We start from the raw sequence: 60,948 nt of genomic DNA, 5'->3' as shown, positions 1-60,948 counted from the left end.
CCAGCCAGCCAGCAAAGCGCAAAGCAAAGCAGACCCTCTCCGTTTGCCACCAGGCCACTGAATGTTCCCTCTTTACTTTTCTAGATCTACCTATGTATATGTATGTATCTATGCAGCCCTGGCGGTCGGGGTGGGGCGGCGCTCGCGCGCGCCAGGTCCAATCTCACGAGAGGCGCGGGGGGGGGGCGAGTTCTCGCGCGACTTGGCTGAGGTGGGCAGCCTCCTCCGCCGCCGCGACAGCCCCCGGGATCCCGATCGCGGACGGAAGCAAGAAGGGAGGAAGAAGGAGGGAGGGTGGGAAGGAAGGGAGGAAGCGCGCACGGCGGGGCGGGGGAGGAGCCGGAGCGCGATGGCTGCCGGGCGAGGTGGCCGCCGGCGGCAGCAGCAGCAGCAGGATCGGCAGCAGCGGGGGAGTCTCCAGAGGCAGGCGGCGGAGGAGGAGCAGCGGCGGCGGCCCCTGAGGCTGAGGCAGGGGCGGCGGGACGAGCAGCAGCTGGAGCGGCGCCGCGGGGAAGGCTGGGCCTGGAGCAGCGGCGGCAGGTGGAGCTGCTGAGGGAGCCCTTCGGAAGCCGCCGGCCACACGCGGGGCAGGCCCGGCTGGGCGCCATGAGCCAAGGCAGCGGAAGCGGAGGCGGCGGCGGCGGCGGCGGGGAACCTGAGGCCAAAGCTCTCCACACCAAGAGGCTCTACCGGTGAGGGAGAAGGGCTGGGAGGATCCCCCCCCCCAAATCCCCGGTTTATCTCCCTCGGAGGCCTCTTCCCCGCTCCCTCCCACTGGGTATATAGATACCTGGTCAAATGTTAATGTCGTATCTATCCAACTATATCTGTGTGTCTACGGAGGTCACGGTGGCGGGCATGGTTCCCCTCCCCCCCAGTCCCCTCATATTTCTAACTCGCCCCACACTCAGTCCCGGGGCGGGAGGGGTTTAGGCGAGGGTGGTGGTGATTTGTCCGGTCTCGGGGCGGGTTACAAGAATTAAAACGCAATACTGGTACCCAAGGTCCTTTCTCTCTCTCTCTCTCTCTCTCTCTCTCTCTCTCTCTCTCTCTCTCTCTCTCTCTCTCACGCCCCCCCCTACACTTTATCCTCTTGTGAGGTTGAAAGGGCGCAACTGAGTGGCCTAAGGTGCCCCCTTTCCCTCCCCTGTTTTATGTTCTCACCGACCCTACGGACACAAGGTGGGTTACAACAATTAACGCCCAATAATGGGGATCTTTCTCACATCCCGCTCTTCATCCTCTAGTCCTCCCCCTTTTGGGTTTCTGAGAGGATAAGGGGGGTGAGGATCAATTCCCCACCTAAGGGCCCAGAGCAGGTTACACCTCTTTAAACCCAAATATCTTTCTCATCCACCCACCCCTTATCTTTTATCTTCCTTTGCATTTTCCTTTGCAACCCTATGAAAGAGCACAATTGGCCAGCCCATTTTGTGTTTTCAATGACCCTGAGAGGGATTGTATAGGTGAGGGGAGCTGTAGAGGCCAAGGTGCCTTCTCACCCCACCTTTAATCCTCTTGTCTTCATCCTCTTTGCCTCTTTTGAATAGGCACCTGGTCAGTTTAATCTTAATGTATATAAGGCAGAATATTGCTATAATATAAGGTTATCAGACATCCCTGTTTCCCAGGGACAGTCCCCGGATTTACAAATCAGTCCCATGACAAAACCCCATCATTCCTACTGAAGTAGAAAAGTCCCCGGATTCATTGAAAAAAATCTGGTAACCTTACTATAATATATCTACTGGAAGTCCGAGAGATGAATGTGCACTGCAGCAGCCCTGAACAGGAGGCTAGGTGAAAGTTGTTGTCATTGTTATGATTCTTATTACTAAACTTATTGTGCACCAGGAGGTCCTGCGGCCGATTACAGCAATTTCAAATTCAGAAATTTAAAATAGTTTAAACTTATTTTGTATAGCTCAAGGTTTTTTCTAACCTCTCACACACCCTTTATTCTATTTATTCCCCATGAGGTCAGAAGAGGACAACTGAGTGGCATAAGGTGCTTCCCCCCCCCACTTCCCAGTTTTTCTTCTCAACAATCCTTAAGTAAGGATGAAAGAGGGTGACTGAATGGTACCGAGGTGGAACAGGGTGACTGAATGACTCAAGGTCCCCTCCCCATCTTCTGAGCAACCCTGTGAGGAAGCTTGAGCTGAAAATGGGCCCAAATCCTTTCATCCCCATCTTATCCTCACTTGTGAAGGGGTATGCTGTGAGAGAGAGGCTGGACCAAGGTCACCCAATGGCAGCAGAGATTTGTACCTGGGTCTCTCCCAGCCACCCATTTCTGCTACGATCCCAAGATAGCTTTCTCTCTTTCTTTCCCTAATGGAGCTTGGCAAGGAGGAAGCTTTCCTTAAATTTGGCAAACTCTTGCAAATTTATGGATCCATTGTTCTTTTTTTTCCTCCACCGGGCGATAGGAGGCATTTGCAATTATTTTATTTCACCTCGCTCTGTTTTTTTAAAGATCCAGTCCTGCCCTTTTTTTTAATCCACCCTGACCCTATCAGCCAGTTTCTTCTTCCATTCTCACTTAAGCAGAGTACGATGGGGCAGGAAACCCAGAGTCAAGGGTGTAAAGAAGTTGACAGTTTCTCCATCTCAACCTTTTTTTCGCAGGGCGGTAAAGGCAGGCACTCTTAAGACACTCTTAAGTGGTTCTCTTCTGTGGCACTTAACAAAGCCCTGTCTGCTGCATCCTCCTATTTCCCTCTATCATAATTTTCAGAACATTATATGGAGGCAGGATACTTCATAGATGGATTATGGCAACTCTCAGTGGCTATTCCCAGGCCACTGCATGCAAGTTGAATGCTGGATGCACTTTGTTGCCCTGTCCCGCTGCTTCATGGCATATCACTTCTGAGTAAATAATTCTGTTCCTTTCTGTCCCCACCTCATCTGCTTTCCCTGTGGCTCCACATTCACCTGTCTCCTTCCTGACATTTTCTTAGACAGCAACCTGGATTTCGACCCTCCAGATGTTGCTGAACTACAACTTCCATCAGCCCTAGGCCAAGGACTGGGAATGCTGAGAGTTTTGAGTTCATCAATGTCTGGAGGGCCAAAGGTTTTCCACATCTGGTTTAAGATAGGGTGGTTAACCCATGAAGCAGATTAGGCTCACCAGTACTCATTTCCCTCCCCATAATAGTGCTGGATTGGGAGGAAATATTTAAAGCTCTTCATACAGCCTAGCATGGTGATGGGGCGATCTGAAGCTCCGTTGCAGTGATGGGATGAAATTAGAGGTTTCAACCTTGTCACCAGGTACTAGGACAAGGATGTGTGTGCTGTGTGCCTGCAGGTGTGAATAGTTTGTGAAAATGTTCATGAGAGTGTGGCACATGACCCTTGGAGGGTAAGCCAGCCTTTTTCAAGGTTAGCTCTCTATGGTTTAGGCATTTCCCTGTCACATAGCTGTCTTTTTGTGGAGGGCAGTGTGGAGTGAAGGAAGAAAACTAATGATGCAAGTGGTTTTTCTAAGGTCACTTGGTGAGCCTTTGGTTGAGTTTGAATCCTTGGCCAAGTACAGCTGAGGCTTGAGATGCAAACAGCTTTCCCTGCCTGCTTCCCTACAGTCAGAATGCTTGTCATTGGCTTGTGTTCATGGAGCATGGTATGCATTGTCATTGTCAATGCATACCATTGCATACCATGCTTCATGAACACAAGCCAATGACAAGCATTTTGTCTATTAAGACTGAGGCATTATACTTGATTTTTGCCAATGAGCAAACCCAGCAGTAGGTATCAAAATGCGTCAGCAAGGTCCAGCGCCAACCTCTTAATACCCCAAAGTGGCACTGCTTTCAGTTATATTGAAAATATCAAGTAGTTGGAAGGTCAGTACTTCTTAACTGTGAAGCCTTTAGGTTTGCTGCCTTAGAGAGTAAAGGGAAAGGGTGTGGTTGAAGCCTGGTGCTGAGCACCAGGTAGCTAATTACTGCCGCAAATAGTCTTCACGTATTCCTTGCAGGTTTCTCCAGCTAACTTTACTGCTTCAAGTTACCCTGCACAAAGTTGTGCTGTATAGTACGTGTTTTGCCTGTGTTTTGTTTCTATTGTGCAGTCCCCAAGCTCAAATTTTCCCTGTGCAGAATCTTGCTTGCAGAATGACCTTCATTTTTTAAGGATGTGTACTGTGTATCTATTAATGTGGACATTTTACCTGCGTCCATGCCCATTTTTGGCCCAGGCTGCACCACCCAGTACTGGCATGTGGCCCCTGGAAGGCTTCTCACCATTACAGCCTTAGAACCACATGGTATTTGGCACCTGTACAAGCTTTTAAATCTTGGAGTGGGACTTTCCTCCCAGAGCAGTGGCAGCAAGTTCAGAACTTGAGGGTAGCAGCTGCTTGGGAGTTGCTGCTTTATGGGAATAGGTTGTGTGTGTAGGCTACCCTTTGCACACACAAACATACCCAGAATGTGTGTGTGTTTATTGCCTGCCCTTCAACCTAAGGTTCCAGGGTGGGTTATAACATTAAAACCCAACAGCTTGCAACTATAAAAATAAAGTTGGTCCTAAGAACATACACATCAAGAGGTTTGCTTCCAATATCTTCATCTGGAAGTATGGAGAGGTAAGCTAACATTCTGTGGGAGCAAAGGAGGGAACAACTAGAGTGTACTCTCTAGTCAGGATTCAGCCACCGGCAGTTGGAGCTATGGACTTCTCCATCAGTGGAGACTAGCCTGTCAAATGTCGCTGTTCTTTCTTCCTAACAGGTATAGACTATTTGAAAGGGTGGCTCTGTTAGATTCTTGTATGAAAACAGTTTGGTTACATCGTGACAGACTTAGGTTATTTATTATGCCACAAGCATTTGTGGACTAGAGCCCCTTGCCAGATACATTTTCAGCTGCTGCTAGTGTGGATTGACAGCTTGGAAGTAGCAAGTGACCTGCTAAATCAGGCCTGACTTCCTCCATGCAGCTGTATTCTGAGGAATGCTTGGAGAAAGGAGCAAGCATCTGAACTGGTTGCGCAGTGCTTAAAACTGGAGGCTTGCCTCTTAGCTTAACTTTGCAGTAAAGGTAAACACAGTGATCCAAGGTAACTAGTCAGGTGCTGTGGCTATTGCACCCCAGAATTTTATCTGCAGATCTTGCACTTTTGCAAGTGCCACATGCTGTTCATTTTGCATTTGTGAGGAGTTGTTCCTTTTGTGTGGCTGCACTGGTGCTCTGGAACTCCCTGCCAATTGACATTAAGCGGGCACCCTCACAATACTATTCTAGGCACCTGTTGAAAATGTTTCTCTTTCAACAAGCTTGTCCAGACATGATTTGGTTACATCTGTTTTTAAACTTGTTTTAGTGTGTTTAAATGTTTTCAGATGCTTTAAAATGTTTTAAATACGCTTTTATTTTATCACAGTACAGTATTATTTTGCCACCAATGTATCTTGATTGGGTGAACAAGCTTTAAGAAACCAAGGAAAGGAGGAAGACCACGGCAATACAGAATTTCCATGCAGCTCTCAAAGCTGTGTCTTCCTTATGTTAATACTTGATGTTCTTTTGTGTCTCTTGTAGAGCTGTGGTAGAAGCCGTGCATAGACTGGATCTCATTCTTGGAAACAAGGCAGCTTATCAAGAAGTTTTTAAACCAGAGAACATCAGCCTAAGAAACAAGTAAGCAAGCAAGCTGAGTCTCTCTCTCTCTTTTTTAAAAAGTTTTGTAGTTCACTTAGGGGCCTGTTCTTGAAGGCACAAGATCTACCCTTGCTGGAACTAAGCAGGTATGGGAGGGATGCTGTGCAGGGACTTGTGCACACTGCCTTCAGTTTCATGCAAGAGACCGGATATAAACAGAATAAAAAAAATACTTGCAGAAGCTTAATATTAATGATATGATATATAAGCCTGCCTTTTATCGGGCCAGTGGATTATTCAATGCAGGATATTGCTTCGTTCTGCAGCAGATTTCAAACTTGTGGTCAGAGCTGTTGCTTTACACATAATGTTGTTTGGGAACACCCTTGCAGAAAATTTACCCCATAATAAAGTTTACCTAGCCTATTCACCTGCACATACCTTTGTTAATTATGTGACATAGCAGTAGTCTGAAAAAAAATGGTGGGGTGTGTATGTACAAGGGGCTTGTGCATTTGGGAGTTCAGCGGAACTTGCACAGAAGAAGCTTCCAAGCAGACTGTGCTCCAGCTCTTCCAGTTTTAAAAAGCTATCTTGCCTGGAGACAGTGACCAGGCAGTCTGGAAGCTAGACTGACTGCCACCTTGTCCTGCTTTTTCCTTGGGTATTTAGTTGCCTCAGCTATGTGGGGTTTTAAATATAAAAAGTAATTTATTGCTTTTTCACTTACAAAAAACATGATTTAAAATAGAATAAACTACAGCAATACTAGTTAGTTTGTCATTTCTCGGGGGAAATGCCATAAGAGAAGCTTAAAGTTGGAACTTAAAACAAGTTTATACTGCATATTAAAGTTTCTAGTCCAGTACGTCTCTCCAGATGTTTCTATGGGTTGGGGAGGTTGTCTCGAATGATTGCCATGTCTCATATGGTATGCCAGGTGTTGTAAAAAGTAAAGGGTTCATCTGGCCTCTGGCTGCCCTGACCTGACATTTTGTGTTAAGTTGTATTTTGTTACCGTAAGTTGTATTGTGCCATTGACCCAGATTGCAGGATGCAGTGGAAGATGGGTGGCTTCAGACTTCACATCTTTTTGTTCTGCTGGGAAGGGATCATAGCTTAAGTGGCTGTTTTAGCTAAGTTGAAGGCTAACCCCCCTCTCTTTTTTGCCCACTCTCCAATTTCCTGTCTTAGGTTACGTGAACTATGTGTGAAGCTGATGTTCTTGCACCCAGTGGATTATGGGAGGAAAGCAGAAGAGCTGCTGTGGAGGAAAGTTTACTATGAAGTCATTCAGCTCATTAAAACAAACAAAAAGGCAAGCTGGCTCTGAACCTTTTAGAAAAAAAGCATTTTAGAATTGAAAATAAAAAATAATAATGTACCCCTGCTTTCCCCAGCCTGGAAGCATAGTGCAGATGTAAACAGTAATAGCAAAGTTCCTACAAGACCTGAAGTGGAGAGAGACTGAAAGTTGCTAATATCAGTATGAAGAAAAATGTTAACACAACTGTATACTGCGTAATATGGCAGGTGGAGCTTGTCCTGTTGTCTTTCTTTGTGTACTGGCCACCAGTCCCATCATAAAAGTTGGTGGGTGTTTTGTTTGCTTTCTGACCACATGATGTTTTGGCATTAATTTCTCAGAAAGTGTTATGTCCCAAATTTCTCTCTTGGTTCTTGCATTTAAACCACTGGTTCTGAAACCTTTTTGCCCCCCCTCTTGATTCCATAAACTCACCCCCAATGCCCCCTATCATATAAAAAGCATTCAGAGTAGCAGTTTGCACAACCCATTCAGGAAGATAATAACACAATAATATTCAAAACCGCAATGATTAAATGCATTCATTCAAAATCCAGTTAAAACTATGTAGCTTAATTAATTCACCAAAATGGATGAACTTCATTCAGTGATACCACTTTTCAAAGACTGATAGTCATTTACACTTCCAGAGCCCCCATGCTGCCCCCTTGCATCTTAGTGCTCCCCCTAGGTAATCCACCCTGGGGGCAGTGTCACCCATTTTGAGAAACACGGATTTGAACCCTTTGCTTCTTTCCAGTTTCTAGCTACCAATATTCCTGCTGCCATTAATAAGTAAACAATTAAATGTTTGTACTCGCCTTCTAAATCCGGCCTGCGGACGGACGGTCCAGGAATCAGCATGTTTTTACATGAGTAGAATGTGTTCTTTTATTTAAAATGCATCTTTGGGTTATTTGTGGGGCATAGGAATTTGTTTATTTATTCATTTTTTCAAAATATAGTCCGGCCCCCTACAAGGTCTGAGGGACAGTGGACCCGCCCCCTGCTGAAAAAGTTTGCTGACCCCTGGAATAGTGCTTAGAAATGGCTACAGTCATGGAAGCCTAATTAAGGAGGCAATGGATGGTGTACTTACATGCAAAACTCCTTTTGTCTGCAGCATGCAGAGGAAGTCTAACTTTTGAGTTGGTGATTGCTCCTTATTATCAGCTGAGGGGAGAGAACAACAGCAGCGACTGCCCCAAATCCCCTTCCGTTGACTTAAGGGCGGGTGCAGCTTTTCACAAGCCCACCATTGGAGAATAGCGGAGTTGTACTCGCTTTCCAAAGTGTAAAAGCCGTAAACTGACTTTTCACCAGCAATGTAGCCTTCAGGCTGGCACAGCTCAGCTGTGGTGGGGAGACGACAAGTAGCAAAATGCCAGTGGCAGCCTACACATTGCAAGTTCTACAGAAGAGGGGTGGCATAGAGTGGCCAGAAAAAAGAAAGAGTTTTCTGCTGAACTTAGCTATGGCTTTGTCTACCTTTTGAGAACAGGGAGGGGGGTGAAGGTGGTGGTGAAGCAACTGGGGATGTGTTCTAACTTTATTTCCCCCTCCCCACCCTACAGCACATTCATAGTCGCAGCACCCTAGAGTGTGCCTACCGGACTCACCTTATTGCTGGCATCGGTTTTTACCAACACCTTCTTCTCTATATCCAGTCTCATTATCAGTTAGAGCTGCAGGGCTGTATTGACTGGACACATGTTACGGATCCTCTGATAGGTCAGTATCCAGATGCTGACATACGTTTTATTTACCATTCATTTATTGCATTTTTACCCCTACCTTTCATCCCAAGGTGACACCTGTGGTTTTTCTCCCATCTCATTGAATACCCACCACAACCCTGTGAGGTGGGTTAGGCCAAGAGGCAGGGACTGGCCTAAGGTCATCTGGTGAGCATCATGGCTTAGTGGGGAATTGAACCCTGGTAATGGAGGCAAATTTAAAAGCCAACGCTATAATTTAAATGGGCATACACTACATCTCGCCAGAGTGGGGGTGGTTGCAACCACCTGAGCCGTATGGCTCCTAGGATGGCCAAGTGTCCTACTTTACCGGGGGGGGGGGCTGCAATCCTCTGTTTGAAGGAGTGTGCAGTCCAATTCCAGTTTGAAAATAAAGAGCTCTGAGAAGAGCAAGTGGGGGTGGTTGTGGGGAACCTTGAAGTACCTCGGCTGCAGTCTGAGCAGGCACACAATCTGTTTGAATGATGGCAATGAGCTTGATGGCCAACTAGGGATTCAAGCCCTGCTCTTCCAGGTCTTAGTCCAGCACTCTAACCACTACTCCACACAGGCTCTCTATTATAAGAGCATTTTATTCAATGCAGTGGTTACTCAAATCATCTGCACTTACACATTTACTTATGTAACGGAAAAGCCCAGTATCTGAGATGTCCCTCCTACTGCAAACTTTGCACAAACCTTACAGAAACTACGAGAGTGCTCAGCTTTTAAGAACGAGGGCGGAGGCTTTGTCCAGTGTCTACCTTTTAGTGTGGCAGGAAGCACCTCTGGAATGGCCTCCACTCTGTAACATACACATGTGTCGTAGTCATAGGAAAGCTGGGGAAGGGGGCAGCCATTGAACTTAGGACCTTCTGCATGCCAAGCATGTGTTCTGCTGATCTTTGCCCCTCCCCATGTCCAAGGTGGTTTGATTATCCTGGCCATCTTGGTATTTCTCAGGAGCACTTAAGATGGTCTTACTTTACTGGGCTGCTGCAGCATTTTAACACACATTTGGGCAAGACAATCGGAATTCAGAAATTTGTACAGTGGTACCTCTGGCTACGAACATGATCCGTTCTGGAGCCCCGTACGCATCCAGAGTAGTACTTACCCTGAAGCGCTGAATCTGTGCATGCTCCCCGCACAATTCGGTGCTTCTGCGCACGCGCATGACTTCATTTGTCGCGTCTGCGCATGCGCGAATCGCCGAACTCGGAAGTAACCCGTTTCATTACTTCCGGGTTCGGCGCGTACGTATCCAGTGTCATACACAACCTGAAGCATATGTAAGTTGAGGTATGTCTGTAGATGATTGGCAGTCAGATGACCGACTCCTTGAAAAAAGGAGTGCATACTGAAAAGTGTCCAGGTACAGATATTTTATTTTAAGGTGTTATCAGTGTTATGGTTAAATCTAGAAATGTGAAAAATATGAGGTAAGGTGTTGTTTTGTGCAGATTTTGTTGTGAGTTTTGCATTTCTAATAGGGCTTACATAATTCACTTCTTTTGATTAAACACATATGGGTCTTATCCATCTGTTAAATAGGGTTTTACAAAATTGCATCTGGGTTGGTTTTTACAACTTTGCTCTTGGTATAATTAATCTTGATTGCATTATAAGCTGCTGAGTTCTCAGTAAATCACATAACATAGAATTTTCCAGATAGTTTGTGAAGGATCTGGTTTTGCAGAGACGTTTTTTTGGGGGGGATGGGGTCTGATAGCCAGATGAGTCCTTTGACCCCTGTGAGATGGCTAGAAACGTCTTTTTTGTTCACTTGGACATGCTCAGTTCTTGACTGGTGGGAGTCCATCACTTCTTTGATGACTGCCTTCCAGAATGATGCACTGAGACTCGTGTCCTTGGCAACCATCGCTGTGAGAATCCCATTAATACTGCTGCAGAACTTAAGCCCTCAGAATGCCTTCTAATCCACATTTAAGATTGCGTAGCTTTTGACACATTAATTGCACTTTGAAATCTTACCTGGGTTGCTATTGTGGTGGGGGCAGAACTAAAATCCATAGTTGTGGGGCTTAATATATGTCCAGAGTATGCGTGGATTGGATGTCATTTTTGTTCCAAACATTTCTTACAGTACTCCAGTACAGAAATTAAGGGAACCTTTTGTATTGCATGTTCTCCAGCCTTTGCCAACCTGTTCTGGTGTGGGCAGACTCTCCACAATCAGCTTAGAGTCCCAGCTGCCTTGTTCTTGAGCCGTGCTCATCCCAGGTTACCATATTCCTTGTGTCTTCCATAGGCTGCAAGAAGCCTGTATCTGCATCGGAGAAGGAGATGGAATGGGCACAGATGGCCTGCCACCGGTGTCTGGTTTACCTGGGGGATTTAGGTGAGTGCTAACAGTGGAGGGATGTACTAGTAGAGATTGGGGTGCTGCTCTGGCCCAGTGAATCCACAGTTTTCTTGCATTTCAAAGGGGAAGTAGACTCCATTCATTACCGACTAGCAAAGCCCTAAATGGCTTCAGACTGTCTCATCAAAAGCCCCTTTAATAATTCCCTATGTGAACTCTGTGTAGATGGCAAGGGTGTGTTAATGATATTCCATGCTTGTTGGGCTTCCTCCTCTTGGGGTTTTTCCTTAACCTGAGCTTAAGACTCTTCCAGGATCTCCCCCCCCCCAAGTTTTGGGGTTTGGGAACTAGGGTTATCCTAGCAGAGTTGGAGGCATTCATGTTGTATTTTTAGATATTGCATTGGACTTTGGTAACCTCACGAGGATTGTGAAAAGTTATTTAAACTTTCCAACTGCCCAGATACAGTATGTAAATTTGTTCCATTTATTGAATAAACTTGCCCGTAAGGCCTCCCAGATGGTTTTGTAGCATTGTCCTGCAATTCTACACCTTTTCTTACTGCAATCCATAAGTCTCTTGTGTGTGCTTCTTCCTCATCAGCTCGGTATCAGAATGAATTAGCAGGTGTGGACACAGAATTGCTGGCCGAGAGATTTTACTATCAAGCCCTTTCTGTTGCACCACAAATTGGTAAGTGTTTAGTCCATGTCTTATGATCCTTCCCCCAGATTTGTCTACCAGGCAATTTTGTCTTCAAGTTACTAGCCCATTGGAATGTTTGCCAGCCTGCTCACAATGAAGATGGTTAGTATTTGTAAACTACTGCCCTGCCTCAGGCTGCTCTTGGCTCTTGTTGGAGGCAATGAAGCAAGGGATTCTCTGACAGATCTAAGCTAAATCAGGCCTGTGATGGTAATCTCCCAAGCTGAAAGCAATGTGGGTGTATCATGTACTTGCACACTGTCCTTCCTGTGTGGTGTCCACTCAGAGAAATCCCCAGTACTCAACAGCTCCAGGACTTTCCCCACATGTTTTGTGAAAGCATCTTGGGCCCACCCTGCCCGTCAACCATGGATGTGGGAGAATGACAGTATCACTATGTGCCTCCATGACTTCTCTCCCTAGATTCAGAGGCCTGTGGTGGAGTTGGCAGTAACCTTTCCCACTGTTGCAGCTATTTTCTCTTTCTTGTAACTCTGGACAGGAAGGCGGTGGAGAACCCCTTGCCTTTGTCTCTCAGCCAGCACAGCAAGGAGTTGCTTAATTGGCAGAGCCAACGCTGCCAGTACATCAGCCAATTTTTATGTATTTAAAAATGTGTCCCTCGCTTTTTGAAGAATGATTTCCACAAAGCAGCTTCCTGTGTCCAATAAAAAACAGTTGCACAGTTCAAACGATGTTCTTGGGTCTGTGGAAGCTCAGCCTGTGTGGATCTGGCCTGTAAAATCTTGATGACAGCTGTAGGACCAGGCTGCACAGATGTTTTGAAAGCTGTTTTGGCTGCTTCCAGGGCTTTAGACACAGCCTGGCCATAAAGGGCAGGGGGCTGAGGGATTCAAGCTCCCACTCCCTGTCCCTTCTGGGTTCCTCTTAAGTTCTGCCTTCCAGCTGCTCAAATGGTGGAAATGACTGGATATGCCTGTCTGGAAGGAGCCCATCTCTGGTCCTTTATGGGCTCTAATGCAATTCCTTCTGCAGTCTCTTACCTCTTGGTTCCTGCAAAGTAAGGAAGAGCAGCCCCTTGTACTTGCAAGAAAGCCATGGCTTGTTTGTATGTATGTATGAAATTTCTGTGCCACTCTTCATCTGAGGATCACAGGGCAGTTTACAATATAAAAACAGAAAATTGCATACCACAGTAGCAAACAAAACAATAATCCCCCCCACGAGTGTATGAGTAGACCCATTGAAATCAGTGGGTTAAGCTGATTGTGCCCTCTGATTTCACTGGGACTGTTCTGAATATGACTTGGTCAGGTACAGCTGCAGATCGTAGGTGGGATTCTAGACTCCAGGGTTTGTTGTTGTTGTTGGGAGATTTGGACAAATACATGTGGAGCTGACTTTCTTCTGCCTTTTTGGGACAGGTATGCCTTTTAACCAGCTGGGGACACTGGCGGGGAGCAACTACTACAACGTGGAAGCCACCTACTGCTACCTGCGCTGGTGAGTGTGCCTCCCAAGGAGAGCGAGTCCACCTGTAGCTGCTTTGGGGCAGAGAGGCCTTTTCACTGTGCAGTGTGTCGCCTGTTGACTTTCTTGCTCTGTGAATAGCTGGAATGTGGTTCCCCTAGCTGCCTAACCTGACTGCCTGGATGCTGGTTGCTCTGTTACAGGCGCACGTGCAGCCTGTGCCCTTGGGCTGTCGGTCCATGAAAAGCAGCTAAAAATAAATAAATTCCAGGAACTAGTGAGCGGGGTGCTGTGTAGCTTGCAAGTCGGTTTTAGGCACCAACTTCCACAGAATTTCTGCTTTCATTGTTTTTAAAATATATTGTAAACTTCAAGTGAGAGATGAGTAAGTCTCCCCAAAGAGGCCTGCCAACTCAGAAGATTCCATCGTTGCTAGTATGTCTAGTGCTGTCACCTCTCCAGATCTAAGTTGGTTCCAATATTGTACAAATGGGGTTCGTTTTTTGTTTTGGAAATGTGCTTGTTGATCGAGTCTTTCTACCCCACAAATGTTGGAGGTTGTAGGCTTGCTCTGAAGCGTAATGTCCCTTCCCTCCTAGACCTTTTAAAAGCAAAATTATAGGAGTTTCTGGTGGCTTTTCCTCTTCCCCTCTCAAGCTGTTTCTTACCACCTTCCTGAAAAGGTGGGAAGACCTCATTCACACTCTGAACCCTGTGGCATGCATAGGAGCGTCAGTGGAGAGGCAAGGCAGTCTATCGTTTATTTATTTATTACATTTATATCCCACATTTCTTTCAATCAGCCCAAGGTGGTGTACATAGTTCTCCTCCCACCCCACCCCCCAATTTATCCTCACAATGCTATGAGGTAGGTTAGGTTGAGAGTGAGTGACTGGTCCGAGGTCACCCAGTGAGCTTCATGGCTGAGTGGGGATTCGAACCCTCGTCTCTCCGGTCCTAGTCTGACACTCTCTAACCACTATATCACACTTGCTCTCTTAATTTGTGCAGTCTGAGAGAGTCCTGTTTCTGACTTTATACAAAGTAAAGTGAATCCCACGCTTTTCTTTCAGAACTCAGTGGAGGAGGGTGACTCTATGCTAGACAGGGTGGGAAAGTTATCCAACTTGATGGGTATGTGGAGCTCTGTGACTTAAAACTCTGCCTCTCACATGTTACATTTTAGCTGCATACCCAAAAGCTGTGTGTGTGAGAGAGGTGTTGGTAATTTTGTCAAATGAACAGGCACATTAATGAGAGAGGATTAGCTAAGGTTTGCTCAGTGGCAAACATGGGGTTCTTGCTCTGGAATAGTGTGAAACAGCCTGCATGCTTGGGGGTGTGGGTGATGCTTGACGAAGTGACTGAAACCAGAAGGGACACTGAATGAGATTACAGGGGAGTGGGTTTATTGTGAAAGGAAGGAGTCTGACCTCACAGGGCTTGCACCTTCTCCCATTTCCGGCACAGCCACAGATAGGAATTTTGAAGCTTCTGTTTTCAATTCAGTGCAGCTAGTCATGTTGCCTGAACTTTGCAAACTATTATCAATTATGGTTTGTTTGAAACAAACCAGCTTCAAACTCTGATTTGTGCCAGCAAGCCATGGTTATGATTAGTCATAGTTTAGGCACCAAATGCAATGCTAAACTGTTTAACTGAAACCAGAAGTGAAAGTTTCTGAACTTCAGCTTTGATGCCAGGAGGAGGGGAATGTCATTCTTAACAAAATATGATATCTGGATGCAGCCAAGGCCTTGCAGAGCTTTGCTCAAAGTCTCACGAGTGTAAAACTAGTTAAGTGAAGCAAGCAAAGAAGTGCAAACGTGCTCTTGATGTCAATAAAATCTACAGGTGGCAAAATTCTGCTCTTTTGACCTTGTCAAGTGTAACCCGCTGCTTGTTTGGGGTTTTTCTGAGAATTTAACGTTTCTGCTTTTGGGGTTTTGTGCCTGTTTAGTATCCAGTCTGAAGTGTCCTTTGAAGGTGCTTATGGGAATCTCAAACGCCTGTACGATAAGGCAGCCAAAATGTATCACCAGCTGAAGAAATGTGAAACCAGGAAACTGTCACCCAGCAAAAAGAGGTAAGGACATAATGTGGTTCAGTCCTGCAGTGAGCAAATCTCAAAATCTGTCCAGTGTTCTGGTAGACATGTCCAGAGGTAGAGTGTTATCCAGCCTCTGTGAACATTACCTAATTCCATAGAGAAGCACCTGTGACTGACCCCAGCGGGATGACGTGCCAATGAGCACATGTACCACACCCCACACACCCCGGAATTTATTGGTTGGCTTGATCGTGATGGTTTCCCAATAGTCATTTGAAGTTAACACCTGCAATTTGAGCCTTAAGGGGGCAGGGAAGGAGGGATGCACCATTTGTGTGGTGCTGCATGTGAGAATTGAAATGCAAGTGGATGAGGCAGCGCAGGCTGTTTGGGTGTGCAAACGTGTGTTGCTGCCCTCTTGTTTACCACAACTGCCTATTTCATGGATGGGGAAAGTGATGCAGAGAGAGAAGTGTCTGGTTCAAGGCCAGCCTGAGCTGAGGTTTATAAGCAACACCTTGGCCGGTCCAAGTCCGGCACTACTAAATTTTAGCGATGGGTTTTCTCAGCATTAAGAATGTGGTAACTGAGGGGTTATGAGAGCTGGAAAACTGTGGCTTTGTGCAGTTGAGGCTTATTCAGCATTAGGACTCTCACTTCTTGTTTGTCCTGACTGCTCTTCCGTTGAGGCTGCAGTGCACTTTGGTGGGTGAAGTCCTTTGCCAAAGCTGCTGCGGTTTGGATTCCCCTCCTTCCTCTTCCAAATTGAAGAATGTGCCTGCCACATACTAATATTGCCTGTGCCTGAAATTTCCTTTGCTTTTGTGGTGCTGGCTGCATAGCTATAGGACTTGCTCAGAGTCTTAAGAAGCATTATATTACAAGGGGTGAAAATGTCTTGGGGGTAGAGCTAGAGCTGTTGGGCGCTAAGACCTTATCTGAAACCACTGACAAAATTTCCTTGACCACCTCCTTGGGATAATTGTGTCCTTCCTCCTCTCTTTCCCTCTTCCAACTCCACCTCCACCCCCGCAGGTGCAAAGACATTAAGAGGCTACTGGTGAGTTTCATGTACTTGCAGAGCCTCCTTCAGCCAAAGAGCAGGTGAGTCTTCTGCGTCTTTATTCTTACTGTGCTGTTTTGTTATCTCCTGGTAGATTATGTAGCTGAAGCAAAGCACTTTTACATTGGGATAATATACTGGTCCAAACAATCTCAAGGGCATTGGAATAACTTCCCATGAGGAGAGGGGAATTCCTTGCTCCAACACTCTTCTGCATTTTTGTCATGGATTGACAGCATTGCCTTTTCACCGGTTGAGAGTCTCACACCCCTAGGGAGGATGCATCACCCTTGGCCCTTGAGAATAGCCATAGCTCAGTGATAGAGCATCTGCTTTGCATGCCAAACGTTCTGGGTTCAATCCCAAGTAGGGTTGGGAAAGGCTTTCTGCCTGAAACCCTGGAGAGCCACTGCCAGTCAGTGTACTGACCTAGATTGACCAGTGATCCAACTTCATATGAGGGAGCTTCTTAAGTTCCTAATTTGTCAGGTGAGTCTAAAGCACCTTGGGGAGAATGTGCCCTCAGATCAAGTATCGGGGTTGCCTGGTTCTTAGTTACCTACTCGTTGGCTCAGCCTCTGCAGATGAGTACTCTAAGATAGCTTGTTAAGGGGGTTGCATAACCACTGTGGTTCCCTAGGGTTTGGAGAGGATTCCAACTGTTTGCTGTGGGACAATCCTCTGTGGCTCATCTCTCCCTGTCACCCACCTCTCAGTTCTGCAGACTCTGAGCTGACGTCTCTCTGCCAGTCGGTACTGGAAGATTTCAACCTCTGCCTCTTCTACTTGCCCTCTTCGCCCAACACGAGCTCTGCCAACGACGACGAAGAGGAGTGCGAGAATGGCTACTCCTTCCTGCCAGATCTCCTCATCTTCCGGATGGTCATTGTCTGTCTGATGAGCGTCCACAGCCTCAAGAGGGCAGGTGAGCAGCATGGCTGTGTGTGGTGTGTCCTCCTCTTGCAGGCTTGGTGTGCAAGTTGTAAGCTGCCCTGTCGGCCTCTCCTTATAATATGATTGGTTGAACTGAGCTAGCATCTCTCAAACTCTTCCTGTTTCCAGAACAGCAGCAAAGATGAGGTGGTTCAGCATCCACTTCATAAAACACAGTCATTGACTCCTGGGCTCAGGTGCTCACAGAGTAAATCTGGGATCGAAGCATTTGCATTTCATTTCACTTTAAATTTGTATTTTCATAGAATCATAGGGTTCATAGACTCAAAGAGTCTGGATATTTAGCATATCATCATTAGCATTTATTAAATTTGTTAGTTGCTTTTTCCCCATAGCAATTTGAAGCAACTTGCAAAAAACCCACATACTTTAAAACTAGGATGGGATAATATCTGAAAACACCCCACTCGCTCTAAAAGGCCATAGATAGTTCAAAGCCAAAGGGCTGGTTAAAAAGGAGTGTTTTTGCCTGGCGACTGAAGCTTATGTAATGATGACACCAAGTGAGCCTTCCCAGGCAGAGCATTTCACAAACAGGGAGCCAACACTGAAAAGGCCTGATCTCACGTTGCCACCCTCTGGACCAGGGGTCCCCAGACTTACCGAGCGGCGGGCCGGTGCCCGCCGCGCCGCCCGCGCGGTGGGCCGGACGGCAGGGGAGTGCGCGCGCAGCGGGCCGGAGGGCGGGGGAGTGCGCGCCCGTGCGCATGCGCACACGCACACGGGCGGAAAAAAAATCGCCGAAAATCGCTTGTGCGCATGCGTATGGGCCTCCCCCGACCCGGAAGTGCACCAGAAATGACCTCTTCCGGGTCGGGAGAGGCCTGTACGCATGCGCACAAAGGATTTTCGGCGATTTTTTGCCGATTTTTTAGATTGTCGCTGCGCCGCGCGCCGTGAGAGCGGGCGGCGGCAGCGGGCGGCGGGGGTCGTCGCGGGCCGGATTGGAAGGCCGATTGGGCCGCATCCGGCCCGGGGGCCGTAGTTTGGGGACCCCTGCTCTGGACCCTCCTGTGGAAGGGGGCACATGATATATGCAAGTGGCTGAATGGAGTTCTTAGTTTTGTTGCAGAAAGGATTTTTAAATCTCTGAAAAACAGTGAGTTGACAAGAATTTTAACTTTGATCGCATAAAGAAGCCCAAAGGCATTTGGGTGCCTGCAGTTGAATAAAGGTAAATGCATAATTATGGAGTTTGCTCCCCCACAGACGTTACAGGCACTGTTTTTCCCATTCAGTTGCCAGCTCCCCTTGACACTGATGCTGCCTCATCTCTCTCCTTACAGGCTCCAAGCAGTATAGTGCAGCCATTGCATTCACACTGGCCCTCTTTTCACACCTCATCAACCACGTCAATATTCGCCTGCAAGCAGAGCTGGAAGAAGGCGAGAATCCAGTTCCAGCCTTCCGGAATGATGGCACAGGTGAGGGCTGCAAGAAGGGTTAAGTTTGCCCATTCTGTTAAGATCCTTGCCTTCCATCTTCCACGCTGCATTTCTCCTCTTGTGACAAGGCAGGCAGTGGTGAAAATAAACTGGTTAACAGTTATTTACTTTTCCTAGGGGATCCTGGGAAACGGAAGTTCTTTGGGGACAGTCTGTAAGAACTTGAAAACAGCCCTGCTGGATCAGACCAAAGGCCTGTCTGGCTCAGCATCTTGTTTACAGAGTGGCCAGCCAAATACCTATAGGAAGCAGGGAAACAGGACCCAACCCCAACAGAAGATAGTAATCAAAGCCAGTCTCCTTCATGAATTTGTTGAAATCCCTTTTAAAGCCATCCAAGTTGGGCGTCATCACTAGATCTTGTGGGAGGGAATACCTTAGTTTAACTTAAGTTCTGTGTGCAGAAGTCCTTCCTTTTGCCTGCCACGAATCTCCCACCATTCAGCTTCACTGAATGAAGATAATAACACAACACTGTGGTACCTTGGTTGTCAAATTTAATCTCTTTCTGGAAGTCTGTTTGACTCCCAGAACCGTTGGAAAACCAAGGCACGGCTTCCAGTTGGCTGCAGGAGCTTCCTGCACTCAATCGGAAGCCGTGTTGGACATTCGGCTTGCGAAAAACATTCTCAAACCAGAGCACTCACTTCCTAGTTTGTGGCGTTCGGGAGCTGATTTGTGTGGGAGCCAATCCGTTGACCAAGGTTGTCAAACTATTTAGTTTAATTAATTCAACAAAATGCGTGAACTTGATCTAGTGCAGGCATCCCCAAACTTCGGCCCTCCAGATGTTTTGGACTACAATTCCCATCTTCCCCGACCACTGGTCCTGTTAGCTAGGGATCATGGGAGTTGTAGGCCAAAACATCTGGAGGGCTGCCTGATCTAGTGAGACCAGCTTCCCAAAAATCTGACACAGTCATTCACACCTCCAGCACCCCCTTCCATCTCTTGCTCCTTAGCCCCCTCCTCCTAGGTAATCCCACCACCCCCAGGGGTGTCAACTTCAGGAACCACTGGTATAAAGTATTTGTGGCAGGTGTTGCAACAAAACAGTAGTCAAGCTGGTTTGCGTATCTTAAGAGTTTCCAAAAATGTGTGTTCGGCTGCTATTTTGCAGAGGATCTGGAGGCCCGGGAATCCTTGAACTCCATTGAGAGAGAAGCCGAAGGGGACCTGGCCAACCACCGACCCAGCGAGGAGCAGCGGAAGAGCGAGAGCAAGAAGGGCAAGAAATACTCACGCCTCTCCTGCCTGCGCCGCCGCCGCCACGTTCAGAAGGTGGACGAGAGCGACCTGAGCGAGGGCTTCGACTCCGACTCCAGCCCAGATTCCACCAAAGGGAGTGACGGCTCAGAGAGCGGCTCGGAGAAGAGTGATGAAGAGGCCGAGGCAGCTTTTGACGTGGAGACCGACTCCGACATGAACAGCCAGGAGTCACGCTCGGACCTGGAAGACATGGAGGACGAGCCAGATGCCGAGGGGGGCAGCCAAGCCAAGGGCATGAAGAACGGCGCCCCAGAGGCTTTGGACTCTGCAGAAGGGGATGTTGGCAGGCTGGTGGACTTGAAAAGCCCTGGCATTGCCAAGACTGAGCCCCTGCTGGAGCCTCCTGTGGCCAACGGGCCAGGCTTGCTGGGCGCCAGCGATGCCAGTATAGCCAGCAACCTCCAGGCCATGTCCACGCAGCTCTTCCAGACCAAGCGCTGCTTCCGACTGGCCCCCACTTTCAGCAACGTCCTCCTCAAACCAAACTGTGAGCAGCCTGCCCCAAAAGAGGCGACAGACAGCAAGCCATGTGTCAATGGGGACGTGGAGAAGTCCAAAATGACTGAGCAAGGTGAGAGAGAGAGAAAGAGAGAGAGAGATGCACGCTAGATTGGAAAGGAGATCCCTTTCATGAATGGAGAAAAGGGTGTGTGAGCAGAAGTGGGGCGGAAAGACCTTGGGATTTTGTGGAGGGTGATTTGTGGGCGAGATGTGGCTGACACAGATCCCAGTTGCCAACCCAGAGGTGTAAGTGGGGAAGGGGGCAAGATGAGAACTCCTTTGATATCCTTAGCCATGCGCCCCCAAAACATTGCTGTCTTAAAGTGGGGTGACAAACCTGTCTTCTAACCTTTGACATTGTGTCCCCATCTGCACTATACATTCAAAGCAGCAGCATATCACAGTCGTGGATTATTCCTCCTAAGAATCCCCAGAAGTGTAATGTTTTAAGGATGCTAAGAGTTAATTGGAGGTCCCTTTTCCTCCTCACAGAGCTGCAATTCCCAGAGTTCCCTGGGGAAAAGGATTGATTGTTAAACTGCTCTGGGACTTGTAACTTTGTGAAGGGAATAGGGGTCTCCTAACAACTCTTAGCACCTTTAACAAACCTCCTTTCCCAAGATTCTTTGTGGGAAGCCATGACTCTTAAGTGGTATGGTGCTGCTTTAAATTTATACTGCAGATGGGGGCAGGGTGCATATGTGTGTGAGTATGTGTGTGCATATGTGTGTGTGTGTGTGTGTGTGAGAGAGAGAGAGAGAGAGAGAGAGAGAGAGAGAGAGAGAGGTCGGGGGATACACAAGCATGCATGCAATTTGATCATTCGCACAGTCTCCTTAAAAGGGGCATATTTTCATGTGCGACTTTACAGGCCCGTGAGAATTACTGAAGCCATCCTGAAAGTGCAGGCAAAAGCAGGTCAAAAATACTTGAAGCTTAGGCAACCTTTAAGTAAGCCGGTTCAGTAAGGCTGCACCTGCAAAGTTGATTCATCTAACCATTTTAAGCACAAGGCTGTGTTTGCTGCTAAGGAAACTGCAAACGTAAAAGGTTTTAACTGAAAGAACTGATAGTTTGCGTGTGGAAGTCCCAATTAGACAATCTGAAGGCCCCTTGGTTCATTCTGTGTTCCAAACCAATGAGGACTCTTATATGGCTTCTGATCATTTCTATATAGTAATACTAAATGGTAAGTTGTGGGGTGGTGTATGTTGCACAAGGAATAATTGGGAATCTATAGCAGTCACTGAACAATCATTGGGAAGACGCTGGTAGATGTTAAATATGAGTGTGGGGTGCTCAATATTTCTGTGGGGTTTTGCTGATTGGAAAGAGGTGCTTCCCGTGTGTCTTAAAATTAATAATAAAAGTGCAGCTTTATAATGGTGTGATTTGGAAACATCTTCCTCCCTCACCAGCTAAGGAAACAGCAGTACTGTTTGGCTCAGTACTGGCTTCCTTGGATTGACTTTTGCCTGACTCTTGGAGAGCTATTGCCAGTCCAGGAGTAGCCTGCCTGGTGCCCTCTGGAGTCTGCAGAGACAAAGCCTTGTAGAACAAAGTAGTCTTCCCGGCACATTTAAAGTCAGCGGGCATCAGCTTGGCTGCTATGAGAACAGGATGCTGGATTTGATAGGCCATTGGCCTGATCTGGCAGGCTCTTCTTCCATAGAAAATGTGGCACCGCTGAAAATGCCTTGTCCCCACACCAATCTGATCCAAGAGCAGACTACTCTGAAGGAGAAGTTTTCTACTCTCCCTTTTCTTTTGGGCCCTCGGAAGCAAAGCAACTTTTGAGAAGCGTGGCAGAAAGGAAGTTGAGGCAGGTGGTGTACTAAATTGTGTACTAAATCTCCTCCTCCACCATCCCTACTCGTAGGGAGTGATTTTCTTTTCTGTGAAGGTGCCAGCTACTGCTTTTCATCACCTCTGGAGGGGAATTGCATTTTCCAGTCTGCAGTCCTTGTTTAATTATCTAAGTTCCTTGTTTTTAATTTTAACAATCTGTTTGTCTTGTCCAAGACGATGTTTCTGAGTCGGAAGAGAGCGTCTCTAGCAGTAAATCCTGCAGGAACGAGCGTTCTCTCCAGGAGAAGCTGGAGATCATCACCAACGAGGGGTTGCTGCCGACTGTCAAAGTATTTCTAGACTGGCTGAGAACCAACACTGATCTCATCATCATGTGTGCACAGGTAGGGAAGGGTAATGGGGGAGAATCCCACTCACATGACTTCTTAAGCTTACCCTCTGGGCTGGTGAATGAGCCTCTATCTTGTTCACTCAACCATTGCAGTTTCCAGTCTGTATAAAGCAGTTTGCCACTAACTGCTAAAAGTAGAAGTAACTGATAAAAGCAGTGGGTCCCAAAGTGGGTGGTACCAGCCCTGGTGGGGCGGTGGTATTACCGGGGTGTGTGTGTATGTGCGCGCATGCACAGGCACGCTAAGAGGCAAGGGGGCGCTGGAGGTGTAAATGACCTACAGTTCTGATATTTATCAGATAAATCGGAGGAAAAAGGATGGGATTTCAAGTAGTCCTCAAACTAATGTGAGGGTGACAGACCCATGCCTTCAAATACACACTTCATGTAACCCTTGTGATTTAAAGTAGCAAGGGAAGCTGTGAACCCTTCCCTCCCAGGTAATTTTCTCCCAGCTGAGCTCTATTCCACCATCAAAGCCAAGCTGGGGAAGAAAGGGACTGTGGGTGGGTGGGGGAGGTTGAGTGTTTCAGTGCCCTATTCTTGCCCCACTGCTACCTTAAATCTACACACACACACACACACACACACACACACACACACAGACACCCTCTTGCACTTTATTTCGAGGGCAGACCTTCATGGGCCCCCTGCTCTCAGCTGTAGTAAAATGGGCATCCCATTTTATCCTTGCGCTGACTTTGTGTGGTAGGTTAGGCTGGGAGGTGGTAGCAGCTGGCCAGTCTGAGCAAGGGCTTGAACCTGGATCTCTGGCCCAAGTCCTAATATTCACCACATGCTCTGCTTGCATTTGTTTGTGGTGCTTTCCCCCTCCTCCAGAGTTCTCAGAGTTTATGGAACAGACTTTCTGTCCTTCTGAACCTGCTTCCTTCAGCTGGAGACCTTCAGGACTCAGGTAACTTTCAGAAGAAATTTCCTTTTCTTATGTCCCCCCACCCCCAACACTCGAACTTCAACTTCATGTGCAGTTCAGGCACTCTTGCTAGTTTCCTGGGTCTTTTTCCTGCTTGACACCTAGTTTTCCTGCTGTTTTTAAATGGGGAGAGATGGTGGGAAGTCTAGTCACACAGAGCGACTTCTTTGAACCTGGAACCTTCAGTTTGCAGTCTCCACCATCTCTTGGTGAGCCATGGAATGTCGCTTGTTGGAAACCCTTGGAGGCCTACTGTCCCAATCTGCATAGACAATACCTGAGCTTGGTAGACTTCTTACGTTCTTCTGGAATTCCATTGCTTAGTTCCAGAAGAAAATGAGAAGTCTACCAAGCTCGTATGCTATGCAATGGAGTAAACACAAAGCCTCTTTCTGTGGGAGCAGCTTCCCCCAGTTCCATCTTCAAGGCCACACTTGCTTACCTGATGGTGGCTTGTCTGGATTCAGAGAGGGAAGCTTCTGCTGAGGTCTTCTGTATGCCTCATGAAAAGAATGAGAATCGTAGAATCGTAGAGTTGGAAGGGATCTCAAGGGGTATCTAACTCAGCGTCCTTCAATGCACAAATAACAGGTGCAGAGTCCCTGGCAGATGCCCCCACCCCCAACCTCTGTTCAAAAACCTTCAATGATGGAGAGTCCACCAGCTCCCAAGGCTGTCCGTTCCACCATTGAATAGCACTTACTGTCAGAGCTGGTCATGATATGGAAATGTAACGAGCCACTTTACACAGAGTCAAGTTACTCATCTAGCCCAGGGGTCCCCAAACTACGGCCCCCGGGCCGGATGCGGCCCAATCGGCCTTCCAATCCGGCCCGCGACGACTCCCGCCGCCCGCTGCCGCCGCCCGCTCTCACGGCGCGCGGCGCAGCGACGATCTAAAAAATCGGCAAAAAATCGCCGAAAATCCTTTGTGCGCATGCGTATGGGCCTCTCCCGACCCGGAAGAGGTCATTTCTGGTGCACTTCCGGGTCGGGGGAGGCCCATACGCATGCGCACAAGCGATTTTTGGCGATTTTTTTCCCGCCCGTGTGCGTGTGCGCATGCGCACGGGCGCGCACTCCCCCGCCCTCCGGCCCGCTGCGCGCGCACTCCCCTGCCCTCCGGCCCACCGCGCGGTCGGCGCGGCGGGCACCGGCCCGCCGCGCAGAAAGTCTGGGGACCCCTGATCTAGCCTAATGCTGTCTACCTTGACTGGCAACAGCCTCTGCATGTGTGTTTGTTTCCCATCACTACCTGGAGGAGATTCTGGGGGTCGAGCTGGGAAACCTCCTACATGCAGAACATTTGGTCTTCCACTGAGCTGCAGCCCGATTCTGCCAAGGAGACACAAGCATCCCAGGCCGGGAGCATCTTCCCCCTTTGGGCTTCCTGCCGACTCCCGTATGTGGCAGAGTCGGAGCTGGCACCACGGGGAGTTGTGGAAGTCCCAGTTTTAGACTAGACGTGCCCTTGAGGACTAGTGTTTTGTGTGGCTTTCTAGTTGGTCCTTCTGCCCCTGTGACCCAGAAATATCAAGCCGCCGTTCTGTCCCCTCCCCTCCCCACTGCTGATGCGCAGGGCTGTTCCTCTGCAACGAGGTGAAGAGCATGCTGCCTGGGTGTGAGCTGCCAGACTTGCCTGCCTGCCTGCTGCTCCCAGAGGACATGGCCCTCCGCAACCTTCCCCCGCTGAAGAACGCACACAAGAGGTTCAACTTCGAGCAAGACAGGCCTCTCCTTGCAGAAGTGGAGGAGGTAAGAGGCTGGCTTTGGTGCTGGTTTTCAGAAGTCATGGGAGGCTTCTGGACTGGGGGGAAGCAAGGAGCGTGAGGGCAAGTAGAACCTTTGCTCCACTACTTCAGGGGTGGGGAACCTCTAGCTCGCAGGCTAGTCCTGTCCCACCAAAGGGGCCCAGTTTGGTGTGCGAGGCTATTTTCCAAAACCACACCCACCTGTCAATCAGCAGGTGTCGCTGGGTGGGGTTTGATCCTTCTGGCCTAGGAGCCCTTTGCAGGGAACAGGGCTGAACGTTCCCTTTGATCCTTTGCAGCGAGAGGTCAGCCAGCTTGGCCCATCCTTTGCCCTCCCAAGTCCCAGCTGTTCCTGTAGGCTTGCAGGTGTTCAGGAGGGGAGCTTTTGCTTTGCTTTAGTGTCAGCCTCAAGTGGATGCGCTCCCTGCCCTTCCCACCCACCGGGTCCTCCTCTTTCTTCATTACAGTCCGTGGTTCGCATCTGTTGCATCCGGAGTTTTGGACACTTCATCACCCACCTGCAAGGCAGCATCCTGCAGTTCAACCCGGAGGTTGGGATCTTCATCAGCATCGCTCAGTCGGAGCAGGACGGCTTGCTCCAGCAGGCCCAGGCCCAGTTCCGCATGGTGAGCTTTTCCAGGGTGGGCTGGGGGGAATCGTGGGTCAGAACAAACATGCTCCAGTGAAGAGCAAGGCTTGATGGTCATACAGGGACCCCGGTCTCTTGCATTCCCTGCCTTGTCACATGCCTGTGCATTGCACAACTTCCCATTTTGAGACTCTTCTCTTCCATATGTGAGTTTCTGCCACCAGTGAAGCCTGAGAAAATATCAGAAAATGCATGGGAAGCATCTGATGAAAGTTTCAGGGGCGATGTGGAAGTGAGTGGCTGAGAAAAAGACTTGTACTAGCCAAGTTTCTAGTCCTCCGCTTAGCACTTTCTTTGCCCATAAAAACAAATGTCTAGGGAAAGTGTGAAAATACTTGACAGTGTTATTTCTGTGGCTATCAGCAAAAAAGAGGAGTCCTTTAGACTCTTTGCAGTCTAAATTTCAACTAGGGAGGGATATCTAGGGAGAGAATTCAGAGTGTGCAATTTTATACTGTTTATATTGTATTGCATATTTAGGCTTTTGTGACCTTACAATATATTTATTTCTTATATTTATATGCCACCACCTCCAAGGAGCTCAAGGGGCTGTACGGGGTTCTCCCCCTGCTCCCTATTTTATCCTCAAAACAATCCCTGTGAGGTAGGTTAGGCTGGGAGGCAGTGACTGGCCCAAGATCCACTCAGTGAGCACCATGGCCGAGTGGGAATTTGAACCCAGGTCATCATCCCAACACCCCCTAACCATCTCACCACCCTGGTTTTAGGCTGCCATGGATAGTGAAATGAAGTGGAGGAACCATTCCAGAGTTCTGGAATGGAACCATAGGTGCAAAGGCAGTTTGACGTGCATCGTTCCCTTTGCTCTCCCCCCTAGGCTGCTGAGGAAGCTCGCCGGAACAGGCTCATGAGAGACATGGCTCAGCTTCGGCTGCAGGTACGATGATGGACAGTGCATGGACCATGGAGGGAGAGGAAGGGCCAGAGCATATGCTTTATACACATCGTTCAGTCCCTGATTTATCCTGTTAAAAGATGATCTTGAGCAGTTTGTGTTGAGAAATATTTCCTGCCTGAGACTCTGGATTCTTGCTGGAGCCAGTTCTGTGAAATCTTGCCACAAACTGAGTCAAACCATACAAATCCCGGTACAGTCATGTCCTTTTCAGAGTCTCTAGCAGAGAAGAGTCTTTTTCCCAGCTTCGCTATCTGGAGTTGTGTAGGGTTGAACCTGCACCCTGCTACATAAAACCTTTTGTACTCTGCTGGACGGACTGGTCATCTGACAACACAGGGTGGGCCACTGAGAACACTCCTTAACGGATTTGGTGTTTTTGCTCAGAGCTTCTTCCCTAAAGGCTCCTGCTTCCTTCTCTCTTTCCCCAGCTGGAGGTGTCGCAGCTGGAAGGGAGCCTCCAGCAGCCCAAAGCACAGTGTGTGATGTCCCCCTACCTGGTCCCCGACACCCAGGCTCTCTGCCAGCACCTCTGCACCATCAGGCAGCTGGCTGCCAGTGGAAGGTTTATTGTGATCATCCCACGGACAGGTAAGTGGCCCCTCCCGCCACAGGGCTGGTATCCTGAGCAGGACAACTGCTGTTGCCAGGTAGTGAAAGGGTTGATTGCCCGGGGGGGGGGGTGAGTGAGTGAGCAGTGGGATTACCGGGGTGTGTGCTAAGAGGCAGGTGGGCAGCTGTATCACCAGTGCAGGTTCATCTACTTGACTTAATTAAACTAACCAGTTTTAATTGGAGCTTTAATAAGGTTGCGGTTGTTACCTATTTACTGTGTGTTTCTTAGCGGGTTGTGCAAACTGCTGTTCTGAACAATGCTTTTTATAGGGTAGTGGGCACTGGGGGTGAACTTGTGGAACCAAGGGGGCAGTGACCAGAAAAAGTTGGGAACCACTGCCTTAAGGGAAGCAGAAGATGTAACCACCTTGTTTTTCTTCGATCCTTAGTCATTGATGGCTTAGACTTCCTGAAGAAAGAGAATGCGGGAGCTCGTGACAGCATCCGCTATTTAGAGGCAGAATTTAAAAAGGGAAACAGGTAAGTTGAGCCCCCTGGTCAACAGTATTCCTTTTCATTGTACATTGGAACAGGTAATGAAGAACATTGTTTAAGAAGCAGCCTCTATTGGGATGTCTCGTTAGCTTGTATTTTACACATACACCCTGATCAGGCTGCAGTTCTCATACGTAAAACAGCTGTTTGGGTCCTGCCCCCGAATGTGAATTGCATTTCCATCCCTTTCCCAGTTTAGGTGTGCAGGCATTTGAACTTTGTTTTTAATAATAATAAATATTTATTTTGTTTCTTTTGATTTCTGCTCCACCCTTTAGGTCAAGTCTTTGTAAGTCAGCTTACCATAAAACTTAAATGCAGTACAACAGTGGAATAAACACCATACAGTAAAAAAAACAGCTTCTGATAAAATAGCAGTAGAGGGACCTGCAGGAGAACCAGTACAAGATATTGTAGGGTCTCAAGCAAGGGGTTCAAGCAGAGTTCTCCAAGGACGGATCCCACAACTGTGGGGCCACCACTGCCAGTGGGAGCCTTTTAACTTTGATGAAGCTTTTGGGGGAGCTGGGTTCAAGTTCTCTCTCAGCTTGTTCTTGGTCATTGAGCAAATCACCTGGCTTCTCTCACCTGCAAAACACAGACACTGCTTAGCAGGGTTATTGGGATAAATATGCATAAATGTGCTGCAAATTACTTTGGCAGTTTCAGCTGTGCTGCAGAAGTAGCCTGATCAGCATTGCACTCATGCGCACATCCACCCAATGTGTGATCTTCTGTCTCCCAGGTACATCCGCTGCCAGAAAGAAGTTGGGAAAAGCTTTGAGAGGCATAAACTGAAGAGGCAAGATCTAGATGCTTGGTAAGGATTTGCTTCAACCTGCATCAATTTTTAAGCAAAGCTGCATTCACAAGCAGAGAGCTGTTTTTACTAAGCCAAATGGTGACACTGTTTTCTCTCTTTTGCCTCAATACTAATATAACAGGAACCTCTATAAGATACTGGATAGTTGCAAACAACTGACAACCTCTCAAGGGGGCAGTGAAGATGACTCCAGTGGGATGGTGACCATCCTCACAGGCTTCCAGCTGGATGACCCAAGCAAGCTTTCTGCGCCCATGAAGGTGAGTGCGGTCTGAAACCAAACTTTTCCAGCTTTGTGATGATATTTTGACGGGGTATGGAATACTTTTTTAAAAAGCAGTGTTGTCTATTGAGAGAGAGAGAGAGAGAGAGAGAGAGAGAGAGAGAGAGAGAGAGTGTACCACTCACAAAAACAAAATGTATACCTGCAGAACTCATTGCCACATGATGAGCGCAAAGTACTGGTTGAAAGTAACTGGGGACATGGTGGGATAGGCTTGCAGTTGGTTAATCTGCCAGGAGGCAAGGTTCCATTTTTGCTATTTAATTGTTGCTGGCAGCAAGTGAGCAATTTCACCATCATGCTCTGCCTGTGATTTTCCCAGGATTCAGCTGCCCAGATACTATTGGAAGACAGAATTTGGGGCTAGAAAGGCCTAAGATTCAGGGTGGGGAGGATGGTTACATCCATGGGTAGCTAAGAGTTTACTGGGAAGGATACAAAGAGCAGTACCTCCCCTCCAGGGCCTTATTGCATTTGGATCCCAACTTCCTTGTTCTTTCCCCAGTCTGCGATCCAGGCGGCAGCCAACGCCAGTGTCGAGATAAAGAACGTTCTGGAATTCTACAAGCAGTGGAAGGAAATGGGCTGAGGGGAGAGAAGCCGCTGGGTTGGTTGAAGCTCTGTCTCCCCGTCTTTGGACGCACAGCGTTGGAACGAAAGAAGTCAAAACCACAGGCGATATTTGGACATGAAGCAGCTGCCGCCGTGGCAATCCATGAAAAACAAGCAGCTGGGCGTGTGCACGAAACACCACCCCACATCCACAACCCCGCCATCCCCTCCCTCCCCATCTCACCAAACAGGCGGAGTCTGTGGCAGACCACGCAGCCGCTTGGGGAAGAGAGACGGATCTCGGCCGGATGGAGGAGAGGTGGTCTCCTTTTCTCCCAGCTGATGGGGGCGGGTGTGAGCGGTGGGTGGGAGGGGCTCCATTCATCTCCAAAAAGCTTGCTTGGTTTCTCGTCTCTAGGATCCTTCAGGCAGCTTGTCGCCTACGCTTGAAACAAAAAACACAACATTTGTGACTTTTTGCCACCGGATCCACACTGCGAAAGAGCCGGTGATCCTGAGAGAGGGGATCAGGATTTGCAGGAAGCTCTTTCAGAATCTGGTGATGGGGAGGAGGACATTTTGCTCCCTTCCCCCCCCCCATTTCCGCCCACCCCATTGTGTTTTTCTTTTTTTATGCTTAGTGAACACCCCTCTTTGGTTTTTTCCTCCCCCCCTTGTCACTCTCCCCATTCCCCCCAAAACCGGGAGGGTTCTTCACCCTTGAGTGTTTGAAAGATGTCAAGGTAGCAGGGGAACAGTGATCCTGTCTCAGCAAAGCAAAACAGCTCTCTATAAGAAGCTTCCGAATGAAAACATTATTTATTTCCTTGTGGGTGGGGGTGGGAAGAGTTAGCTGTGAAAAGGAAACAGTGGGCCTCATCCCCCTCCCTTCCTGCACCGTCTACTCTGCCTGTCCAAAAACCGCACCATCTTCCCACGCCTTGCTTTTCTTGCATTTTGTGAGTGGTGTCATAGACCATCTTGCGCTGCTTGAGCCAGGGAGGAAGCAAACCCCACATTACAGCTCTCCTCTTTCATTCCCTGGGGTTAAACGACTGCATGGGTGCTGTTCCACCTTCCTCCCCTTTCTATCCCCCTGTTCACCAGACAACAGGTAACTAGAAAATGGTGGCCCTTCTACTGGAGTTGCTTTCGGCTTCTTGGTTTGCCCTGAAAAACAAACAGACCCTATTTTCTGTGGCTCCTTGTTGCTTTTGTAGGAGGGATGAAGGCCTAGCTCTTGTGCAGAGTTTTTGGAGAGGAGTGAAGGGGGGCTTTGCAGGAGAAGCAGGAAACATGACAGTATCCCTTTGCCACAGAGGGCCATGGGGCCTTCCTTCCCCCAATATTCTCTGCCTCCTCTGAAATACCATAAACCAGGAAGGGTTAATTAAGGTCTGACTGTTGAGGTTCCGGAATGGGTTCTCTACACCTGACTCCCTTCCGCATTTGCCAGTGTTTTATGTTGAGCCTGCCAAAGGGGCACTGTTGGAAAGATGCAGGTAGTGGCAAACCATTTATTCTTGAAGCTAGCTTTTTCTTAAGGGGGCTGGGGGAAGCCACCTCAGGGCCTAATAAGCTTTTGCCCTATACACCTCTCAAGTCTTCCCTCCCCCCCAGGCCTGGTTTTGACACCCTCTGGGAAGGGAAGATACTGGAAGGGCTTGGAAGCAGTTTCCTGTGAGGGCTTCCTTCTACATTCCACTTCCCTTCCAATAGGAAATAGGTGAGTTGCCAGCCAGGCCTCCCCCACCAACCTTTCCTCACTCTTGTTTTCTCTGAAAGGGAGAGCCAGGTGTGGTTTCCTCCTAGGCAGCGATGCCTCTGGTGGCTTGGTGGGCCATCCAGTGCCGCCATCTTGGATGGTTTTCTGCGGGTTCTGTATTTGGCCCTCGCCTCCTGCTTCTCTCGATCTCTTCTTAATCACGTTGTGTTTCTTAAGCTTTTGAGTTTTCCATTAAGGTTGGGGTTTGGCCCCCAAACATTCGAACATTTTATGCTGTTCCCAGGCGTCCTTCTCCCCACCCCTAACAAGGCATCCAGGATTAAATTCTTCGCTGCTTCCATTACGCTCCTACCTTTGGCAGGAAGGCGACAGCACAGCCGCCACCCTTTGGAAACCATAGATTAGATTTCTCTGGCTTGGCACGTGCTTTGTAATTTTTAAGCCATCCTAGCACTCTCAAAATAGCAACCAAACACGAGTCCAATCATCTGCTTCCAAGAGGATACACTGAAAACAAAGGTTTTTGTTTTGCTCACTTGATCCTTCTTGATTTTGCTTTGGGTTTTGTTTTTTAAGGGATTCTGGGCTGTTCTGCTCGAAATGGCGAAGCAGACGGCAGGGGGAGAGAGAGAAAAGCCACTTCATTTTCTGTTTGAGCTTCCATGATACAAACTGGGCCGAGGAGAGGAGAGGAAGGTACACAAGAGCATGTGCAGACTTCAGAAATACCAGCAAACTAGACCACTTTGTAGTTGTGAGGGGCGAGTTTTAGCCTTGGTGGAGGAGGCAGTGGAATCAAGAAATGGAGTTGTTACCTGAGTGATATGACTCGACATAAAATGGGGATTTTTAAAAGGAAGAGTGTGTGCAGTTCTGCAAGCTGAGTGCAGCCCCCCAGCAGTGTAAGGTACTTTTTGCAGCACTGAAGTCCTCTTTGTACCTTGAGAAACAAGTAAATAAGGATTCTCTGAGGGTTTGGCTGTGGGAAGAATCCTGCCCTTCTGAAGTTCAGGCAGTTGAATGCTCCTCTCCCGCAGGGCATAGTTTGGCAGAGCCTCTCTTTGCCCCTTGCTCCTCCTGCAGCTGGGGAAGGTGCAGGTGGACCTTTTGTGAATTGAGCAGGGATTTTACAGAAATGGTGAGCTGGACTGTCAGAGCAAATAGGTATTGGAGGATTTGAAGGAGTATCGGACGAGGTCTAAATGGCCCACCAAAACTCTTGAAAGAGCTTCCAAAAAAAGTACTTCTGTACATTTTCTGCAGTGTGTGTGTGTGTGTGTGTGTGTGTGTGTGTGTGTGTGTGTGTGTATGTGTATGCTGTTTGTTGGGCCACTGTTTTGGAGAAGTTAAAAATTAGATTACAAATTATAAATGAACCCCCCAAAAAGCACTTTTTTTGGGGGGGATTAATAGTTAACTCTTGCCAAGGATGTCCAGGCTGATCTAAAGAAAATGAAAAGGTGGGGATTTCAAGCCTGGAGCCTTGTTTCTTTTGGAAGCAGGGTTTGGTGTGGAAATTTATCATCATTATTATATTACTATTGCTGTTGAGGAAACATATCCTGCCAAATTTGCAACCACCTCTGTCGGCACCCTACCTGGCTTCCAACAGCAGCCCCCGTGGCCTTCAGCTTTGAAATCCAACCTGTTTACCCATCAAACATTCAGCAGCAGATGCTGATTTTTTTTTGGGGGGGGGAGGCCTTTGTTTTCCTCGTGGATGGAGGAGTAAAGGGATTTTGAAACAGCTTGTTTGGGCTACACTGTCAGTATCGCACCCACCTTTAGACCATCTCTGCAGTGTAGCCTAACTCCTAGTAAGCAGTAAAGCATTCTGGTTGGATTTTCTCTCTTTTTAAAAAAGTTCCCTCTTTCCGTCCTCACTTGTTGGGAGTCTGTGACTGGCTTGTCGGAAGGAAGAAGGGATGGTAAATGTGTAAGGTCTCATTTGTACTCGCAAGGCCCAACAACTCTGGCTAAGCAGGAAGAGAGAAACCATGTGGGAAATCCATCTTAACATTTTATGGGTTCCCAGAAATTGGGGTTTATGCTGCTCATCCACCCAAGTAAACCTGATCTTTTGGGCTGTCATCAGAAGCCTCTGTGTGTGTGTGTGTGTGTGTGTGTGTGTGTGTGTGTGTGTGTGTGTGTGTTTCACGTGGGACATTAGCCATGGGTGGAAACATGGGTTTGAATTCTGTAGATGCCCTTGTAGGCTGTGCCAAATAGCCCTCCAGTTCTTTTCTTCCTGCTTCCATCGCTTAACTCTGTTCCTTAAATGTTGTGTGTGTGTGTGTGTGTTCTCTGCATCTAGAAAGGGAGAAAAAAATTCAGCCGAGATTCTCTGGCTGGGAAAACTGGTGGCAGGAGAGAAATTGGGGGGGGGGAGCTGCCGCTGATGCCAGTTTGCGCACCAGAGCTGGCTGCTTCCAAAGACTTGGACTACAGCAGAAACGGTGTGGGGTGTGGCCCAAACTGCAGCTTCTCTGAAAAGCGTGGGGAGTTCAAAAGTCGGTGGGAGGGAGAGGCGTGTTACGAGATCTGCAGTCCTAAAGGTGGCCAGGAGCCATATCTGAGCATCCATCTAAAGCTCTTCTCAGTATGAGTTGGGCAGGAGGAGGAAGAGATGTGAACTTACTGGCCCCTGACTTACTGGTATGCGGCCCTCCACTATGTAAGATTGGAACACATCGACTGGCTTAATAAAAATGCAAGATGTTTGTAAATCTTCATCCATGGTCACTTGTGTTTATTGGGGAGGAGGGATTGGTCTACACTTCTTTTCCTGCCGTGCTGTGTTCCATTGAGGTGGGGGAGGCCACCAGCGGTCCACACAACCCACGCCCTAACTTGGGTCAACTGAGCAAAGATGCCAAGCCAGGGGCCTTGGATGTTGAACTATGGAACTCCCTCCCACAGGAGGCAGAGATGGCCACCAACTTGCATGACTTTAAAAGAGGATTGTACTACAGTACTTCATGGAGGAGAGGGCTATCGATAGCCGTAATGGTTATGCTGTGCCTCCACAGATAGAGGCAGCAGTGCTTCTGAATGCCAGTTGCTAGAAGCCTGAGGAGGGGCGGTGGCTCTTGTGCTTGGGTCCTCCTTGCAGGTTTCCCTTTGGGGTATCTGCTCGGCCACTTGAGAGAAGGATGCTAGACTAGGTGGGACATTGGCTTGACCCAGCAGGTTCTTATGTTCTTATGGCTTCCAACTCTTCCCTGTATTCTGGTTTGCTGGCGTCTCTTTTGAGCCTTCATGTGGTCTGAGTTATAGGGGATGTGATTGGGGCAAAGGTGGGCGGGGGGAACCCCTTGATTTCCTCCGACCTCTCCCACCTCTCTACAAAGAGAGTTCTTTCTCCAGTTGAGCAATTATTCTGAAACGAGCAGGGCGTACCCAAGAGAGTTTGCCCACGCCCAGCTTTTTTTAAAAAAGAAGCTCTCATGAGTTCAAATTGCCCATCCATAGGAAGGCTGCTTGTGGCATCTGCGCAATTCACTGATCTTGACTCCTGCCCCAACCCTATAGTAGGGGTGGATAGGACTTTAAAATCCCTGAAAATGTAGATGTGCAACATAATTAGGTTTCCACCAAAGTGGAACTCCCATGGGGCTTAAAAACAAACCACTGCTCTAAGGCATGCTGTGTCCCTGTGCAAGATGCAACTTCCTCTTTAAGGCACGGGGGTGTGCCAAGTTTCTGTGGCGTCCAGATAGCCTTCTGCACTTGCGCATGTGCAGCCTGTGTTGCTTTTGAGGGGCAGATCATCCTTACTCGAAACATGTTTGCGTGTAACTGAAATGGACCTGCAACTTTAATTTGGGAAGTTTTAGCAGAAACAGCTCTAGCACTTAGGCTTGCTGAGCTCAACCAAGACCAGGTCTGGAGCCCGGTGGCGCTTCCAAGTTAGGCATGACTTGAACACTATTTCAGTGGGACTTGGCCCTAGCTAACGCCTGCTAGATCATAGGGTTTTTTTGTGCCATTATGCTAATCCTTGCTGTGTCGGTTACTCTGGCTTTGCGACCTCTTCATCTGGCCCAACCTTGGCCAGCTTAATTCTCTCCAGATGTTTTGGGCTACAACTCACATCAGTCTCAGCCAGCACTATGCCTGTCACTTGGAAAAAGGGGGATGTGTCGGGTAGCTTCTCTCCCATAAGCTCTGCTGGTTGCACTTCAAGAGCATAGGAGGAGCCTGGCTGCTGGGTCAACCCAATGGGAGCTCATCTAGTCCAGCATCCTGTTCTCACAGTGGCCAATCAGGGGCCCCTTCTGGGAACCCCACAAGCAGGACCTGAGCCCCAGAACCCTCCCTCCCTCATGTTTTCAGAAGCATTTCCTGCCTTCAGCTGTGGAGGCAGAACAGAGTCGCCGCTAGTAGCCATCCTTCGCCTTCTCCCTGAACTTGCCAGATCCTCTTTTAAAGTCATCTAGGTTGCTGGCCATTACTGTGTCCTGTGGCAGAGAGGTCTATAGGTTATGTGCTGTGTGAAGAATTCCTTTTATCCATCCTGAACTTTCCAACATTCTGCTTCATTGGATGTCCACGAGCTGTGTTCATAGCAAAAAAAAAACAAAAAACCTCTATCCACCTTCTCCTTGACATCCATTATTTTATAAACATCTAACATGTTGCCTCTTCCTTGCCGTTTCTCTAAATTTAAAAATCCCAACGCTTGGGTCACTTTTCCTCTTGCAAGATTTTGCTCCGAAGCCTGCCTTTTTACAATGAGCTCTCTCAGCGCTGAGCTCCACATCTTGCTGCGATGCCCTTAAATCACTTACTTAGCCTCTGTGCCCACTGCAGAATGCCACAGCCGTCTCCCCAGTCAACTGACCCAGATCACACAACAATAGCAGAAAGAGGCTTTTGTGTTACATCTTCCAGCCTCCTTCGAAGGGAGCTGGTTGTGAATTCTGGGTCAGGGCTACGTTCCACAGACATTTTGTTCAGTGCGCAATTTTTTTTAAAAAAGGGATTTCTTCTCCCACCCCTTTAAAAATCCTTAATTGCCCCTACAGCAGAAATGTGAAGCCGGTCTCACCCTCTTGAGTCCCCGAGATGAGTTGCAATATTAGAACACACATTAAAAACAGTGCAAAGCAACTTGTTGGCATCCATGTGCCTCGACAGACAGTGGAGTGCACCTCCAGGGGGGAAGTCAAACCGCTCCATTAGCAGCACCAAAATGAGGGTGCAAGCCTGGGCAGTGTGCAGGGTGGTCCTGGACTGCCCAGACGACAAGGACACCCACCCCCCGTGCCTTGCTTATGTGGTCCAAAGGAAAGAGCAGTACTCCCAGGGACCCCCACTGCACTGGCTAGGAGTAATAATAATAACAATTTTTAATTACAATTTCAATTACATAATATGGGACATTTTGGATTGGAGAGTTCCAGTCCCCAGTTACGCCTGCCTTATTTCACTGGGAATTGTCTCTCAAAATTCAAAAATTTGGAAGCAGAAATTTTGGGTGCAAAAGGCTCTCAGCTTGACACCTGGCTTTGTAACTCTGGGACCTCCCGAAATGCTCTCTCTAACCCCCCTCCCCAAAACCTAACCCTGAAAACGAATGTCCTCAAGGAACCTGCTGTGGCTTGCATCTCTGCCCCCCCCCTCCAGCTGCAGATCCCCTGTTTAGAAAGACACGTTCGGTTTCTGCCTTGAAGGAGAGAGGAATAATGAGAGCTCTTTTGTTGCATTTCTGGCTCCTGATGGTGGTGGCTTCTGCGAAGAGAGAGAGAGAGGCCCATTTCTTCCCCTTCCGCCCATAAACTCCAGCCAACGGGGAGGGCGGCCTGGCACTCCGCCACCAGAACTGGCAAGGAATGTAGCTTAGGAAAGAAGACTGCGGGGGGAGTAAAAACTAAGGGGGGAAAACAGGAACACACTGAGCTCGCTTGGAGCCCAGGCTGCAGGCCCCGCAACTCGGACAAGATGGAGTGCTGGTAGCGGTTCATTGGGGGGGTCTGCCCCGCAGGGTCCGTCCTCTCTGGAGCAGGTAACTGACAGCCTCCTCGGCCTTCTTGCCTGCCTTTCATTCTTCTCGCCTGGGCGGTGGTTTCCTTCCTCTCCTTCCTGCTGTGCCAGCTGTCGAGTTACTTTTTTAAAATAAAAAAAACTAACTTTTGAGCTTTGCCTTGGTCAAAAGTTTTTCAGGATGCAGCTGAAAATCTTTCCGGGCGCATCGATGTGCCTGGTCGTCACAGCCTTGGCTCTCTGGACCCAGTGGATCTCGGCCTGAGGTTGGATGGCTGTCTATCAGGAATTCATTAGCTGTGATTGCAGGGGGTTGGACTAGATGACCCCTGGGATCCCTTACTTCTCTACAATTCTATGATTCTGGCCTTAGGCTCCTGGCGTAGCCAGCCGTTATCTCAGGAAGCGGGACTTTAGTAGGCAGAGTTGAGAAAAAGGAGGAGGAGATCAAGCCACCTGCTCTCTACTAGCCTGGTCCTGCGTCCATTCCTTAGCCTCAGTTTACCCAGCTCTAAATGGGCTTAAATTTGAAGATAGTGCGACTTTTTGGGAGGAGAGGGAGTTTGGGATTTTTTCTATACAGATCAGTGCAGCTGTGCCCAGCTCAGGAGAGAGGGAACCTCCATTCCCATAATGTCTTGGCCACAGCTGCTAAGTTTTGAATATCATTTTTAGGTGGACCAATGGAATTAGAAATAGGACTTAACTTTTGGCTGCTCGTACCGAATTTGGATTTCTCCGAGCTTTTTTTGTGCTTCAGCTGTGCGTCCCTGGTGTGATTCCTCTAGCATTAAAATTTCAAAGCTAGTGTTTGCTGTTCTGCTCATCATCCCATTAGAAAAGGGCTATTTTAGAACCACAAAAGGGTCAGAAAGGAGTAACCAAAATTATCAGGGAAGGTTGAGTGGGTGAGGGTTTGGAGCAGTTCCCCTGTGTGGAGAGTCTAAGGCTTATTGGGGTTTTTTTAGATTGGGGGGGAGATAACAGGGGTGGAGGAGTGGATGGCACGACGGAAATTTATAAATCAACGGTGTGATTGATCTATAATTTCAGACAACTGCATAGTTAAATGTGACATTAGCCTTGGGGTTTTTAAAAGTGGGGGGGATGGACAACTCATGGGGGAGCAGATAACTGTTCATAGTTATCACCCACAAGAGCCAGGGGTGGGGAAGTGACTAGGACCTGGGGGACCAGGGTTCAAATCCCCACTCAGCCATGAAGTTCAATGGGCAACCATGGGACCAGCCACTATTCCTCTCAGCCTCACCTCGCAGGGTTGTTGTGGGGATTAAACTGAGAAGGGGGAGGAAAAAAAATGAATGATAGGGAAATGGAACCTCCATGTTCAGAGGCAACGCAGCCCTGAAGGCCAGATGCTGAGGACAACTGATAAGGGGTGGTACGAACGTCATCCCCATGCCCTGCTTGGGAACTGCCAGAATCAGCCTTCACTCCTTATCTCACACAGAAGAAGAAAGTGAGGGTTAGAGTCTAAAATCAGATTTTTCTAGGCATGAGAAACCGGTGTGTATGGATAACGCCAGTGCCATCACTCAGGAGGGACTTGGCGTCAACTCAAGGTAAGCACCTGAGGGAAATATCCACGTTGGATGTTTGTGGGTGAAAATCTGCGCAGCCATTAGGCTTCCTTCGTCTTTCCTTAACATGGACTAGAAACTTGGGGGGACAGGCAGACTTGCTTCCAGCTCAGCATGGCAGGAATGAAAAGCACTGCGGTAAGCAAAACTGTTGCCTTTACCGTTGAAAAAGAGGTCCTTGTGTCTCCCACCCAAATGCCAGCTAGCAGCGTCGGCGATCCCCAGGAGAAGCTGGGAGACTTGGGGCTGCAGACCAGCTGTTGAGGACCACCGGGTATTTCATATACCCATGTGTGTTTGTATGACATGTATGACATGAGAACATGGAATTGGTGACAGCTATAAAAGCAGATTTGCGCAGGGGGTTGGAGTTAGATGACCTTTGGGGAGTCCCTCCCAGCTCTACAATTCTATGATTGAAAAACCTAGGAGTGGGGGGTCCTAGGTGGCTTTAGGAGAGAATTACAGTACTGTAGACACATTTGTGGAGGAGAGGACCAGTGCTTTTATTCTGGGGTTATGCAAGGGTATGCATACCCCTAAACGTTTTGTGAATCTTTGTACTTTTGTCCATTTACTGTACAGTGGTACCTCGAGTTACAAGCACTTCAGGTTACAGACTCCGCTAACCTGGAAGTAGTACCTCAGGTTAAGAACTTTACCTCAGGATGAGAACAGAAATCGCGCGGCGGTCACAGGAGGCCCCATTAGCTAAAGTGGTAACTCAGGTTAAGAACTTTTTCAGGTTAAGAACGGAGCTCCGGAACGAATTAAGTTTGTATCCGGAGGTACCACTGTATTTATTTTCCCCAATTTGAACTATAAAATGGCGATTTTCTTGAGTCAAAATGAGAGTACCCCTAAACGGTGGCGGTGCTCTGCTCCCACAGTTTGAGGCAGAAATGCTTCTTGAAGCCTGGAAGCTGCAGGAGGCGAGAGGACTCTTGCCATGCCTGGGTCCTGCTTGCAAGTTTTCTACAAGTGTCTTGTGAGAAAAGGATGCTGGATTAGATGGGCCATTGGCCTGATCCAGCGGGCTCTTTATGAATGCAGAATCTGGAGCCCACAGCATCATTTGCAGTGATTATCTTGGAGGAAGGGGATTTGTTTTGTTCTTCAAAGGAAGGCGGGTGGCTTCAATTAGCTAATGTCTGCTAAGTGCTTTTGAATATGGAAAATCTCTTAAGCACTAAAAAAGCTTTTGCTGCCTGAGAAAGCCGGCTTTATTATATTTTTCAAGGGTTTGGTTTTTTTTAATTGCCAAATACCTCCTTAAAACCTCGCCTGTGCCAGATGCGTGTGTTGGGTAAATCCAAAAGAGATACGAAGCTCATTGTTGGGTTTCAAAGCAACTATTGTTTTCCACAGGGGTGTTAGGACTTGGGGATAATTTTATTGGGGTTCTTTAAGTGCATGGCTCCATTGGATGCGATGTGTGGGGAGGGGGGTCTCAGGCCTTGAGCACTACTGGTGGGAATTATTTATTTAACAAAATTTATATACTTCTGGTTTGTCAAGCGGGGGGAATCAACAGTAGGTAAACAGAAATAAAGCACATGCCACTTCTACGTTTCTGGGTGGGCTTTCCCTAAACCAGTGTTTCCCAAACTTGGGCCTGCAGCTGCTTTGGGGCTATTTAGTAAATTTAAATGCTTTACTTACAAACTCCAAAGGTCACATTCATAAGCTATTCCATGCAGCAGCAATAAGAACACAGGTAGAAAATTACTGGGTTGTGAAATACCAATAAATACTTCTGAGCATGCAGTCTGGGCTTGAAGTAGTCAAGCTCATACGTGTTGCCTGGTGAGCTTCACATAGTACAAGAGAGTAAACAAAGGAGGCTTCACTTCCTTCTTCAATGGAGGTGAAGCGGTATGACCTGAGTCTAGGAATACGGTTCCATGGTTTTAACCCATTCATGCGTTAACTACCCCTAAGCTTTCTAGTTATATTTGACTGCAATATCCCACAGCAAAGAGCTCCAAAAGGACCTCCCCAAAGTGGGTGAGTGGTAAATGATGTTCACTGTAAAGTGATGCATGTTGTGGCAAAAAAATAAATAAATCTTAATTTCACATATGCATCCATGGGGTCTGAACTGGTGGGGACTGGCCAGGAACGAGACCTTGAGGTCATAGTGGACAGCTCAGTAAAGATGTTGACCCAGTGTGCCGTGGCTGTAGAAAAGGCAGATTCCATGCTACGGATCATTAGAAAAGGAATTGAAAGCAAAACTTGCCAGTATCATAATGCCGTTATAGAAATCTATGGTATGACCGCATTTGGAATATTGTGTGCAGTTCTGGCCTCCTCACCTCAAAAAGGATATTGTAGAGTTGGAAAAAGGTTCAGAAATGGCCAAGCAAAATGATTGAGGGGATGAAGCGACTCCCCTGTGAGGAATGGTTGCAGCCGTTGGGATTTTGTAGTATAGAGAAAAGGCAAGCAGGAGGTGACATGGTAGAAGTTTATATAATTATGCTTGGCATGGCAGGCAGAAAGAGGATAGAAAAAAAAGGTTTTATCCCTCTCTTTATAGAATGTGTGGAAATCCAATGAACTGGAACGTTGGAAGATTCAGGACAGAAAAAAGACGCACATAGTTAAACTATGGAACTCCCTGCCACAGGAGGCAGCAATGGCTACCAGCTTGGATGGCTTTAAGAGAGTACTGGACAAATTCATGGCTGTCAATGTCTGATGGCCACAATGGCTCTGCCCTTCCTCCACAGTCAGAGGCAGTAGTGTTTCTGAATCCCAGTTGCTGGAAACCACAGGAAAGGAGAGGGCTCTTGTGCCCGAATCCTGCTAGACAGGCACCTAGTTGGCTACTGTGAGAACTGGATGCTGGACTAGGTGAGCCACTGGGCTGATCCAGGAGGGATCTCCTGATGTTCATTTTCCTTGCTGCTCCCAGCTCCCAAACCCATCACGCCTTTGAGACCACGCTTCAAAAAAAATATTGCTCTAACGATGGAAAGGGTGATTTTATCTCCCAAGAATTCAACCTTGGCTTGGGTCTTTCTCAGCAAGAAGGGAGCCCAGTGGTGGCTGGCACACACTGGACAGAAAGCAGGAAGGGAGAGAGGCAGGGCAAGGGTGGAAGAAGAGGAGGAGTGTTTGGGATGGTGGGGTGACGGGGGGAAGCACAACCGGTGATTTTTATTGGATGCAACATTTTGCCAAACTGGAAAAATGGATAATGAGATGGTGGGGGAGGGAACCCCTTCTGACCTTGGCGCTTTGGGTGCCCTCCCATCTTCCCGGCGGGTTTTTCCTCGGAATCTGTTTGTCTGGGTTGGTTACAAAGAAGTAATTAATCTTTTATTTCCATCCCCGCCGAAAGCCTTCATCGTTTTGCCTTGACTCCTCTCTGTGGTCAACCATGTGACTCCGAGGGCCTTCAGCTGTCAATGGTGGCCTTGTGCGAAGGAACAAAAGAGAACTTGATTTCTAGTTTGTGGAAAAACGGGGCGGGGGGGGGGAGAGATTTCTTTCCCCACCCCTGTGAATGAAAGGTCTCCTTGGTTGAAAGGGAAAAGATTCTGGAGGGGGAACTGGGGGACAACTCCGTGTCCCATTCCACCACCCCCATTGTCAAAATAGAGATGGTCAGCGCTTTATATGGACCAGAACTGTGGAACTCCTTGCCCCATGAGGTTGGTTACGTCCTTCTCTTGCTGTTCTTTGCTGGCTCAAGCTTTTTTTTTTTAAATCCAGCAGGCCTTTGTTTTAGCAGATGCCTTTTGTTTTTCTGTCTGATTATTCTGTTTTATCCCTGGGTCCAATTTTTGAGGGAGGCCGGGAAGGGGATGGCAAGGGAGAGGGCCTTTTCAGGGGCCACTCCCCATCTGTAGAATGCTCTCCCATAACCCTCCAACATTTCTCCGATGAAAATTGGGACGTCCCATTCCATAATGATAATTTTACTATTTATACCCCACACATCTTATTGGGTTGCCCCAGCAATCTGGGCAGCTTCCAAAATATATAAAAACACAATAGAACATTAAACCTTTAAAAAACAAAACCCTTCCCTATACAGAATTGCCTTCAGACGGCTCGGGGATTGGATAACTCCATACCCTCCAACATTTCTCCGATGAAAATAGGGACGTCCTAAGGAAAAGCGGGGCATTCTGGGATCCAGTCAGAAACTGGGACGGCTTCTCTAAATCAGGGACATCCCTGGAAAACAAGGACACTTGGAGGGTCTGCTCTTCGCCAGTAAGGTAAGCCTTGGGCATTCACTGGCATTTTTTCAGAGCCTTAAAAAAACTTTACCCCCCCCCCGCCCCACCAGATTTTTCATAGACTCCAGTGATGATACTTTAAGGCAGAGCCACACATTGAAAGTGCATGATTTCCCCCAGAGAATCCTGGGAACTGTAGTTCCCCTCACAGACCTACAATTCATAGTACCTTCAACAAACTTCAGTTCCCATAATTATTTGGGATTTAAATGTACGCTGTGACTCTATGTCCTATGCTGCTTGTGTGTGGCCAAAACTGCCTGCTGCTATTATGACAGATGAAAAGAGTGATGTTTCGTATATATTTTTCTGGACTGCATGTGTGAATGTGTCAGCATTATAATGCATTTGTGTTCATGTTTTTAAACAGACTGTAAGTGACTAGGAGTCCTTTGTGCAACAACTCAAGTACTATAACTAAATAACCATCTGATGACCCTATCTCTGTTTTATTACATCTTGTGGTTTTGTGCTGTGTTCTTGCACAATGCATCTGGCTTCAATTATTTATTTCCCATATTTCTCCGCCTCCCCATAACTCTGATCTTCTCCAGGGGGGCACACACACGACAGAGTTTAAAACACAACATGGTATAAATGCATTTCCTGTCTAAATTGCGCCTCAGCAGAGATAAAAGCAGTAAAACCGACCAATTCCATGCTGTTAGGGTGTCAAAGGTTGAAGCTCACACACAGAATTGGGCCTGGAAATGGTCCAGAAGCTGTTTTGTATCTGGTGGCATCCTGGTGTGACCGGACCAGGACATCCTGCCCTCATTAACAACCCTGCTTTGGATGCTACCCCCTTCTGTACCCAATAGATCACTGCAGTCTGCCAGAGAGTCTCCTTTGCAAGTTCCAAACTTCTAGGGTGTCCTGTGGAACAGCACCCCACATTTTCAGGAAACAGTCGAAGATATTTCTGTTCTGACAGGTTTTTCCCAGCTGGATAAATGGATCTTTACCAGAAGTGTCCACTTCTTAGAGTTTTAGGCTTGCTATTGTTATCCGTTGGGGTGGGGAGGTAGGCTGTACGCTGAGACCCTTCTAACCTCTGGATTCAGCAAGAGTCAAAATTTAAGCCAGGGTAGCTCCTGGGTGAGGCAATCGCCTGGATGATGGGTCATCAAAGGAAAGAGTTTCTGTGTGAGTTGGCAAATCCCTCAACTCACAGGTAGTTAGAAAGGCATACATAGTGAGAGTTGAGAGTGATGTGTGCTAGAGGGAAAGCAGCAAGCTGGGAGAAGGCAGAGAGGCAGAGCAATGTTTGGTTTTTGTTTGAATCCAAGGCTGTAGCTATGGGAGAAACAAGACCCTTTTTGGGGTATTAATGCTATGAACCCAACCACCGTAGACTCAGGTTGCATGTATGTGTAAATAAACTATATAGCACTAGCTGTACCCGGCCATGCATTGCTGTGGCTCAGTGGTTCCTGAGGTGGGAGTTATGTGCGGGGTTTAATGGGGCAAGTCGCCATGGTGTAAAGTTATGGAGCCGGGGTCCGACATGTCGCGTCTTACCTGGACACTCCTCCGTGGGATGGAAGCGGCGTGGGGGTCCGAGCCAGGCTGGGGTCTCCCGGGTGGCCTGGTTCTCGTGGCATCGTTTCCATCAGTTGTAGGGTCTCCCGGGTTGGCCTGGTTCTCGGGGCATCGCCTCCGTCGGTGGTGGGGCCTGCATGGCCTGGCCTGGCTCTCGGCAATATGCGGTTCTGGAGAGGCCTCGATGGGGAGGTAGGAGGAGGAGGGGCGGGATTAAGGGGCTATTGGTACACAAAAGGATATGGCGTCTGTTCCTTTGATGTCCACTGGAGGGCGCTATTTTTTGACAAAATCACGTTTTTACCTGTGACAGGTGTGAGATCTGTACAATCTAAGGTTATGCAAACACTCGCGTATTAGAATTGACCGTTGTGTCCAAATTTCAATAGAATCGGTCAAGCGGTTTCAGAGAAAAGTGGAGACCCACAAACATGCACATTTTACATTTATATATATATATATATAGATAAAGACACCACAGTCTCTGCTGTGCCTCATTGCCAAAAGGAAACAACACAAAGCTGCCTTGAACCCCTGGAATCTCACCCTGCTTAGAGATTGGGGTGGGGTGCAACACTGCAAATTGCTGGGTTTTGTGTGTGTGTGTGTGTGTGTGTGTGTGCATTAATTGTTTTAATTATTCTGTGTGTAAATCGTCTTGGGACAGTGGTTTAGAGAGTGTGCTGTAGTGATGAGAAATCTCCCACCCTGCCAAGCATCCCTTTCTTTGGATGGACAGAAAAATAGACGAGGGCTTTTCAGAGTGTGACTTTGGAGACCAGAGTTCGAATCCTTCCTCAACCACTGGGTGACCTTGGGCTGTGACCTCTGTTTCTGCCTATGTGTGATCTGCAGCGGTTGCACAATAAAGGAGAAACAGATCCAATGTGACTTGAAAAGTTTTATGAAGCTTAGAAAATGATGAGTTAAGGACTCTGTTGTGGAGCATTGTGACACATGAACACACACTTCAGAAGCTTCTGGCCATTGCACTGAATGGGGGACAAAGACTGACACACTCAGTAGCAAACCCTCACCAAAATATCTCTAAACTGGACAAATTGTTTGCAAGGGAGAGACATACGAGCTGTTCGGCAGTGGAATTTGCTACCAAGGAGTGTGGTGGAGTCTCCTTCTTTGGAAGTCTTTAAGCAGAGGCTTGACAGGCATATGTCAAGAATGCTTTGATGGTGTTTCCTGCTCGGCAGGGGGTTGGACTGGATGGCCCTTGTGGTCTCTTCCAACTCTATGATTCTATGATTCTATGATATATCAGTGTTCCTGTTCTGTAAATCAGGAAACCCTCAGAGAACCCTTGGTCTCTGCCGTGACCTCATAAACAACTATTCCCCTGGGCTTGGCTTTTTGGCATTTGCTGGCTGGGGGTCATGTTGCTGGCCTGCCTTAGTGGGCTGTTTTAGGGCTTGCAGCAAGATGATGCCTAAGAAGTGCTTTTGAAGCTCTCCCAGGTGCTGAATTGCCAGAAAACAGGAACAGCTGGAAGGCCTCTAGGTGGTCCCCTGGCAGAGTGAGTTTGGCAGTCGCTGGAGCTGGAAGGGAAGGGGGTCCCACAGCCTTTTGGAATCACTCCCCCCCAAAGTGCATCTGGCAGCTGCCGTTTTTGCATTCATGTCTGGACACAATTCTCTGCCCAATTCTCTGTGGCGGCACTTTATACAAGCTGTTCACCAGTGAAAGTGACTCCTTCGGAAGGTGGTGAACTCTGCTTCATTGGAGGCTTTTAAACAGAGGGTGGGTGGCCACCTGTCAGGGATCCTTTAGCTGTGCATTGCATGGGGTTGGACTGGATGACCCTTGGGGGGCCCTTCCAACCCTACGATTCTAATGATTCTATTTCTGCTTCTGCTCCCTGTTTTATTTGTGACTGTTTATTAATTTTATGATGTTGGTTTATTTTGTTTTATTTATCGATTTATCGACAACTTCTTAATATACTTAAAAGACCACTGTAGACAGTTAAAATTATTGGCCGGGATACACTGACACTTGTAATGTGAAATGAATTTTGGTAACTATGATTATATAATAGATGGATAATGGCAAAAGATGCAGGAAAAAAAGATTTTTTTTATTTTGGGGGGGGAAATGGAACTCATGGAGGGAGGGGAGGAGGTCCGAAGGTTTGAAAGAACCTTTTTTATTTTTATGTTGGGGAAAGGTTAAAGTTATTGTGTATAAATTTATGTAAAACCAATTGTGTGTGTGTGTTATTTATTTATTGTTGAAGTTGATTGCGAGGTTATTGTTTGCCGCCCTAAGGCTAGGAGGACCTCAATCGTACAAACTCTCTAGCTCCATGTTTGGTGACAGAATCTCCTGGGTTCTGAACACTTTTGTTTCGCCCCTTGGGTGAATTTTCACACCTCTCTCTCCCTCTCTCCCCCTCTCCCTCTCTCCCCCCCCCAGTACCTGGATATATATGTATATCCCCTGGACCCATCCTCCTTTTTCCTTTGTCATTTTAGGAGACAAATGTTGACCCCCATCCCCGTCTCCAGAGCTACCTGGAGGAAGGGGGTTGTGGACTACAGCTGCCCAGGACCACTTAGCAAAATCTCCACCCACAAGCAGAGTTGCCTTTAAAAACACATCTCCAAGAGAATCCCGTGCACTGTGACTGGAAATGCTTACAATAAAGCTGCCTCAGATCTTCAGGGTCCACCAAGTACCTCGTGTGAGTAAATTACCCTTCCAGTGTTTATGATGTAGGGGCTATCTCCCCCCAACCCAGTCCCCACTAGATTCTCTCCAGGAGGGTCTCTTAAAATCAACACACCTTGGCCGGTTCAATTTCCGCCACAGGGTGGTCCTCTGTTTGAAGGCTGCCTGTTCCAAGTCGTGCTTAAAAGAGTGTGAACTCTCTAAGCCAGGCACCCCCAAACTTCGGCCCTCCAGATGTTTTGGACTACAATTCCCATCATCCCTGACCACTGGTCCTGTTAGCTAGGGATCATGGGAGTTGTAGGCCAAAACATCTGGAGGGCCGCAATCTAAGCATTTTCACGTTACATGCGAATGCAGCCTAACAAATCGAAAGCCTCCTGTTTGGATCGTTTCCCAGCTCATAGACTCCGGGAATGGGATGGAAGGTAGTTATTGGCCCGGGGGGTGTTTTGTTAAAATGTGAAATAGGGAAGATGTAAAATGAGAGTCTTTGGGGCCAGTGGGGCCCATTTGGAATTTGGAGAGTGTGCCGTGGCCGCCAGCCACAAAATGGCTGCTCTGCGGGAGTGGCATAACACAAAATGGCTGCCGTGGGGCCGCTACATCTGAATGGGCAGAAAGAGAGGCAGGACCACAACATGGTGTCGCTGTGCCCTCCTGTCAGCAGGGTGAAAGATTGCTACAGCAGTCATTGCCACCCTCACTCTTAGAGAGAAGCTCTTTGCCCCTCTCCTGTTCAGAGCAGAAGGGAGGGAGGGCATCCATTCTTGGCGCCCAAGGAAATGTGGGCATGTATAAGGGGACATGTTCAATGCAGGGGAAGCTGAGCAAACAGAAGCAGTTGTGGATTTTTGAGGGGATATCTACTGAAACCTTTTTGGGTGCCGAAGGGGGTTCTGGTGGTCACACTGGTGCCTGGGGGTGCTGCATTGGTGACCCTTGATGAATTAACACATGACCCTTTGACCTTCCAAATGCTGCTGAACTACAACTCCCATCACCCCTCCACATTGACCATGCTTGCTAGGGCTGATGGGAGTTGTAGTTCAGCAACATCTGGAGGGCCAAAGGTTCCCTACCTCTGAACTAACAGAACTGAAGTTAAGGAGAGCCTGTTGCCGCAGGTAGAGTTGTGGTGATGGGACACTTAAATAAAGCTTTTGATGCAGGCCTCACTTCTGCTAAATTTCTGCCTTGGCAACTCAAAACTGACTCATTGGGCAAATCCTATCCTGTAGATCTTCTGGGAAGATGGGATCATCTCTGGCTACCGTCACCCCAAAAGCTCTGCCTTGGATTGCGTCCTCAGCACTTTTCAGCTGAACAACGAAACCCTCAACATTTGGACACATTTTCTGCCAACATGGTAAGTCTGCAGCGTCTTTCAGCCACGTTCTGTGTAGAATTACTTATCTCCTTGGCTTGGGGGTGTGTGTGTGTCACATAACTCCATACCTTCCAACATTTCTCTGATGAAAATAAGGACTTCCTAAAAAAAGCAGGACATCCTGGGATTAAAATCAGAAACCAGGATGGCTTTTGTAAATCCAGGACTGTCCCTGGAAAACAGGGATGCTTGGAGGGTCTGTAAATGACTTTCGGACTTTGAAAAGCTGGTACAGTACCACAGGATCAACTTCATCAATTTTGTTGAACTGATTAAATAGTTTCACTTGGATTTTGAATCAAGCCTGCAATTTAATTGTTCCTGTTTCGGATTTCGGATTTCCTCACTGGGTTGTGCAAAGTGCTATTCTGAATATTGCTTTTTTGATAAGGTGACTGGGGATGTGTTTATGGAACCAAGGGGACAGTGGGCTGAAAAAGTTTGGGAACCGCTGGGCCGTTGTCCTTCTCCTGGATGCCCTTTGCCCCTTGCAGGTATTTTCTGTGGCGCTTCCTGATGCTCTCCTACTGCCTGGACTTCTGGCATGACACCTACAACTGGCCCTTCCTGGCCTACATGGTTCTGGTCTGCCTCTACCCCTTCACCTCCAGCTGTGCCCACACATTCAGCACCATGTCCACCCATGCCAGGCACATCTGCTACTTCTTGGACTACGGAGCGCTCAGCCTCTACAGTTTGGGTGAGGCAGCCTTCAAGTCACTGGTGGGAGGGAGTTCCGTGGGCTAACTGTGTGTGCTGCATGTTAGAAGGACTCCCTTTAATCTGTCTTGAATTTTCCAACAGAGGTTGCGCAAGTTTCTTCTCTGTTTATTATAGGCTGCGCTATCACATACGGAGCCTACGCAATGCCTGATGTCTGGGTGGACGGCCCTTTGCACCACTGCTTTGTCCCCCTGGCGGCCCTGAATTCCTTTATCTGCACCAGCCTGTCTTGTTACTCCCGGTAAGTAAGGCCAGTGCTTTTATTTTTTTATTTTTTTTGAGGGGGGGGGAAGGAGCCGCTCCTCACTATGAAGTTTGTACCGTAAGTGCCACACTTTAAACATTTTTCAGGGTGGAGGTGGGGGGGGGAAGGTGCCGTTATTGCATAGCCTTGGGTGCCCCCTGAAGAAAAAAAGCACACTGGGTAAGGCTTTTGTGCCATGCCGAGGTCAGAGCTGAAATGAAAACAGTGTATCTTGCACAGATGTGAAGTTGTGGCATTTTAGATTTCAAAAAAAAAAGGCTGCATTTTGGAACTCAGTTTATTTTAAAGATCTTATTGCCAGCCAGGCAACCATGGGCCAACTATGGCTTCAGATCCAGCGCTTTCTATAATTGGGAACCTTGTCAAAAAACCAAGCAGGGAGTGAGACTATGCAGTTGATGTTTGCTAGCAAATATGAGTTTAAAAAGCGGCACTCTTTCCCCAAAACCACTTCAGCTCAAACCAAGAACACTGTTAAATCATCCTCTCAGGATATCTGTAATATTCACCTGCCACCAGATCATTAAGTAACCTTCAACTGCAAATAGTTTTGTATGTAGATTTAAAAACACAGAAGTTACCAGTTATAGGACAGGAGGGATTTGTGGCAGGTGGGTGGTGGGTGGGAAGAGAACAAGGGAAAATGGAGATGCCCTGCCCTATCACCAACCATATACCTGGGATGGGGGGGGTCCCTTTGCTGTTAAGAAAGCAAAATAAACAATAAATCACCAGGCGAAAGAAGCCTGGGACAAGGGTCCTGAATGATCCCTCTTCATTCAGGTGGACATTACAAGTCCCTGGCCCATAGCTGCCAAGTTTTCCCTTTTCTCGCGAGGAAGCCTATTCAGCATAAGGGAAAATCCCTGTAAAAAAGGGATAACTTGGCAGCTATGCCCTGGCCTCATATCTGAGCTGCAGAAGTGCAACCCACCCACCCTGATTTCAGGTGAGGGTGGAGTTCTGGGACTGAAAGTGTGGGGGTTGGGATTCCTCCAGCAAGTCTGTGGCTGAGAGGGCCTTTTGGCTCACACAATTGCAGGGGGTTGGACTAGATGACCGTTGGGTTTCTTCCAAATCTACAATTCAGTGGCTCCGTGACCGCAGAAGTCCCGGTGCATTCTGCAGGGCTTGCTCCTGTGCAAGCGCACTGAGGTTTATAGAAGAATCCTACTCACGTCTGCTCAGAAGTAAGCCCCATTAACTTCAATGGGGTTTACTTCTAGGTTATGTGGCAGCCTAAGTCGTCCTGGCCCTGAGTTTGCTGCGTGGCTGCAGGCCTCCATTTTCTTAATCAATGCCTGTCTTCAGAATGTCGATTTAAAACAACAACAAAACAACAACAACAACAACAAATTACACCTCTCAAGGAGCCCCAGGCAGCAGATACAGAATTAAAAAAACAAAGCCAAAGCTTTCTAAAACAGATCAAGATGTTCTTAAAGCAATTACAATATGAAACCATTACAAGCAATTACATTTGAAAACATCCTTCTGCCGCTGATCTTGAGGTTGCTAGGAACAGTATCTTTCAGCCACCAAGTGCCAAGGCAAACAGGAATGTTTTCAAATTCCTCCTGCAAGTTAATATTTATTCATTCATTGTTTCTGAAGGCAGCCCTGTTCTGAGAAGCTTTCAATGTTGTTGTTGTTGTTGTTTATTTCCCACTGTTTCCCCCCCCTCGATGTGGCTTTCATGGTTCTCCCTCTCGTTTAATCTCCACAACAACTACCCTGTGAGGTAGGCTAGGCTGAGAGTGAGTGACTGTCCCAACACCACTCCATGAACTTCATGGGGCGGAGTGGGGGATTCGAACCCTGGTTTCCCAGGTCTTGGTCCAACACTCCAACCACTACACCACACGGAGTGATGGAGACAGACACATTGTGCTGGGGAGGGCATTCCGCAGCTGGGGAACTCAGAGGCGTGGCTAGGGGAATTGGCAGCGTGGGGCTTGTGTCCACCGGCAGCAGACTCCATGGAGGCTCCGTGCAGCACACTCTGCCTTGGCTAGCCCCACCCCATGGGCAGCTTGCTCCGCCCCCCGTGGGATGCTTGTCCCACCCCCGGGTCAGGGTGCATGCGCCACCCCGGCACCCAAACGGCTAGTTACGCCGCTGGGGGAACAACCACTGAAAAGTCCCCCATCATGAGGTCAGTGCCAACTGGGCAGCCGCCCTCTTACAAGGTTGTTGTAGATCAGGGGTGGCCACTTCCCAAGAGACTCTGATCTACTCGCAGAGTTAAAAACTGGGAGTGATCTACCCCCTTTTGGGGGGTCCAGGTCAAAACTGTTGGTTTTTTAAGGAAGGGAAGCCCTGTTTTGGGGGGTTTAGGTCAAACTTGTTGAGCTTCTTTTAGAAGGGAGGGAGTCCCATTTTTGTTTAGGGCTTCAGGTCATTGTTCAGCTTTTTTTAGGGAGCAGGAAAATTTGGGGTGAGCTTTTTTTAGGGGTGCCAGTGATCTAGCAGTGATCTACCACAGACATCCAGTGATCTACTGGTAGATCACAATCTACCTGTTGGACGTGTAGATGAAGCGCCAGGGGGCTGTTTAAAAGCCTAATGTAGATGCTCTGTTTCAAGCCAGAGATTCAAAACTGCTACTCCACCCTACCCTGACTATTTTTTCTTCATAGGCTGTTTTCACCACTTTTTAATTAGAACTTTTCCCTCCCCCTCCCATTGGTCTCCCGGTCTAGATTCCTGGAACTGGAGTGTCCTTCTTTGTGCAAGATCTTGAGGACTACAGCCTTTGCTTACCCTTTCGTCTTCGACAACATTCCGTTGTTCTACAGGGTAGGCTGACGGTGGGGGCAGTGTAGCCACGGGGTGGGGTGGGGTGGGGGGCTCTGCTGGGAGTGGGTTGTCAATGGCTGCTAACCACAAGGGCTAGGCTCTGCCCTCCCAGTCAGAGGCAATAATGCATCTGAACAGCAGGTGTTGGGAACTGCAGGAGGGGAGAGTGTGGCTCTTATGCTCAGCTGCTGTTTGCTGGGTTCCCCGGTTGGCCACTGTGAGAACAGGATGCTGGACTAGATGGGCCATTGGCCTGATCCTGCAGGGCTGTTCTTACGTTCATATATTCTTTTACTTTGGCCTCTAAGGACTGAATGTGCAGTTTCCTCTACCTTCGCATACCAATAATCCAGATTAGTCCCAATAGTTTTTGGGGTGAGCCTCCCCACACCCAAGTCTTGCTGTGCCATGCAGTTGCAAATTCTTGCCTTCATTTCTTTCCTTTGCTCATGGTGTCACAGGAAGCAGGTGGCTTTGTCCTTTGGCATGGTGTCGCTGTTCCTTCCTTCCAGAGCCACCCTTCCTGGCAGACTCATGCCACTTCCTTGCCTTTCAGCTCTTGTTCTGCTTTGGTGAAGACTGTGCCTGGAATGACTCCGTCCCTGGTTACTTCTACCACCTTCTTTTCGCAGCCCTCACTGGCTTCCTCTTCGCTTCCCACCTGCCGGAGCGCCTGGCCCCTGGGCGCTTTGATTACATTGGTAAGAGAGGGGTGGGCCGGGGTGGAGACAATTGAATCCCTGCGACAGGGTTGCTCTGTCCCATCTCTTGCCAACCTAGCAGTTCGAAAGCACACCAGTGCAAGTAGATAAATAGGTACCGCTGTGGCGGGAATGATGTTTCCATGCGCTCTGGTTTCTGTCACGGTGTCCCGTTGTTCCAGAAGCGGTTTAGTCTTGTTAGCCACATGACCCAGAAAGCTGTCTGCGGACAAACACCGTCTCCCACGGCCAGAAGCGAGATGAGCGCTGCAACCCCATAGTCACCTTTGACTGGACTTAACCGTCCAGGGGTCCTTTACCTTTACCTTAATCAAGTCCAAAGTCAGAAGCAGGAAATGCTTCTGAATACCACTTGCCGGAAACCGCAGGAGGAAAGAGTGCTCTTGGGCTTGACCAATAGAGGCATCTGGTTGGCCACTGTGAGAACAAAATGTATGGGCCATTGGCTTTATCCAGCCCCAGCTCTTCTTCTGTTACAACCATTTTCTTTCTCTTGATCTTCTCTTATCTCCTCCCTCCCCATCTCTTCTCTCTCCCACCTCCCTTCCCCCCCCCACTACAGGACACAGCCACCAGCTCTTCCACATCTGTGCTGTCGTGGGCACCCATTTCCAACTGGAATCTGTTTTATGGGACTTGCATTCGCGCCGGGCCTGGCTGAGCGCTCATGCCCCAGCGGCCACCTTCACCCAAACTTTTGCCATCCTTGGAGCTGCCCTGCTGGGCAACCTCGCACTAGTGGCTGCCTTCACTATGGCCCTCCTCCGATCCTCCGGCACTACCCTGATTCTGCAGAGCAACATCCCCGAGGTGGAGCGGCCCAAGGAGCAATGATGGAGCCCTCTCTGGCGGCGCTCTGTGGCTTCGGTTTCTCTGAGAGACCTTCGTTCCACCTCCCTCGGGCGGCGACTCCTTTGAGAGCCCCTGGGTGAGAATTTTATCCGCTGTCGCACTTTATACCTCAGTGTTCCGTGTCCAGAGTAACGTGGGGGAGGGACCCTTTTGAATGTTCCTCGTAAGTTTGAGCACTTTAAACATTTGTTTGGGATTCAACTGTTCGTGGGTGTGCAGCGCGGAGACCCACAACTGAATGCCTCCCCACACAATATGTCAGAGAAGTAGACTTGGGTTCCTGCCTGGGACAACCATTGCTGGCTCTCTCTCTCCTACTACACAGAGCCAGATTTTCACTTTCCAGTCAGCTCTGCTTCCAGGGGTGCTAAATTCTAAATATCTGGGCACCATGTCCTTTCTCTTCAGATGTTCTCCTAATGAGAGTTGCTGTTGCACTGAGAGTCCTGCTCATGGGCTTCCTGTTGTGGGTATCTGGTTGGCCATTTTGAGGACAGGATGCTGGGCTAGAATGGGCCTTCAGCCTGATCCCAGCTCCAGGCCTCCTCTGATGTTCTTACATAACTCTTGTCTCCAGCTATGGCAAGCAGATACTTCCAGGGAGAGTGTGAAGGTATTCTGTGGGAGGCTTTCTCTGAACATGGAGCCTAGACCTACTCTGCATCCAATACTCTCACCCCCTTTTAAACCGCCCACACTATCACCACACCTTAGGGCAATAAATTCCATCAATTCATCTTGCATCATACAAAGAAGGCCCTCCTTTCTATTCGTCTACCACCAACCCATTTTTCTTGAGCAACTTCCCTCGCCCCTCTTGCATTCTGTCTCAGATTCTCCAGCTGTGATTCCTGCGTTGCAGGGACGACCTAGATGAGAAGATGCCTTCCAATTCTACGATCCTGTGATTCTCATGTGACACAAGGGGGTGGAGGCATCCTCTGTGGGCCAAAAACCCCAGAAAGAGAGGACTCTCTCCACACTTGGCGCAAGAGAATAGCACCGCCCACTGGCCCACAAGATAACTTTTCGATTGCACAGCTTATTGTTGCATGAAAACCCAAATGGCATCTCTCCCCACCCCAAGTTGCACTCATTATTTGTTAACCAATTATTGGGAAGTCCCCCTGGGAAAGCCCTGTCCAGAGAGGAGATGCTGAGTGAGTGCAACAACCGTAGTTGAGGACCATTGTGAGTTGTTGTTGTTGTTTACACAAGAAGCCCCCAGTCTAAATCAGTTTGCTGTAAGAGAGGAGAGCAACAGCAGGATGAGAATTCTCTGTGCCTCCTGTAAGCAAGATTAGACAAAGAACGGGCACAGATTGCAACAGACGGTTGGATGCTGGGATGATCCATAAAGGTGCACAACTGTGATGGATTAAGCCGGCTGTTTCCAAACATTTTTGGTCCATGGCCCCTTGGTTCCATAAACTCATACCCAGCACACAACCCCCCCATCCTCTTAAAAACATCCTTCAGAATAGCAGTTTGCACAGCCCACAAAGGAAGATAATAACACAGTAAAAAAATCAAAGCAGCAGCTATTCATTGTATATTTATTCAAAATCCAGTTGAACCTATTTGGTTCAATTAATTCAACAACAACATAATCGTAATCATAATTTAATTTATGTCCCGCCCAGCTACCCTGGGTGGCTTACAGCATATATAATCAAACATTAAAAACAGAATATCCTATAAAGGCAACAAACAAACCAATAAATCAATAGAAACCAATAATAACAATAACAACAATAATAGACAGTTTACAGTTACTGTATAACCAAATTAAAATAACTGCCAGCCCCAACTAAACATTTCCAGTGAGACCAGCTTTTCAAAGTCTGATAGTCATTTACACCTCCAGCACCCTCTGTTTCTTAGCTCCCCATGTAATCCCCCACCCCACCCCCCACAAAGGGGGCGCTACCATCCACTTTGGGAACCATTGGATTAAGCTGTCTAAAGCACCTGTTTTGCAACTAGTGGGTTGGGATGACCTACAGACCTAGCTGGGTTGCACTAGCAGCACAATCGCGATAACCAGTGGCTGGCAGGGGCTTATTGGAGTTGTAGTCCAAAACCGCCAGCAGGCAGAAGATTGAGGGGAAAGCTGCAATATACAAATATTTTTTTAAATACTAATAATTAAGAAGTGGGGTCTCCCAGTGTGTGTCTGGGCTAAAGATGGGTTCTGGGTCTGAGAAGGTTGGAGACTGCTGAACTCAAAATATTGTGGACTCTCCATCGCTAGAGATCTTCAAGCGCAAGTGAAGGAAATATTTGGCTGAGTGGCGTTGACGTGGATCTGATTCACAAGGCAAGATGGGTAGCTGGATGAGGCCAAGAGCCCCTTCGTTCCTTTCTTTCCAGGCTGCCCATCAATAGGGATGAACGATGGAGGTGTTGCCAAGACCAGCAGAATCTGAAGGCCAGAATGCTTAGCTTGTGGCTGGTCTAGGATCGGGACTAGAGAAAAGTAGCCTCTGCAGACTCATTCCTTTCACTACAGAAACCCTAAGATGTCCCATATTTTGTACGAGGAATGAGATCCAAACCAAGGAAACCCCAGACTTGCAGATCTGAGGATGTAGAATTGCAGATCCTTAGCTGTTCCTAGCAAGCTTATGAGGAACGCAACCCTGGTGGGACATTGTGTCTGGACATTCCCAAACCTGATAGGAAATTCTGTCCAGATGTTCCCAGAAAAATGAAAGTCCAAAGGATGTAGTGGGCGATATGCTTTTGAGCGTTTGAGGCTGTTTTTAGTGTGTTCTTGAAGAGGGTGGAGCCTGGATAAGGCCGGTGGCTCATTAGCTGATGGTGCTAATTGTTCGACTGTTAATTCTCAGAGCCGGGTTGGCTGAGCGGTATGAGGGTCCTGATGAGAAGATGGTGTTTTAATATGGTTTCCTGGAAGTGTTTTTACGAAGGGTCTAGCATTGGAGCAAATAGTTGTGGTATCCAATATGAAAAGTGGGGCCCTGTCTTCACTTAGCTTGTTCCTTAAATTACACCCAGTTCAACCAACCTGGGCGATGTACATTTGCAGGCTGAACTTGAGTGAATGTGAACTGGATTTTCTAGATTGATCAGAATGAGCATTTGTAGCTTTGGGCTAGTAGTGGTAGAAATTGTCCAAAACCTTCCATTACCCACTTTGCTGCTAACTAACAATTAAGTAGCAAGCGAACTTAACAACAAGCACAGTTTTTGTGGATCGCAGCAGGCAGGGGTAGAGGCCAGAGGAAGGGAGGGTTGCTTTTGTGTTCAGGTCCTGCTTGCCAGTTCCCCCACAAGCATCTGGTTGGCCACTGTGAGAACAGGATGCTGCATTGAAGGAGCTTCTTGGACTAGACGACCCTTGGGGTCCCTTCTGACTCTACAATTCTATGATTCTATGGCTAGATGGGCCACTGGCCTGATCCAGCAAGCTCTTGTTATGCTCTTATGTTGCCTTAAAAGTGATGCCACCACTAATGGTGTGGAGCAGTTCTGTGGTTGGGAGAGAAGCAAGGCAGAGGAAGAGATCTCTTTCTAGAACACTCTGTGCCTCCTTGAGTGATAAGCAGAAAGCAACTCCTTAATTGTGATAAGTGAAACAAAATAATAAAGAAAATTCCTTCCAGTAGCACCTTAGAGACCAACTGAGTTTGTCATTGGTATGAGCTTTCGTGTGCATGCACACTTCTTCAGATGCATGCACAAGAAAGCTCATACCAATGACAAACTTAGTTGGTCTCTAAGGTGCTACTGGAAGGAATTTTTTTTAATTTTTATTTTACTACGGCAGACCAACACGGCTACCTACCTGTAACTGTGATAAGTGAGACCTTCTCTTCTATTCTGTAAAACAAGCTACCCAAATCAGACGGAGATAAGAGTACAACTCCACTCCTCTGGGTTTTAGGACCTCGGAAAGAAGGTCCGTTGACCCCTTGTAAGTTCAATGGCAAACGAAGAAGGCCAGCAACAGATTACTCTTGTCCACCTCTTTTTTCCCAGCAGCGACGGAGCCAGCCGATCGGGCACCTGGGGTGGCGTAAGTGCCTTGCGCCCAGGGGCAGGGCAAGATGCTCTGTGGAGCTTCCGGAGTCTGCCTGCCTCCTCCCACTCAGCCACCCTACAGCTGGGGGGGGGGGAGGCAGCGGGCAGACCGTTTGGGGCAGCGCAGAGCCTGCGGGCATCCAAGCCACCGTGTCACTCCCAGGAGAGACGCATGGCTCGGGTGCGTTGCAGGCACCGCGGTGAGTGCCGCCCAGCATTTTGTCACCCCCCCTGAGGGGTGACACCCGGGACAGGCTGCCCCCACCCCACCCCTTCCTCCGCCCCTGCTTCCCAGACTACTTGCTTGAATTGCAAGCTGAAGCCCTGCATTAAGGAATGATCAAAACAGACAGGCTCCAGCCCTTACGAGCAGCACCAGAGGCCCTGAACACTGAAAATATGCTGTCACTACATAATCCAAAATAAAAATGGCACGGGGGAGGACTAGATAACTCTTGGGGTCCCTTCCAACTCTACAACAATTCTTCTGGTTGTTATTGTGTGTGTGTGCTTTGCTGGTGCCTGATTCTGCCTATTGTGTAATCCCGCACCACTTACTAGGGAGCTGAGGTCAGTGGGCCTTACTTCTGAGTAAGCATGCGGAGCTTTGCGCTGTTAATGCCTCAGTAGGAACAACTGAACTAAAAGGGCTCTACTTTGTGACAGTCACACTCACCCTTTAAAAAACAACGACACAGTTCTGTTTATGTTTACATTAGTCATTGTTTTTGCCTCCTGTTTTTCACAAAGCTTTTCATAGTAAAAGACCTTGCTGCTTTTGTGGGTTAACGTTTAAATGTCTCCCATCTTCCTTTCGTATTAACATTACAAACACATATACGTTTGCTTGGAGGGGGGGGTCTGTTGTACTGGGCAGAGTGCAAGTAGGGAGGAAAAGCTTAATTGTTATTATTTGTTCTTGAAAAGGCTTCAGATTGCTCTTCTGAATGTCCTTGTCTGCTCCTAGACTGTGCCTGAGGGCTGCCATTCCTGTGCCTTAAGATGCATGCAATGGACAGAAATTCACCAGGTGTATCACCTGTTGGATTTCAGCCTGCTGTGCAAGGGGAAAGTGCCTGAGGGTTGCCGCCCTTATTCCTGGGAAAGTTCCTGTGCCTTAGAGTTAGATGCATGCAGCAGACAGAAATTCTACCAGTCATGAAAGAAGAGAGGTGGGGAGAAATAGCAATTTTTTTAAAAAATGTTTCCTTCGAGGATAGGGTATGTCCCGAAACCTTAGACAGTCTTTGCTGACATGTGCCTTTTACTGTGTTTTGAATGTGTTTATTGACCTCTCCTTGTTCACGTAACCTTAACAAATCTGTGCTTGCTGCTAGGAAAATCCTGAATTCCGCAGAAACGAGAGATGCCAAAATTCCATATTTATTCCCTGTCCGAGAGAAACCACTTTTTATGGAAAAGCTGTATAAAAATGTTTTGCTACCTTAACTGAATGATGCTATGTCTCTTGGTTTTCTGTTTTGTTTTTTAATAATAATAATAACAATACCTGTCTTTGAAATAAAACAGCTTTAATTCGAAACTGGAACGACAGAACGATAAACTCTGAAACCAACGATGCCCTGCTTGTCTGCTGTTCTGTTCTGTGATTAATAGATTTAGGTGCTTCCAAGGCGGAGCTTAATACTACAAGAAAATGAATCAGATATTACAAACAGATGACAACTGGTTTGGAGTTTTTTTAACAGACTGTCTTTCCCCTAGAAAGAGTAAATACAAATTAAAATGGGGGGGGGGGTGTCAGCTAGCATTTTGATGCCAATAATGCAGATCCCACTTCTGACACCAGTGCTGCATGCACCTCAATCTCCAAGCGGTGACCTGGGTGTGGAGCAAAAAAAGAGAAAGGATTGGGGGGGGAAGAGGCTTTAACAGTGTCCCTGAAAATCTGTCTGAATCAATCTAGTTCTCGGAAAACCAAGGAGGTTTTTTCAAATACAACTATACCATGTATTCTCAGACACAGAGCTCTTGGTCTGCTTTTAACACCATGTTTGAAAAACTGAGATGTTGAGGGGCACCAAGAGGTCAGAGAAGTCACAGGTGACGACTATTTACCAGTGTTCGAAACTCCCATTGTACTAGGCGCATTTTGCGTTAGGGAATTTCATTGGAGCGAGCAGTTTCTGAGCTCTGGGTGCAGTACTGAGCCTAAGATTTCAGATTAAAGCTGCAGAATGGAAGGAAAGGAGGACCTTTGTCTGCCTCCCCTCTTCCAGCTACTTTCTGAAGACTGGAGAAGAGACCCTCTTAAGAATACTAGGGGTGGGGGGTGGGCAGGGGAAGGACTAGACGACGTGAAAAATGAACATAAGATTTTAGCTGCAGTTCATTCATTTTCATCTTTGTATTGTTATAAAAAAGTGCACCTAGACATTTTGTGGTTGTGCCCATAACCTACGCCTAAGGTGCCATTTAGCTCCTAGCTTTCATATCTCAGTTTCTGACACTGAACCCTTCCATGTATTATCTATTATCCATGAACACTCAAACATAAAAGGGGTTCTGTCTAGCTCTGGAGCTTGTTGGTTCCAAAGTTTTGAATGCTATTGGGCTTGACATGGGGCTGGCTAACCACCCCATTCAGGGGCCTGATCTGCCCACCAAAGAGCTCAAGGTGACATACATGGTCCCCCACCCACTGATTTAATCCCCACAACAACCCTGTGAGGTAGGTTAGGCTGAGCGGCAGCGACTGAGCTCAAGGACATGCCCAGT

The 60,948-nt window shown here is 47.9% G+C and overlaps 2 protein-coding genes across 4 annotated transcripts; both read left to right on the top strand.

The window, feature by feature from the left end:
• The first annotated feature begins 373 nt into the window (after window positions 1-373).
• SMG5 (SMG5 nonsense mediated mRNA decay factor) lies at window positions 374-34,077 on the top strand. Its single transcript, XM_035097785.3, has 22 exons — window positions 374-692; window positions 5,556-5,654; window positions 6,810-6,933; window positions 8,496-8,652; window positions 10,930-11,019; window positions 11,587-11,676; window positions 13,074-13,152; window positions 15,080-15,205; window positions 16,205-16,273; window positions 16,949-17,157; window positions 18,473-18,610; window positions 19,752-20,471; window positions 22,424-22,593; window positions 23,442-23,517; window positions 25,115-25,290; window positions 25,754-25,912; window positions 26,774-26,833; window positions 27,283-27,442; window positions 27,856-27,946; window positions 28,707-28,781; window positions 28,906-29,044; window positions 29,573-34,077. The coding sequence occupies exons 1-22, from the start codon at window positions 607-609 to the stop codon at window positions 29,654-29,656; spliced, it is 3,177 nt and encodes a 1,058-aa protein (XP_034953676.3). The 5' UTR covers window positions 374-606; the 3' UTR covers window positions 29,657-34,077.
• A 3,127-nt stretch (window positions 34,078-37,204) lies between these two features.
• PAQR6 (progestin and adipoQ receptor family member 6) lies at window positions 37,205-55,283 on the top strand. 3 transcript variants are annotated; one of them, XM_088659666.1, is made up of 9 exons: window positions 37,216-37,352; window positions 38,845-38,913; window positions 47,216-47,424; window positions 48,653-48,780; window positions 49,296-49,501; window positions 49,639-49,765; window positions 52,492-52,588; window positions 53,145-53,289; window positions 53,873-55,283. In XM_088659666.1, exons 3-9 carry the CDS (start codon window positions 47,374-47,376, stop codon window positions 54,142-54,144), a joined length of 1,026 nt encoding a protein of 341 aa, XP_088515792.1. In that variant the 5' UTR covers window positions 37,216-37,352; window positions 38,845-38,913; window positions 47,216-47,373; the 3' UTR covers window positions 54,145-55,283. The 3 variants fall into 3 exon arrangements, with proteins under 3 accessions (XP_034953675.1, XP_088515792.1, XP_088515793.1); XM_035097784.3 differs by lacking the exon at window positions 38,845-38,913 and having other exon boundaries at window positions 37,205-37,352; XM_088659667.1 differs by lacking the exons at window positions 37,216-37,352; window positions 38,845-38,913 and adding an exon at window positions 42,257-42,593.
• Window positions 55,284-60,948: the final 5,665 nt, after the last annotated feature.

The sequence above is a fragment of the Zootoca vivipara genome, chromosome 16 (genome assembly GCF_965207765.1).
Source record: "Zootoca vivipara chromosome 16, rZooViv2.hap1.1, whole genome shotgun sequence".
Taxonomy (NCBI): domain Eukaryota; kingdom Metazoa; phylum Chordata; class Lepidosauria; order Squamata; family Lacertidae; genus Zootoca; species Zootoca vivipara.
The sequence above is the reverse complement of the archived record's forward strand: the minus strand, read 5'-3'. Positions and strand labels throughout refer to the sequence as shown.

Excerpts from the sequence above, each read along its gene's own strand:
- SMG5 (XM_035097785.3), top strand. The coding sequence starts at position 607 with ATGAGCCAAGGCAGCGGAAGCGGAGGCGGCGGCGGCGGCGGCGGGGAA. Across the intron at positions 11,677-13,073 it reads TTCTGTTGCACCACAAATTG|GTATGCCTTTTAACCAGCTG; the intron begins GTAAGTGTTTAG and ends TTTTTGGGACAG. Across the intron at positions 26,834-27,282 it reads TGGCTCAGCTTCGGCTGCAG|CTGGAGGTGTCGCAGCTGGA; the intron begins GTACGATGATGG and ends CTCTTTCCCCAG.
- PAQR6 (XM_035097784.3), top strand. The coding sequence starts at position 47,374 with ATGCTTACAATAAAGCTGCCTCAGATCTTCAGGGTCCACCAAGTACCT. Across the intron at positions 48,781-49,295 it reads ACACATTTTCTGCCAACATG|GTATTTTCTGTGGCGCTTCC; the intron begins GTAAGTCTGCAG and ends TGCCCCTTGCAG. Across the intron at positions 49,502-49,638 it reads GCTCAGCCTCTACAGTTTGG|GCTGCGCTATCACATACGGA; the intron begins GTGAGGCAGCCT and ends TGTTTATTATAG.